This window comes from Nasonia vitripennis, assembly GCF_009193385.2.
Source record: "Nasonia vitripennis strain AsymCx chromosome 4 unlocalized genomic scaffold, Nvit_psr_1.1 chr4_random0007, whole genome shotgun sequence".
In the NCBI taxonomy this organism is placed as follows: domain Eukaryota; kingdom Metazoa; phylum Arthropoda; class Insecta; order Hymenoptera; family Pteromalidae; genus Nasonia; species Nasonia vitripennis.
In genome coordinates, this window is record NW_022279643.1 from 739,700 (window position 1) to 811,788 (window position 72,089).

At 38.8% G+C, this 72,089-nt stretch overlaps 4 protein-coding genes and 1 long non-coding RNA gene across 5 annotated transcripts; 3 read left to right on the forward strand and 2 right to left on the reverse strand.

The window, feature by feature from the left end:
- The first annotated feature begins 7,801 nt into the window (after positions 1 to 7,801).
- On the forward strand, positions 7,802 to 8,458 carry LOC116417337. Its single transcript, XM_031930057.1, has one exon. The coding sequence runs from the start codon at positions 7,802 to 7,804 to the stop codon at positions 8,456 to 8,458; it is 657 nt and encodes a 218-aa protein (XP_031785917.1).
- A 6,987-nt stretch (positions 8,459 to 15,445) lies between these two features.
- LOC116417338 lies at positions 15,446 to 19,258 on the reverse strand. The gene has a single exon (XM_031930058.1). The coding sequence runs from the start codon at positions 19,256 to 19,258 to the stop codon at positions 15,446 to 15,448; it is 3,813 nt and encodes a 1,270-aa protein (XP_031785918.1).
- Positions 19,259 to 28,689: 9,431 nt separating this feature from the next.
- Positions 28,690 to 28,981, reverse strand: LOC116417313. The gene is made up of 2 exons (XR_004227606.1): positions 28,785 to 28,981; positions 28,690 to 28,720 (listed from the first exon to the last, which is right to left on the reverse strand). It is a non-coding gene; the product is annotated as an uncharacterized LOC116417313 (long non-coding RNA).
- Positions 28,982 to 37,258: 8,277 nt separating this feature from the next.
- LOC116417339 lies at positions 37,259 to 40,194 on the forward strand. The gene is made up of 3 exons (XM_031930059.1): positions 37,259 to 38,470; positions 38,605 to 38,703; positions 40,030 to 40,194. Exons 1-3 carry the CDS (start codon positions 37,259 to 37,261, stop codon positions 40,192 to 40,194), a joined length of 1,476 nt encoding a protein of 491 aa, XP_031785919.1.
- A 2,393-nt stretch (positions 40,195 to 42,587) lies between these two features.
- On the forward strand, positions 42,588 to 43,931 carry LOC116417340 (uncharacterized protein F54H12.2-like). The gene has a single exon (XM_031930060.1). The coding sequence runs from the start codon at positions 42,588 to 42,590 to the stop codon at positions 43,929 to 43,931; it is 1,344 nt and encodes a 447-aa protein (XP_031785920.1).
- Positions 43,932 to 72,089: the final 28,158 nt, after the last annotated feature.

The following is a 72,089-nucleotide window of genomic DNA, read 5'->3' on the forward strand; positions in this document are numbered from 1 at the left end:
TACACGGTACTGCAGGACATGTAGAGGAGCGTTGATGCAATGTCGAAAGATGATAGTAGAAGATAAATCCATTTTAAGAACAAAAGACAATTATAAAATAGATGTGCTACGAAGATCAATGAGTTCCGGCGTTAGATCTGAATACATATTCAATAATTTATTTGACTTCCGTATCACAGAAAATAAGAGTGTTGATATTATGCATGATATTTTTGAAGGAGTTGCCAAGTATACTCTTGCAAAAATTCTAACTTGCTTAATTTACCATAAAAAATTATTTTGTTAGATATTTTGAATCATCGAATAAGTACTTTTTATTCCGGAGAAGTTAAAGAGAATAAACCTCTAATCATCAAAAATAAAAATGCAAATTGGCAATAAGAATGACAAGGTTATAACTAAAATAAAGCAATCATCTGCAGAAATGTTATGTTTATGTAGATACTTAGGAGTAATGATTGAAGATTTGATACCAGGCAACAATATTTATTGGGACTTATTTTTAATTTTAAGACAGATAATTGCAATAAGCACTGCACCAAGGTTCAACATAGCTGATGTTTATGAACTTAGACATCTCATTAGGCATCACAACGAGATGTACTTAGATCTGTTTGGATCATTGAAACCAAAGATGCATTTTATGCTACACATACCAGAAATAATATTAGACAATGACCCACCTATACATTTTTGGAGTATACCATTCGAACGAAAAAATAAAGAATTAAAAGAAATGGCTATAAGTACACCATCGCATAGAAATGTACCTTTAATAATAGGCTATAGATATCAACTGCTGAAATAATTTTTAAAAGTTATGGCTAATAATTATATAGGTGCCACAATTCTAGGAACTCTAAGCGATAATATTGACACGTACATGAACAACTTTCTCCCACATATTAAAGCAGCTAAATCACATCAATTCGTTGAAATTTGTGGAAAAAAATTAATTTGTGGATCTATTATTGTTACTGATATCAACGATTCTGGTATACAATTTGAAAAGATAATAAAAATTTATTGTATTTTGCAGGACGTATATTTTTTAGTAAGCAAAGTAGTAAACCTTTATTTTAATTATAGGTATCAAAGTTATTGAACACAATACTCCATCTGCAATATGCAATACAAAAATGTTACTAAAAGTGGGGCTTTGTCTAATCTGTAGGGTTAAAAATGATGATTACATTGTAACAAGATATGAAGTTTAGTGTTGCAAGAGCGAATATTTTATTTTTGTATATTAAACAATAAATGACTCATAGCTTAATGTTTCAGATGTGAAATATATTGCTTTCTCCTAAGGAAGCCTTGTAATGGTATATTTTAAAGTTTGTGAAAAAACATCTAGGAAATATGTTTTGAGGCAGTTTAAGTCGGAAAATAGTGTTTTTAGAAAATGTCCGTATAGATGTATGTGTGTGTGTGTGTTCGTTCGTATCGACTCAAACTCGGCTTCTACTCAGTGGATTTCAATCCACCAAGTCTCATTTTCTTCGTTTTTACTAGTACATAGCGGAATAACAATCCGTTTTAACATTTTCTGGACCCGTTTTTTTATATCGATTTTTTAGTTTTGAGATTTCAATTTTTTCTAATAAAGTTATTCGAAAAGTTGATGAAAGTGAATTGCTTGATATGTACCTGAGAGAGAATAAAATTACCTATCTTTTTACCGCGGAAAATTTATATTATCGTTCGTTGTTTTTTTATTACACACTATAAAGCGCAAATTTTTGAAATTGTTTTAACTCAAAAACTAAATTTTGAATCTTTCTAAAAAAATCATGATTATTGAAAGTTATTAGGATTATACTTCACTTTAATTTTAAGTCATTTCATGAGGCAGATCCTGAGCAAAACATCAACAACTAAAAAAGTCGTTTTTCTACGTGACGCGGTAACTGGAGTAAAAGGGCATTCATTGAGTTCAAATTTTGGATTAGTTAGCATTATATAGCACTTCGATCCCTATGTTTGGGTTGTTTACAAAACCAGTTAGTTTCAAAGATATTAAGCTTCAAATTTTTTTTCTCACCCTGTATACTATAAATCGTTTTTTTACGTGTTGCGATAACTGGAGTAAAAAGGCAATAATCAATTTAAAATTTTGGATTTATTTAGTATTATATAGCATCTTAATCCCTTTTTTTGGGTTATTTATGATACTAGTTAGTTTCAAAGATATTAAGCTTCAAAATTTTGTTATAATTAAAAATAACTGAATACATAATTGTAAACTGCATCGCTTATATCTCTGGCGTCCTCACAGTGGCGGGTGGGTTAAATAATTTTAACTCTAACGTGCGAGTACATGGCAATACGGCTGCCCTCCGTTACTCGAATCCATCGAAGGTATGATCTTCGAATATACCGAGGATATACCGGGGCATACTGAGGGTATACTGAGGATATACCGAAGATACCCGAAGGTACCTGAGAGTATTTTGGGCCATCTTCATGACAGTGCGGCCAACGCGACTATATACTAGACGAATGCACCTGCACCTACATTCGCGCAATATATGCAGTTACATGGAATATTGCTTAATATTGCTTAATATTTTTTTTAAGCTTGTACTACTGCCAGTACCCGATACTGACAGAAAACCGCCGGATCTAACCAAAAACCTTTTTGAACCGCGGTAGAGTAGCGCTTGATACAGTCTGTCTACACGACATGCCTTAAGATGCCGGCAGATCCTTAATTGCATACTCTTTGTAGGAAACACGATATAAACTATGAAATGGAAAATAAAATGTACCAATTGCAATTTTTATTAAAATGTATCATACTTCGTACAAGACAGCAAACCCTTCAAGGAAGCAAGCGGAATTCAATAAACCTTCTTTAAAAAGAATCTCTTTTAATTGTTTTTTTGGCTTTCGTATTCAATTTTTCATCTTCAACACTGATTTCTATCCGATTTGTCCGCTACGTCAAAATCTGAACATATTTAGCACCCTTAAGAAATTTTGAAAATTGATACTAACGTTTTTTATCTAGATCTAGAGTGAAATAGCAGATATGTCAATTAATTGTTTGTGTACTCTCAAAGTTTCACATAATAATTTCAATATCATATTTGATGGCTTCCTTCTATTTGCATTATTTTTTGCATAGGAACTGGTTGATTGCGCAGCCTGAGAATCATTCGGTTGTTGATATCCTTTTTCTTCGCACGGACTCACTCCAAGCCTAATTTACAAATTATTCATGTCATACAGTTGGAAAGAGAATATGCCAATGATAACAAAATTTTAAATACTATTTTACCTACAAACTCTAAGAATAAAATCAGTATTATTGTTTTTACTTCATATATAATTCTATCATGTTTTCTTTTTGTTCGATGAATAAAATTATTTTGAATCAATTATATGTATATAATTAAATCTCTCTCTCGTTTTCTCTCTCTCTCTCTCTCTCTCTCAGGTGAGTCTCGCACGCGTGTCAGATCGCTCCATCTCCGAAACTAGTTTTCGCTTGTTTTCTGACTGACTCCGTGTGAGTCTGTATATTTTTAGAAAATCTGGCCTCCCGCAGGCTCCACGTGCCGGAGTATAACTGCATGGCTCCTTAAAAAAGAGCCAGGGAGACCGTGTAAAAGTTGAAGTGTTCTGGAGAGGTTAGGAGGGCAACAGAGCAATTCGGCGGGATTCTGGCAGACTTCCATCTTAGCCGTTGGCATCCCTGCTCCTTGGTGGTGACGTCAAGACTGGCGCGTAATTTGAACATCATTCAATTGGATACCGCAATGGCACCAGTGGTTTGCTCAGTCTGCAATGACGACTCCAAGCCACCAACAAGTACGTGCCCGACCTGCCGTCTTCCGTGCCATACCCGCTGTTCGAGCAAGAAGATGAACGCGGTGTGTAATAATTGTCGGAAGACGGAGACGCTAGAGACACTTCCGCCAGAGACCTCTACTCCTGCCGTGTTGACGTCTGCAACCAAGTCCACCCCGGAGAGTGACAAATCAGCACGGAGGAAGCCTTCCCCGCCTCCTGGAAAATCTCAGGTGAGCGTTCGCACCGGGCCAGTGCTCCGAACCAAATCGGCAACACCTCGCGTCTCTCCCCACCACCAGACGCGGCTTGCGGCGTCGACGCCGTGTGCAAATACGCGGTCAGGTGTTCGGAGCGTCAGTTGCGCGACAACCAGTCCCCCTCTCCACCCTAACACGAAGAAGGAACAGCGAGAGAGTAGCCTACAGAGCTGCGATACCTCTGCCGGGCGGGTCACTGACATCCAGGCGCCGGCTTTGCTGACTTCGGCGTCGGCTGACGAGTCATCTGCACAGGACACCGTGAACACACAGAAGACTCGAGCAAAGGATGCGCCATTGGATGACACCAGCCTTTTGGGTGTCTCTAATATTTTAATTCCAGTGAGTACGATGGAGCTTTTCTTTCAACGTTTTGACATGCTCCAGGATCAGCTTGATGGGCTGAGGGCTCTCGTGAGCAGGGGTTCGGTGCCACATATTGAATTGAATACCCGTATCTCTGCTCTTGAGACCCAGCTAGCCGATAACATCAGTGTGTCTAATAGATTGTTTGACGCCAACAAGCTGCTTCTGGACGAAAATAGTATTCTTAGGGACGAATTGCAACAAACGCTACAACTACTCGGAAGGCTTCATCGTGCTCGCCAAGACTATGACACGGGCTCGACGCCGGTTTCGGACAGCGGTCCGATGCTGTCCTCGGGTCCTAGTGTTACCACCAATCGTGAAGCCACCGAGGTAGAGGGAGCACGAAAATGCTCCCCTCCTCGGTTGGCACCCACTGGCGGCGGCGCGGGGTCGGAGAGGGACGGAGCCGAGGGGTGCGAGGTCATTATCAATGGCCTAATACATGATAATTTCGACGAGAAAATCTCGGATGTAGCTGCCTTTGCACTGCTCGGAGCCGTCCTTCCGGCCCTGAAGAAAAGCGACATTGCCAATACTCGAGTACTGCGCATGCGTAGACCAGATAGGGCTCAGAGAAACGGCACGACCGCGACAAAACCGGCGACTCCTCGTGGTGTGCTGCCATCTCTCGTGGTCAGGCTTGCGAGCCCGGGCTTGGTCAGGGAAGTCATGCGAGCGAAAAGCGCGCTCGCAAACAACTACCTGACCACAAACGATATCAAGCCCGGTGTTCTAGACCCGGAGGCTGCTGCCTGCTTATCCGGGCATAAAGTTTTTATAAATGAAATGCTGTCCCAAGAAAAATTCTCGCAGTTTAAAAACTTGAGGCCCATTGCACAGGGACTGGGCTTCAAATATGTCTGGCACGCAGGTGGCAGGTTCCTGGCTAGGCGTAGGGGGGGTGAGCGCGCGCACGTGTTCGCATCTGCTGCCGATTTGCAGGCCATTCTCACGGCGTATCAGGCCGGCTTGAAACAACCTCGACGACAGAAGATTCGCATGACAGTCACTGAAAAGGACGTTAACTCTGACACTACTTCATGTAACGGACCTGAGTCGGACCTGTCAGGCAAGTCGGCTGCAGCTCTGCCGACATCGTCGCCATCATTGACGACTGTATCATCTGCACTAACATCCATACAGTCGTCATCATCGTCATCATCACTTGCGCCCACTATATGACTCGCGAGGCCCTCTGACAATGCGCCGGGTGCTGCGTGTGGTTTGAGAGCGGGCTTTCTCAATGTGAACTCGCTCAGGGCTCGCATTGGGATCGTCCGTAATTTTTTGGCAGAGCGCCCATCGTTTGACATCTTTGGTTTTGCGGAGATATGGCTGGGTCCGATTGTGGATGATAGCCTAGTTAGCATCGGGGGATTTTCCATCATTAGGCAGGATCGAAATGTAAACGGAGGTGGCGTCGCCTTGTTTGTGCGCAATGGATTGAAAATCAAAAAGCTTGCTTCATCTGATACTATGGGTCTAGGAAAACCTGGAATCCGAGAGTATCTTTTTTGTAGCGTACAAAGGGGCGACTCACCTCCGGTACTACTCGGAGTTATTTACAGGCCCCCGAAAATTCCGATGCAAAAGGACTCAGGCCTTCTTGATGTATTGCGGGACTTATGCGGCGAATTTAGTCATAAGATCATAATGGGTGATCTGAACTCGGATTTACTATCCGACTCGGACGACGCTGCTACTATCAAGCGCCTGTCCGAAGAGTTATCTCTTCAGATCATCCAGCATGGTCCCACGCATCATACCTCATCGTCTCACACGTGGATTGACCTCATTATGACCGACGAGAACGACACGATCTTGGACTCTAAGAATGAGTGGCTGCCTAGTTTCGGCAAGCATTGTGTCATAGATGTCTCGCTAGACATCTACGCTCCCACTCCTACGAGTGACACTTTCTCGTACCGGGATTACAAGTGCATTGACACAACTAGTCTAGTAGACGTCTTGTCTTGTTGCGACTGGACAGCCATGAATTCCATTGAAACAGATCTGGAGGGCGCTTTATGCGTTCTTAATAATAATATAAAACTAGCAATTGATGAATTGGCGCCTTTGAAAACGGTTTGCCCACGTAGGAAATATGCTCCTTGGTCTGGACCAGAGCTGAGGCTCCTCGTCGATAAACGCAATGCTAAACTCAGGCGCTATGAGTGCACCGGGAGGGCGGAGCTTTTCGATGAGGTCCTTCGACTCACATACGAGGTCGACATGCGTTCTGCTCAAGAGCGTGAGTCCTTCCTTCGCCAACAACTATTAGACGCCCTTGATGAAAATAGAAATATCTGGGAGGTAATGCGTCATCTCGACCTCCTGCCTGGGCGTAAGGAGGAGTTTTTTGGTTTTACGCCGGGAGAGATGAACGAGCACTTCGCGGGAGTATCGGTATCACCCCTCGAAAATATACACAATGCAATGGACACTATTTTACTTGCAAGTGAGGAGGGCTTTACTTTTAGCCCTGTTAGTATGAGTGACGTCGTCCTTGCTATATCACATTTTTCCTCCCAAGCGAGGGGTGTCGATGGTATTCCATGCGGGGTGGTCGTCAAAGCCCTCCCAATTATTGGCGAATTTATTCTTAATCTATTTAACTGCTCCTTCGCTCAGGGGATCTTTCCGAGAATCTGGAAGCAGGCACAGTTGATCGCGCTAAGAAAGACCAGCGCTCCTTCAAACGTTAAGGACTTTCGTCCGATTGCATTGCTCTGCTTCCTCTCAAAGGTACTCGAGAAAATTGCACACACCCAGATCACGGAGTATCTTAATACAAATCATATACTCGACCCCTTCCAGGCCGGTTTCAGAAAACACCACAGTACGCAGACTGCGTTATTAAAAGTGACCGACAACGTACGCATGGCTATTGACAAAAAGAAGGTGACGCGTATGCTGCTGTTTGACTTCAGCAAGGCCTTTGACACCATCTCACCTTCCAAATTACTATCTAAGCTGAGACAGCTGGGGTTCTCTAGGGCGGCTCTCCTGTGGATTAAATCATATTTACAGGGACGATCTCAGATGGTGATTTCGAATAAAAACGGAACTTCAGAGTGGCTTGAAACCAATCTGGGAGTTCCACAGGGTTCCGTCCTGGGACCCTTGCTATTCAGCCTCTATGTCAACGACCTGCAAAATATACTCGACGGCAACGCAATTAAACTTACGCGGATGACCTCCAGATCTATCTACACACCAACAAAGATAACTTCCTGGACGGCGTGGGTCGACTGGCTGAAGCGGCACGGCTGGTTTCGGACTGGGCGGAGAGCTCCGGTCTGCGACTTAACTCCGGCAAAACTAAGTCTATATTTTTCGGGTCCATGAAGAACGTTAATGATATTAAATCATGGAACATGCCTGGGGTTCCGTTGCCGGACGGAGTGATCGTCGCATTCAGTGAGACGGTCGTGAGTCTCGGTGTTGTACTGGATAGCAAACTTACTTGGAGACCGCAGGTGGATGCTATCACGAAAAAAGTCAACAAAGCCCTGTATAGCCTGCGGTTTATCAGGGGCTGCACCACTGAGACTCTCCGCAGAAGGCTAGTTGAGACACTTATACAACCGCACATCGACTATTGTGCTGTGACTATCCTGGACGCGTCTACCGAACAACGAATACGGTTACAGAGACTGAGCAATTCGTGTGTGAGATTCATCTTCGGGGTTGGGAGGGATGAACACATCAGTCCCTACCGGAGGCGTCTAGAATGGCTTCGCACCGATTCCAGAAGGCTCTACTATGAGACCATTCTACTCTACAAGGTAATTCGGATCGGTGAACCCTCGTATCTGGCCTCATTTTTCAGCAAACACGAGCCGAGACCCTCCAGTAGGAGAGTTCCCCCGGAACTGAGCATCCCTACCGTCAGTACTGAAACCGGGGCTAGGGCCTTCCAGGTCCAGGGTGCTCGGTTCTGGAACTCTCTCCCTTCTACTCTACGAAACCTGCCATCTCTCGCTTCCTTTAAGGGAGCACTACGGCGGCACCTGCTGGCCACGGAATCTTGACGACTCTGAGCCCTCTGGCGCTTGATTCTTAACCTTAATCTAGTTTTAATCTAGTCAGACTCGGCCCTGAGACCGTAAAAATTCATTCAGTATTACGTAATTTAGATTTCCAATGTGCAATACAGATAGGTCTATGACCAAACCATAAATGTGCAACGTAATATTTGAAAAGTTTTATGTGATAATTATATGTGACCAAATATGTTTTTATGTGATTATATGTGACGATATTTGTATATATTGTATTTTATAATTTTGTTAGACTGTAGCGACACAGTCTATGTGACCTTAATTGTATTATTTTTTTTTGCCTTAGCAAATAAAGACCTATCTCTCTCTCTCTCTCTCTCTCTCTCTCTCTCTCTCTCTCTCTCTCTCTCTCTCTCTCTCTCTCTCTCTCTCTCTCTCTCTCTCTCTCTCTCTCTCTCTCTCTCTCTCTCTCTCTCTCTCTCTCTCTCTCTCTCTCTCTCTCTGTCTTCTTATCTTTCTTTCGCATAGCTCGCATAGCTAATTGTTAAACCAGTTTAATAATTACCATGCGAGCTATGCGAATAAAATAGGGGGAGAGAGAGAGAGAAATTAAATTATATATATATATATATATATATATATGTGCGTGTGCGTGCGGGTGTGTGTAATTGATTCTAAATAATTTTATCCATCAAACAAAAAAAAAAACTTGATAGAATTATATATGAAGTAAAAACAATTCGGATATTAAGCAATACATAATGTTGAAGGAAGCTACGAGAAATTGCAAAGAAGAAGAATTGCAGCAAAGAATTGACAGCGATCTTTTTACTACCATAATCCCTTCAAATAATGCGAAATAAATTATTTGGGCAATCACACTTCTATTTTTTTTATAAAAACATGATCGCGGTATTTTGCATCGTATATATTTAAAAAATATTATTTAATATTCGCAAAGAAATTGGATACATATGAGACGGCACTGTTAGAGTGTTCACATAGATTGACCTTCTTTCCATAGCAAGTAAATTTATTGTATGAAAAGTTCGCCATTAATTGCTTTTCTTAAATAGATATTTTAAAATAACAATTTTAATAAATATCACAACGCGACGGCTGTGCTAAATAAACTGTGTTAACAAACTGCATATGTCAATTTTTAACTGCTAAAGATGATCTTTTTGAGTTCAAGATTACAGTTATAGATGAAATGCCCCAGTGTGGATATTAAAGTGTATTTGTTCCTAAAATATACAAAAAATACCCGACTTAAGGAGCCTCTATTTATTATTAAAAGCTGAAAAATAAAAAATAATTAATAGTAAGAGAATATTCATACTGGGCGCATCTCATCTACAAATGTTTTAATCTTACAATTAATTAAGGCATGATAGTTATACTATTTATTATAAATCGGCTGTTCGTTTATTGTCACATGTGAGAGGACGGGAAAGTTAGCTGCACAGAAAAAAATGATAGGGAATGGCTTTTCCACATATTTTAAATATCCTTACATTTCTCATATCATTGCGGTGTTACATACAAAAAAATATTACTGTGGCGTCGTATTCAATTAAAAGTTTATATTATTGTATTATTAAAGTGATTTTGTCTATCAAGCATAGACAAAATCACTAGCATAATACAATTATATATATATATATATATATATATATATATATATATATATATATATATATATATATATAACGATATTGCTTTCTCAAGAAAATATAATAATATATCACAATATTTAGGATTAAGAAGTTGCCGGTGCATACTCTGCGTTCCGGAGCAGTAACAGTAACTAGGTGACCAGGGTAGCAGATGACAAGGTGCAGACTGTTTTCAGTGTCTCAGTATAAAAATCATTCTAGGGCGGTGTCTAAATGTACAGGTTGGCCGATGACGACGTTCAGGTGGTGCGCTCCATGGTTTTTAGTGTCTAGGTAAATAAATCATACGAGGACGGCGTCTAGATGTACCTGGTGGCCAAAAACGATATCTTGGTAGTTCGCACCATGGTTTTTGGTGTCTAGGTGTTAAAATCATTCGAGGGCGGTCTCTAGGTATACAAGGGTGGCCGATGACGAGGTCTAGGTAGTTGGCACCGTGGTTTTTCGTGTCTTGGTGTGAAAATCATTCAATGGTGGTGTCTAGGTGTACAGGGTGGCCGATGACAAGGTCTAGGTGGTGCACTTCATAAATATTGGTGTATGAGTGTAATAATAATATTCGCGGACAGCGTAAATTTATACCTATTCATATTTTTCTAACATACATTATCCCATTTAACATTAATATGGCAGTTATATTTTCTAACAAGAGTTGGATTATAGGAAACAACCATTCTATTATCAACCTTTACAGGTTTATCATAAAGTCTTTTGTTATAGACATAGTTTTTATTTTCATTATTAGAACGAACATATCTAGGAAAACCATTCTTTTAAAATTGCGTTGCATGATAAAAAGCTTTTAGAAATTTTTTTGAACAAGTTTTTTTTACTACATCGTAACATAGTGTTTCTTTCGAATGAGGTCCATGTAACATGTGTTTGAATACTGATTCTTGTAATTCCACATTATTCTCATCAGGATTTTCAGCTGAAGTATGTTCATCAATCTTATCAGGGTTTATTAATTTTGACTTATGATCCAATGCTAACAATAAACGTGCGTGCGGAAGACCTCTTTCTTGAAATTGAATTACGTATACATAAGCAATAATTTTTCCAAAAATATTCCCACTCAGAATATCAGTTATTGCTCGATATTTACAATAAAATAATCTAACAAACAAGAAAAATTAAATATTATATCCACCACTTTACGTATCCTTTTTTTTCTTTACTAATCTAGTATTGACTTCTTAATAAAATAGTTACAGTATAATAAAATTTTCCTTATATCTAACATGATTTTAAATCTTCTTTTATATATATATATATATAAATTTTGGTATTACTATACAGGGTGAGTCATTTTAATCTTTAATCTCAATTATCTCGTTGGCAAAGCATGCCAGCGAAAAAAGTTTCGAGTAAAAGTTTTAGGATTTTTCCCTGGCTATCTGATGCTGATCTTGACCATGTCATTGAGCATGACCTTCAAGGTCATTTGAAGGTCAAGTCGATTTTTTCTAATAGAAACCCCTACTTTTGGCACCAGAAATGGAAAGAGCGGGAAATTTTACGTTCGAACATGTGATTTTGGAAACAAATCATCTTTTGTGCGGAAATTACCTTTGACATCAGCCGAACCCAGGATGCACCATCGAGGAGGTTGTCAAAAGGATTTAGCATCCCATTTTTTGTTTTTTGTTTTACTTTTTTTATTTGTTTTTTTTTTGTTTTTTCCCTTTTTGTTATTTTTTTGGTATTTTTATGGAATGTTAACTGGAGTTAACCATTGATTAATTGTTCGAAATTACCGCCGTTTTGTTGGATGCAAAGATCAAGTCGAGCTCTGAATTGTCTTATGGTTCTAAGTAGAACATCTCGAGGGATTGCTGCACAAGCTGTACGAATGCGTTCGATCATATTATCTCGCGTTGTTGGCCGTTGAGCATAAACAACATTCTTAAGATATCCCCATAAGTAAAAATCGGGAGGGGTTAAATCAGGTGAACGAGGGGGCCAGGTAACTGGGCCACCTCGCCCAATCCACCTGCCATTGTAGCGGGTGTTTAAATAATCACGAACAATGCGTGCATAATGTGGTGGTGCTCCATCTAATTGGATCCACATTCTTAGCCTTGTGGCTAGGTCTATATTTTCTAGTAATTCAGGTAAAATGTCTCGAAGTAATCTCAAAAAGTTTACCCCATTCACGTTCTCTTCAAAGAAATAAGGACCAATCAAATAGCCATTGATGATTCCACACCAGACCATAACACTCCAGCGGTGTTGATTGTCTATGGGCCTGAACCAATGAGGATTTTCATCTGACCAATAATGGCAATTATGTCTATTCAATTCTCCAATGTTTCTGAATGTCGATTCATCTGAAAAAAGAACGTGCCTGAAAAAGTCTTGATCTTGTTGAATCATTCGTATTGCCCATCGACAAAAACGTACTCGCAAAATCATATCATTTGGAGTTAACTGTTGTGTTAATGTTATGTGATAAGGATGATATCTTCTCGCTCTCAATATTCGGGATGCTGTCGATTGAGGTATACCTATTTCTCTTTCTATTTGTCGAGTACTAATGTGAGGATCAAGATGAATAATCGCTAGAATGGTAATAACACGAGGATCGTTTTCGTCGTATTCATGATGACGGCGTTGACGAACAAAAGCTCCATTTCGAGCTCTCTGAGTTAAGGTTTGAATAGTAACATTACTTGGGTGTCTCCTATTGGGATAGCGTTCAGCATAAAGCCTGGCAGCTGCTGCATAATTATTTCGACTTTCTCCCAAAATCATGATCATATCAACGATTTCGTTGGGACCATAATCAGCCATGATCAAAATCAAAATAATTTGTTACAGACCAGTAAACAGGGAAACAGATTTTTTTCAATAATAATTATCGATTTACAAGAAGTAAAAAACACGATTAACCTTTTCGGCACTAATTTGCTATCTACATAACTGTTAAGAGTAGTTTACTCTCAAAAATTGACACTAATACAAAATAATGGAATGACTTAACTACATCAAGAATTTTGAAAATTGACACTAATACAAAATAATGGAATGACTTTAAAATTTTTGAAAACTGAAAAAATTACGAAAATTTTAGAAAATATTGAAAATTTCTGGAAATATTGAAAATTTTTTCATTTTTGAACGCATGTCACTCTCTTTTCATTTATGGGGCTAAAAGTAGGGGTTTCCATTTCAAAAAATCAACTTGACCTTGAAATGCCCTTGAAGATCCTGTTTAACGACAGGGTCAAGATGACCATTCGTCAGCCGGGGAGAAAACTGAAAACTTTTGTGGGTAACATTTTCTCCTTGAATGCATTCGAGTTCAGCTAACCAGTTGTACTGTTATCGGCATGACCAATGACCTTGACCATTGAATACAAGGTCAAGGCAAGGTCATATTCAAACGTAAAATTTCCCGCTCTTTCCATTTCTGGTGCCAAAAGTAGGGGTTTCTATTTGAAAAAATCGACTTGACCTTCAAATGACCTTGAAGGTCACGCTCAATGACATTGTCAAGGTCATCATCAGATAACCAGGGAAAAATCCTAAAACTTTTATCCGAAACTTTTTTCGCTGGCATGCTTTGCCAACGAGATAATTGAGATTAAAGATTAAAATGACTTACCCTGTATAACCTCTTTGTTTGTTTGATTATTAATACTTAATACTAATTTTTAGTATGAATTAATAGTTGTTTTCTTTCAATTATATAATTCGCGATGCGCTCCCGATGGCATAGTGTATTCCATTTACACTTGCTATCGGGGCGCTATTGCGTCCCTTGAGATACATAGATATATTGATACGATATTATATTCTCCCTTTCTGAAACCTGTCTATACATTTAATATCTTGATTTTACAAAATTTTGATATATTTTCATTTACTAGCTTATGATTTCCAAGATTATAAATGTGACATGACGAGAAAAAAAGGTTTATAATTCGTTCTCGCGCTTATACTTAAGTAATATTTATTTTCTTGTTTTCTTATCTTGTTTTGGATAAATTGATGTTGGATCGTTGGCCGTTGTTGTATCGTTGGGTCGTCCTGAAGATGGCTTCTTGATTACTTTTCTAGTGAATTTTGGTTTCGTTTCGATTCTCCTTACTTTCTTCTTGTTTTCTTTTTCTTGTCTTTTAACGTCTCCCAATACGATGATCTTGTGCTCGAGGTCCGATTCTCCTTCTATTGATAATATTATCGTCTACTTCTAACCGTACATTTATATATTCGTCCAGACACGATAGGCAATTTATCACTGGATGAACTTGAAGTAACGGTTCCGCACAAATGTGGCAATTTATGAAGTTGACATCATCTCCGTGATGATGCTATTCGGTACATGAAATTATGGCTTCAAGATATGGATAATTAATTGGATGATAACAATTTTCGCAAACAGATGTCCATCGAAATTGGGACATGTCAACATACACAATTCTTTTGGATTCTAGTTGTTTCATACAAAGATTGAATTGTCGCGCGCGGAATATTCTGAGGCGAATATTCCCGCTTTTTTTGTGTGTGTTCGAGTTCGCAAGGAGTGAGGTGTGGGAGAAATAAAGAAGTCGATTGAGCGAAAATCGAGAGTATTTAATCGCGCTCAAATTGAGAGGGGAAAGCCGCGAGGCATAAAACCCCTCTCGAATATTTTACAAGCTGCGAAGAAAAAGAAGAATGTGTGTCGTGTTCGTGTGTGTGTCGTGTTCGTGCGATTCTCAGATAGAATCTTCGCTTCGTGTCAGTGGCGCAGTTCCACAGACTCAAGTCGGTAGCGCAGTTCTACCGACTTGCACGTTTCGACGCGCGCGAGATACGATTCGCGGAACCGGGCGCGAGCCGAACGCGAGTAGCAGGCAGCGAAAGAGACGAAGGAGAGAGATTTAGAGAGAAAGAGAGAGAGAGATAGAGAGAGAGATAGAGAGTAGCACAAGCACCAGCACCAGAAACACTCGATGGACGTACGGACGAATTCGCAAGAGCCAAAGTGTCGTTCGATCGTTCGCTAGTTTGACTGCACGAGCTGTCAAGCTTGGCGTCTTATCGTCAACTGACTCGGCGCTCGTCCGGCCGCGCGCGACACGAGGCCGGCGGCGCTGCCGGCGAGCGCGGCAAGTCGCGACTCCGCTTGTTCAACTCGAGCACGGGAGATGGAGCCACATGCTCTACGTCGACCTCGCTGAGTTCGCTCGACACCGTTTTCACGGCGGAACTTACACCTCGGGTCTCGACGGAACATTCTCCCCCCGTTGCGAGTAACACGAGCAAACGAAATCATCGTTCGAGAGGGTGTACATTCGACGGTTGTACATGTGATTGAGTGTGTATGTATGTGAGTGTAAATATATATAATTCATTCAGCTTCTTCCGTTGAAGACGTGGGAAGAGGGCACAGCTGAGTGATGTTCCGCTTCAGAGTCCCTCGTGAAGTTCTAACGGTGGCGACTCGAGCGAGTCCGTCGGTTCCCGGGTGCACCTCTTGAACGACTGCCAGCTGCCACTGCGTACAAGGCTGATTTTTATCGATGAGGATGACGACCATTCCTTTCCGTAGTTCTCCAGTAGAGTCATGCCATTTTTGACGCTGCTGGAGCTCGTGGAGATATTCCAAATGCCACCGCTTCCAGAAGTCCTGTCGGGCTTTGGTGATGAACTTCCAAATGGACAGTCGATTATCTGGAATAGATGTTAAATCAGCGCTTGGCAGAACTGTAATAGGCCTACCTATCAGAATATGAGCTGGGGTTAACGCTATTGGGTCATTGGGGTCGGCAGAGATTGACCAGAGGGGTCGAGAATTTAAAATTGCTTCTATCTCTATCACGAGAGTATAGAGCTCTTCGAATGTGAGAAGTTGCCCACCCACTACGCGTTTGAGATGATGCTTAAATGATTTTACCGCGGCCTCCCATAGACCACCAAAATGCGGAGATAAGGGCGGGTTAAAATGCCATTGAATATCTAACGAAAGAGCTTTGGCATTCACCTTAGATTTGAACTCTTCTGAATTGAGGAGTGCGAAAAGTTCTCTAAGCTGGTTGTTGGCCCCAACGAAATTGGTCCCGTTGTCGGAGTATACATGCTGGGGAATACCTCTACGTCCTACGAATCTAGCGAACGCGCCTAGGAAACCTTCGGTGGTCAAATCGCTGGTTATCTCTATGGTCACCGCTTTTGTGGCCATGCATACGAAAACGCACCCATACGCCTTGAGGGCTGTACGATTATATCGCTTTTTCTCTTTAATGGAAAGGGGACCAAAGAAATCTACGCCTACGTGAGAAAAAACGTGAGATTCGGTGACCCTAGCGGTCGGGAGATCTGCCATCTTGCAGTGAATTGGAGGGGGCTTGTGCCTAATACACGTGACACACTCGCGGATGACATGACGAACCTGATTTTTTGCGTCAATCAACCAAAAACGTTGTCGCAAATAGAAAAGAGTGCTTTGAACACCGGAGTGGTAGTTCGACTCGTGAGCTTCACGGATGATCAAGTCCGTGACATGATTCCTTGAAGGCAATAGTATGGGGTGCTTACTAGCTATAGGGATATCTGCATTCTTCAGACGTCCTCCCACACGTACAACTCCATTCGCGTCCAAACACGGGTTAAGTGCCGCAATATGCGACCCCTTCACCTGAATACCCTTCGTCAAGCATGCAATTGAATCGCAAAACGCGTCCTGCTGAATGCTTCGAAACACGCGGGTTTCAGCATCGCGTTTCTCCGCGACCGTGATGGGTTCTCCTCGGTACTGTCGGCCCGAAGGAAGCCATCGTAAGCATATTGCAACGACATTAAGCATCATGCGGTGCTTAGAAAAACGCGATAGGAACATGCGATCCTTAGCACTGTCGACGAAGAGACAGACTCCTTTTTTCAATCCGGGTATATCCGGAGACGATTCGACGATGTTCGCGGGCCATGAAGCCTCCGTTTGCCGTAGCCAGGTAGGCCCGGTAAACCACGTTTCGTTTCGCAGGAATTCTTTCGGGAGTTGCCCGCGGGATAAAGCGTCAGCTGGGTTGTGTTGGGTAGGGACGTATCGCCAACTGGCGCGCTCTCCTAATTCTTGAATTTCGCGTACTCTGTTAGCTTCGAATAGCTTCAAATCTTGCGGGGATTTCCGTAACCAATGTAAGACTATAGTGGAATCGGACCATAAAACGATCCGGTCAATGGAAAATTCTAAAGCTGGAAGAGTTTCTAAAAGAAGTCTTACAAGGATCACGGCTCCGCATAATTCTAAACGGGGAATAGTCTGCTCTTTCAAAGGGGCGACTCTAGATTTGGAGCAGATCAATCGTACAGTGATCTTTTCGTTTTTATCGGTGGACCTAGCGTACAGGCAAGCGCCGTAGCCCTTTTTGCTCGCATCGCTGAAACCGTGAATTTCTATGCGCGAGGGATTAACGCAAACTACATGGCGTGGTGCAGAAACGCTGGAGAGAGACGACAACTGACTCGCGAAGTCCATCCAAAGCGTAAACAAACTCTGTGGAACTGATTCGTCCCAAGAAACTTTCTCCTTCCAACACTCCTGCATGATCCACTTCGCGTGCAAACCTACCGGTCCTACTAAACCTACTGGGTCGAAAATCTTCGCAATCTCCGACAAGATTACGCGTTTAGTTACGTTAGGTGGGATTTCTACGGGCTTGACTACGATAGCCAATTCGTCGCGTTTAGAGGCCCAGGAAACGCCTAATGTTTTTAAAACCGCGTCCTCGCCATCTGGTGCCAAGCTCAGAACCTTCTCATCTAAATTATCTAATGCATGGTTATGGTTAGAGGCCCATTGCCGGATGTTAAATCCACCATGCTTTAAGACGGTGATTATCTCATCACGCGCCTTCATAATCTCATCTAAAGAATCTGAGCCTGTCAGCAGATCATCTACATACATATCCCTCTTGAGAATCTCGGCCGCTCGGGGGTATTGCGCGCTTTCGTCGTCCGCGAGCCTATGAATAGTTCGAATCGCTAAATATGGAGCAGAAGATACGCCAAACGTAACTGTGTTCAACTCGTACACCTGTAGTTTCCCGTCGCGATACCAGAAAATGCGTTGGTATCGGCGATCCTCGGGATGGATAAGTATCTGCCGATACATCTTTTCAATGTCAGCAGTGAGAACGTACCTATGCGATCGAAACCTTACTAGATGAACGTAAAGTTTGTCCTGAATCGTAGGTCCAACGTGCAACAGATCGTTTAAAGACACACCTAACGACGACTTAGCGGATGCGTCGAAAACGACTCGAAACTTGGTAGTAAGGCTCAAATTCTTAACGACAATCAAGAATGGAAGATAATATTCCGAGTCATTCTCGTCGACCACCAAAGACATATGACCCAAATCGAGATATTCCTGAAAGACACGACTGAATTCTTCCATCATGCCGGACGAACGGCTGCATCGCCGTTCCAATCCCCGGAACCGCTTGAGAGCTTGCGCCCTCGAGTCCCCTAGTACCGGGTCCTTTTTCCGAAACGGCAATCTCACCATGTACCGTCCGTCAGACAGTCGAACCGTAGTGTCGACATACCACTTCTCGCATTCTAACCTGTCGTCAGCCTGCTCAACCGGACTGGAGCATTTTTCCAGAGACCAAAATTGAACCAGCTGCTTTTCTAACTGAGAAAGATGACACGACACCGTTGAAATCTTGTCGGTGTCAATACCACCAACGATCACCCATCCTAGCTGAGTCTTCTGAAGATATAACTCGCTTCCTTCCCTAGACAAGTTAACTTGACCTATAGAAAGCATGGACAACGTTGCTCCAGAACCAATTAAAATGTCGACTTGTCGAGGGAGATGGAATTGAGGGTCCGCTAACCTGATGTTCTTGGGTAGCCTGATCGAATCGCGAGGAAACGGTTCCTCCGGAGTGACGCTAGTTATGTTGGGAACGGTGAGGAAAGTTAAACGCTTATTAAAGTCCGAATGCAACGCTTTAAATTGGGCATCGACGCAATGTTTCGTGGTAGTTCGCAAGTCGTTAATTGCTCCGATCGGAATCGAGCAAGGCCTAGTAGGGAGACGCAATCGTTTAGCTAAATCCGCGGTCATAAAGTTCGCATTTGCACACGTGTCCAGGAGCGCGCGAGCCTCTATGTACGCCCCATCGGCATCTCTAATCAAAACAACAGCACTCATCATGAGCTGAGACTGGAGAGCCCTGGACACGGTGCTAAGGACTCCTACGCCTAGTCACGGCTTCTTGCCTGAGGAATCTGTCTTTCGTTCCTCGTGCAAGAGCGTATTGTGATCCTTGTCGCATTTTTTGCAATTGCGGGATTCGCATTTGCCTTCGTGCGTTCGCAAGCACTTCCTACATAGTTTTTTCGTCCTCACAGCATCCCATCGTTGCTGGACGGACAACGCAGCAAACGACGAACACCGATAGATCGTATGCTCGCCGCTACAATAGTAGCAGGAAATGGACGAGCTCGTTACAAGCGCTCGAGCTTGCCCGTTACCTCGCCGGAACTTGGTCCCTTTCTCGCTCTGCGCCACCGTCCGCTTGGCTGAAGCCTTGGCGTCCTTGGATTCCCCTTCCTGGGCATATAGATAATTGCTAGTTTCCTGCAAAAATCTGAAAAACGACTCGAGATCGGGAATTGCATCGATGGACATCCTTTTGATCCATTTGTCCTTGATGTTAGTGGGCAATGCTCGTTCGAGAGTGCGGATCACGAAGTAATCGGAAGGAACGACCTTGAGAGATTTTAAGTCTGCCAGATGCTGCCGGACCGAAGTTTCCATGTCCTTTAGCGATCGATGGGAGACCTCCGTGATGACAGGATAATATAAAATTGCGTCAATGTGAGAAGCAGCAATGAGCCGAACGTGCTCGTACTGCGTGCCCAAAAGTCGCCAGGCTTCATCGTAGCTGCCATCGCTTGGATCCAAGATGTGGAGCGAATTAGCGGCTGCTCCGACTAACGACTTTTTTAGATAGTGGAACGCTGTGATGTTGTCGATATTCAATCGCACCATCTCGTTCCTGAAAGTCGTTTTGAACGCGTTCCATTTTTCTAGACGACCATCAAACTTCGGCAAGTCAATAGTCGGCAACCCAGAAAATCGAGAGATGTCTAGAAGAGTCGAATGCCCTAACGGAACGGTAGTATCGCTACCGAGAGTCTTGCTCTGCTTATCCTCGGCGGATCGGATGTACGCGGTTACCTTGAAGTAGAAATTCTTCAAGTCATTGAACTTCTCCCTCTCGGCTTCCTTGTGGACTGCATCTAATTTATAGAATAAGTTACCGAGAGTCTTGTAGTGCATGACGATTTCCTCCATGCGCGCTTTACACTCGTGAAGAACAGCAGATTTCGACTTAATAACTATCGACAGGTCTGTCAATAAATCCCTAAGTTGCTCGGTCTGGTTGTTCCACTGTACCACTAAAGCGTCCATGTTGCCTAGTAGTCAGTGAATACGCACGCTAAATAATAAATACCGAAATCCCTTATACGGACTGAAGCGCGAGCACGTGTCTCGACGCGCTCAGATTCTCGGAATTCGCTCGTCCGGCACAACAACGGTTTGCCGCTCGCCGCAACGCGCGACCTCGTGTTTACGCGCGAAGTCAAACAAACGCCGCGCTGTGTTCGAAATTCACACACTTTGAAAAAGATAAACGCTACTTATCTTTCCTGTTGCGTTGACAATGCGTTGACCTTGAAGCGGCAGCTGGAGAGGTGACCCCAGGGGAAGACGTCTATGCGATGACCTGGGGAACCTTGATGAACCCTTTGTCCTTAGCTGATTGGCCGAACTGTCGATCCACACCTCACAGGAGGCACCATGAATTGTCGCGCGCGGAATATTCTGAGGCGAATATTCCCGCTTTTTTTGTGTGTGTTCGAGTTCGCAAGGAGTGAGGTGTGGGAGAAATAAAGAAGTCGATTGAGCGAAAATCGAGAGTATTTAATCGCGCTCAAATTGAGAGGGGAAAGCCGCGAGGCATAAAACCCCTCTCGAATATTTTACAAGCTGCGAAGAAAAAGAAGAATGTGTGTCGTGTTCGTGTGTGTGTCGTGTTCGTGCGATTCTCAGATAGAATCTTCGCTTCGTGTCAGTGGCGCAGTTCCACAGACTCAAGTCGGTAGCGCAGTTCTACCGACTTGCACGTTTCGACGCGCGCGAGATACGATTCGCGGAACCGGGCGCGAGCCGAACGCGAGTAGCAGGCAGCGAAAGAGACGAAGGAGAGAGATTTAGAGAGAAAGAGAGAGAGAGATAGAGAGAGAGATAGAGAGTAGCACAAGCACCAGCACCAGAAACACTCGATGGACGTACGGACGAATTCGCAAGAGCCAAAGTGTCGTTCGATCGTTCGCTAGTTTGACTGCACGAGCTGTCAAGCTTGGCGTCTTATCGTCAACTGACTCGGCGCTCGTCCGGCCGCGCGCGACACGAGGCCGGCGGCGCTGCCGGCGAGCGCGGCAAGTCGCGACTCCGCTTGTTCAACTCGAGCACGGGAGATGGAGCCACATGCTCTACGTCGACCTCGCTGAGTTCGCTCGACACCGTTTTCACGGCGGAACTTACACCTCGGGTCTCGACGGAACAAAGATGTATGTCTAAGTCGAAGTACAACTTAGAATTCACTGTGGGAATTTCTCCGTAAATCTTTTCTTGTTCTAGCTATGAGGATAACTTCATTTTCTGAAATTAATTATTTTATTTACTATATTTTCTTTTATATTATCTTTAAAGTTATTCTCTCTTTTTTCTCTTAGGATTTGAAACAGTTTTATTGAGTCTACTCGCGGTGGGTCTAACAAGGAAAGGTACCCAACCCGAACTCACCGATTTTGATGATTTTCATATATGTTGTAGAACATAAAAAAATAAGAGACACGCATTTTTTTTTATCGGCTAATTTTCACTTTTAAGGGGTAAAAACCTCCCCTAAAGTTAACCCCCAAAAAGCGTTTTTTTTAAATATCTCGGCTTAAAATTAATATTTTTCAATGAAACAAATTGGAGGTTATTTCTTACAAAAAGAGCAAGTATTTCATGGTGATTTGAAGAGTAAGGGTAGCATCCCCTATTTTTTAGGGGTTGAAAACATATATTTTTTGGCATAATTTTATAATAAAAATGTTTAAACCGACTAAAAAAAAATGGAAAAAATGTTTAAACATCCTTAATAACAAAATTTAGTTGACGTCTTTCGGTGTTTTCATAAATATTATCCCTAAGGGGGTAAACCACCCCTAACACAAAATAACTGTAAATATGTAATTCAATACATAATATTTCGTAGAAAGTTTGTATATAGAGGTTTTCGAGGTCGCTGATTACAAATCTGTTATCAGATTTTGAAAATTAAAAATGGCGGATCCAATATGGCGGACGGAAATATCGAAAAAAAATTTTATATAATAAAAAAGTTTTAAACGACTAAAAAATTTGAAAAAAATTTGTAATCATCTATAATAAACAAATTAAGTTTTTCGGTTTTTTCATAGATACTTCCCCTTAGGGGGGTAAACCACCCCTAACACAAAATAACTATAAGTATACTTCAATCCATAATATTTTGTAGAAGGTTTGTATATAGAGGTTTTCGAGATCGCTCTTTACAAATCTGATATCAGATTTTAAAAATACAAAATGGCGAAACCAATGTGGTGGACGAAAATGTCGAAAAAAAATTTCAACTTTCAAAAAAACTTGTTTACAAATGTGTGATCTTTGTAGCCTGTACATGTGAACTAAAGAGCCTTAATCCCTCAACCCCTAAAGAACAAATAGGCTAAATGGTTGTGCTTTTTAACCAAACGACTCCAAAACCCTAACCTCCAGACAAGCCGAAGGCCTATGCTTTACCGTAGACACGAGTATAGACATATTACCGATATTTTATTCTATCATTTTGTATGTAACAAATAACGTCTCGTTTTATGTTTCAATCAAAGATTATTTATTTTTCTGCTTTTATAAATTAGCATAATTTCAAAAGTAATTTCATAAATTATAAAGTATTTCATAAATTGCATAATTATATAATTTTATAAATTCAAAAAGTCCAGACTTTTTTGCAAATGAAAAAACATAGGTTAATAAAATTAGTTTATCAAACTCTTTTGCGTTTTGTAATAAAATTTAATGTTGTCAAACTTGGGAGTTTTTCATTGTTACAATTATTTCGTAAGCCGAAAGTTTTTTAGATGAATTCTCGAAGTAATGATTATTGTATCTATAGTAAAATATTTACAGTCTGGAATTCCATAATAATACTATTTGCTACGATTTAATGAATTTATCAAAAAATCTAAATTTAATAATAAATATTATTCTAATTATTATTATTATTTTTCATTATCATTGCTATTATCAGTATTACTGTTATTATTGCTATTGCAATTATGCTTATTCTTCCTCTTATTATTATTATTATTATATTACTATGATAATTTTTGTTATTGGTAAAAATACATAAAAGAATATTAATACTCGAACTTCATTTGCAATTAAAGAACACGTTGTTATTGAAAGGGAATTTTATATGCATTCATTAGTTTAATGAATGTTATCGTACATTCAATGATAATTCCACAGATAAATGTCTTTCACTCATAAAAGTTGTTGACAATATGTGCGAATCAGTATGTTTTTTTTTTAGATTGTTTTCATCGAGTGTTTACCTCAGCTGCCTGTGTTATTTTTTAGGCAGTGAGTGAGTTTTGTGGGTATTCTAGTTCGATACCGGAAAGTACAAATAGTACGTCTTTTTGTTTGTCAGTGGTATCATACAGTTGTAGAAAATTTTCTTTAGTGATTTTATATAGATTTATATTATTCAATTTCAAAGTGAATAAAAGTTGAATAAAACCAAAAATAGACTTTTCCGAACATCACAAAGTGGAACGAGAATTCTTCTCCAATGCATAAATTAATGATTTGGTTCAATTTACATTCACTCGTTTTATTCTGGTAGAAATGTAGCAGTCGTGCCTTACATGCAAAAACACAGCTTGTATAAATTTTACCGCTTGTTTTCATTTTAGATTGAAAAATGAAAATTAATCCGTTAAACGTTCTAAACTTATTATTAGCATACTTTCAAGCGTTAAACATACCAGATAGTGTCACGAATTATCATAAAACAGAGTTGGCCGAAAAAATAAAAGAAATTTTAATAGATGCAACACATGATTTCAACGATGTAGAAATGATTACTGATGACTCTTTGGATTTTCAAGAAGAGTATAAAGACCATAATGTGGAAATAATTGAAGATGAAGTACAACATCATTTTCCTGATCCGGATATAGCACCAACAAATCAATGTACAGCAGATAATGAAGAACAAGATTTTGAATACAAAAAAAGAGCTGTAGAATTTTGGAGAAGTAGCAAAACGAAGCAAAATTTAAGTCTCAAAACAGTGCAAAACAGATTCAAAAAAGTATCATCTATTAGTCAGCTACGTCGTTGGGCTCATTCAATTAATAAAGGTGGCACGTATAGAGAAAAAGTAGCACAAATTTGTCAGTATACCCTGGATAATTTTCAAGCAGCTCACAGCTTCACAGTGGTTCAATTATCTATGATGAAGATATAATTCGATGGGCCTTACAAGCTAAAAAAGAAATTGGTTTTGATGATATTAGATTCAAAGCTTCTAAACATTGGTTACTCAAATTTAAGCAAGCACACCGAATAGTTTCTAGGAAAATAAATAAGTTCATAACAAGAAAAACACTAGAAAGTAGTGCAGAACTTACGGCTAAAGCTGAAGCATTTATCGATGACGTTAAATCGTGTATACCAAGGATTGGACTCGAAAATTTGTATAATACAGATCAGAGCGGATTTCAGCTAGAAATGCATTCTGGAAGAACATTAGCAATAGAAGGAGAAAAGCAAGTGCAATGTCTGGTACAGTCAATTTCAGCAACAACGCATAGTTATACTATACAGCCACTAATATCAGCTACTGGACAACTGTTGTCACCGCTATTTCTTGTTTTAAAGGAACCAAGTGGCAAGTTTGGCCCTATTGTAGAACAAAACATATTTAGACCAGAAAACGTGTACGTGGAAGCATCCAAATCTGGAAAATTAACAACAAGTAAGGGAACTAATAACAATTTTTACATTGTAATATCGTTGATCAGTTAATTAGTAAGTCGTTTAATTGCAGATCACTTCAAAATCTGGTTGGAAAAAATATTTTATCCCTATGTAGGCCATCACTCAATACTATTACTTGATTCTTGGAGTGGTCATTGTGACAAAGTTATAGAAGAAACAATGCCACAAAATAAAATTATTAACATAAAAAAAATTCCAACTGGAACCACAGGAAAAATACAACCACTTGATGTCTATGGATTCCGTATTTGGAAAAACTTTGTCCGAACATTTTCTGATAATGTAATGTTAATGGATCATGATATGAATTTACATGTGAGAAATAATATAATTAAACTTCAATCATTGGTTCACAACCAACTGTCTTCACCGAGATATATAGATTTGTTTAAATATTCCTGGTATAAAAGCGGTTACGTCAATGAAAAACCAGATAAGTTTGATAATCCTATAGATTTCAGTTTTGGAAAGTCTTGTGCAACACATTGTGAAATAGAAGGGTGCACAAACATTGCAATTGTACGATGTGGTTGGTGCAAAAAAGCATTGTGCTTTAAACACTTTTATGAGGACTACCATTATTGTAAAAACATCGTAAAATAATATATTTTATGCTCAATACAAAAAATGCACTATGGCAAAAGATAAAAGATTGTAGATTATTATTATACTCTAATATTATAAACAAAAATACATTATAAGTTGAATTTACAATAAAGGAATTTCAATAACATTCTGATAACAATTTCTACGGAAATTATAAAACTGCTTCACACACAGAATTTTCTTGTTTACAAATTTAGGAATTTGAGGTGGTTTGGTTAAAAAGCACAACCATTTAGCCTATTTGTTCTTTAGGGGTTTAGGGTTTAAGGCTCTTTAGTTCACATGTACAGGCTACAAAGATCACACATTTATAACAAGTTGTTATGAAAGTTAAAATTTTTTTTTCGATATTTCCGTCCGCCATATTGGTTCCGCCATTTTGAATTTTCAAAATCTGATAACAGATTTGTAATCAGCGACCTCGAAAACCTCTATATACAAACTTTCTACGAAATATTATGTATTGCATTACATATTTACAGTTATTTTGTGTTAGGGGTGGTTTACCCCCTTAGGGATAATATTTATGAAAACACCGAAAGACGTCAACTAAATTTTGTTATTAAGGATGTTTAAACATTTTTTCCAATTTTTTTTTAGTCGGTTTAAACATTTTTATTATAAAATTCTGCCAAAAAATATATGTTTTCAACCCCTAAAAAATAGGGGATGCTACCCTTACTCTTCAAATCACCATGAAATACTTGCTCTTTTTGTAAGAAATAACCTCCAATTTGTTTCATTGAAAAATATTAATTTTAAGCCGAGATATTTAAAAAAAACGCTTTTTGGGGGTTAACTTTAGGGGAGGTTTTTACCCCTTAAAAGTGAAAATTAGCCGATAAAAAAAAATACGTGTCTCTTATTTTTGTATGTTCTACAACATATATGAAAATCATCAAAATCGGTGAGTTCGGGTTGGGTACCTTTCCTTGTAAGTGAGTATTGCCGTTTTATAATTTCTCGTATCTGTTCTTCAAATAGTCTCTTTATTCCGAGAGGATCTTTATCGGATGTTTCTTCTAAGTAATTTTCAAATGTTCTAATTTCTTCTCATATTAATTGTTTGGCTAATTTTCTGGTTTGATTCGTCTTATAGTTTTCTTGATCTTCATTTATGATTTGGGAATATAGTAGTTGGTCGATCTACTCTTCAATGTCAAAATTCAGAGGTTGGAAGTCGTCTAGATTTACAACTATAGGCATTTCGCTATTTAAAAGATCGTCATGTATTATATTAGCAATATTTCCAAATCATCCTCCCAACAAGGCCTGTTTTCGACTAATGGTCTCCTTTTATTCATTCTAGAAATTCAAAAGAAGGTAAAATATTTTTTTTTATTATTTTTTTTTTTTATTTATTGTTATTACTGTGAATTTCTCTCTTTCTTCTCTTAGGATTTGAAACAGTTTTATTGGTTTTATACTATTTCCTTTCGTTTTGCTTTAATCTTTTTCTACTGAATTGGGCACTTCCCCTCTTACTTCTTCCCGATCGTTTGTTTTTTAATGATGAATCAATGTACTTTTCTTGATCTACTATAATAGGAAAATCAGTAGTTAAGTCATTCGTCCTTTTTAGGCACGACCGCGACACGGAAGTGCCTTATAGTTTTGTCATCGAAAAATCTGTGAGATGCGATATCTCACGCAATTTTCGACCAATCGGGCTGAAATTTTGGGAGGTCTCCTCTCGCATAAACCTAAAACTGAATTTTTTTTATCCCGATTGTCTACGTTTTTTTAAAATGCGGGCACAATTTGTTCAATTTTGGCGTGTTTTTTGAATATAAATGTTGGTGTTACACGATTATCTCTGAAAGACTTTAATCAATCAGGCTAAAAATTTGTGTGCCAACTCCTCTTATAATAGTAAGGTGCCAACTTTATTTTGGGCTTGATCCTGCACAAATGCGCAGAATGCCGTCACCTCCAAAAATCGCTAAAAACGGTTTTTTGGCTTTAACTCGAATTCTAAGCATTCTACAAAAAAAAAAGTTTGATAAAAAGGTGTAGATTTTTGAAAAATACAACTTTTTCCTCTAAACATCAAATCATGAAAACACTTATAACTCGAGTAAACAGCCCAAAATCGTTTTTTAAGAGCTAAAAATCCGATTATTGGCCATAAACCTTTGCAGCTTTACGTTTTACATGAAAATATTAAATGTTAAAGTTGTAGATATTTTCAAAACACAACTTATTACTAAGGCAAATATATTTTGTATATATAAAATGCTTTCATACAAAACAAAGCCTCAAAAACGATTTTTGATAGAAATAGTTTAATAACGATCCAGATGCGACGCGCCTACAGGCCCCAAGTTTTGTAGGGATATCTCCTTATTATTATAAGCTTATATTTAAATTCTGAACATTATCCCGTACATGTATATAAATAAGACAACATAAACGTAATTGTATAAACTCGCAATAAGCGCATGAAATTTGACAACAGATAATTGTAATTTTTTTAATTGAATCAGCACAATTTACTTTCAAAATTTGAGTATATTGTACTGAACTAGAAAACCTAAACTTAATAATAATGAAAATTACTCAGATTAAAGAAAGGCTCTGAGAAGCCTGACACGTCTCTCTAAACTAAGGCTATACTCTGAACAATCAATTTTATAAGTTATGCCCTACTACTAAATCAAATCTTGGCTGGACTAATTAATAAAAATCTTCTATTTTGTTCCATGGAATCCTCTTGAAAAAATTATCCCTTGCTGTAACTGCTTGCCATTATGTTCAATTTTTTCACCCAAGAAAAGGATAAAATTAAAATAAAAAAATAACCTCTGCAATGTAAATAATATTCTAAGTGAAACCATTTATGCACTAAATGCATGGTTGTGCATACGTATAACCTGCATCTTAGAAACACTGCATCTGCAAAAATAAAAATTATATCAATTGCATAAAATGTATTTAAATTATATAAAACATATTGTACCTGAAAGTTACACACTAACGAAGATCCAGTGTTATCGATGATCAGGCATGAGACCAGTGCCCTCAATTATACTGCTCCCCTCCAGCCAGAGTCTTGATGAAGCTTTTTTCCAACTCCAAGATTGCGATGCTTCAGATACCAACGTCAATAATATCTTCAGTTATATTCTGGTGCATGCAGTAGACTGCAATGCCAATGAATGCTGCATTGCTCGCACACATAGACACACAGGAAAATATATTACAAAGTTTTCTCACAAATAATTATTAATAGATTGAGTCCACTGATCGTTTAGAGTAACAACGTTAAAAAATATTTTTCAGTCACATAGTTTATATCTACCAACAAATGAGATGACAAGTCACGCGACTCTGTCACGATGAAATACGGCATATGCTGTACATAAGACACTATCCCAAATGTGCCAGGATTACTGGTTCCCGGGTATACGACGGTACGTTAAGGGGTATATCGTCGGTCCCTACGAAAAGTAGCACAACTCAGATTTTCAACGAAGACTAGCATAACTTGAATTTGCCTTTTTTACTACAAAAAAATCACTTAACTAAAAAAAATAAGAGCAAAAAATTCAAGTTGTGCTAGTTTTTGTTGGAAATTTGAGTTATGCTAGTTTTCGTAGGGACCGACGATATAGCGTCGCGAATCGAGTGCTTGTATCGCAAAGAACCTGCGGCGAAGCGACCAGGTTTACTATTTCCGATAGAAAGGTTGCCAAAACCGATGCATACGCTGCATATCGACCATCTGGGACCTTTCACGAAGAGCACGCAGGGTAATGCTTATTTGATCGTGGCAGTCGACGAGTTTACGCAGTTTGCTTTTATGGAAGCGGTAGCTAACACAATAGCGAATTGCGTGAAACGATTTATCGACGAGATCGCTGCTAACATTGGTAATCCAGGCCGGCTCATCGCGGATCGCGGTAGTGCTTTCACGAGCAAGCGTTTTGGTGATTATTGCAAGAGGTTCAATCTTAAGCATACGCTAACTGCGGTGGCCACTCCTCGCGCAAACGGGCAGGTAGAACGGTATAACTGAGCGATCCTCGACGCGCTCACGACAAGTATGACAGCGAAGGATAAATGGGACAGAGAAGTGCAGAAGGTCCGCTGGAGAATGAATAATACGGTTAACAAAGGGACCGGAAAGAGCCTTACAGACTTGCTGTTTGGATACTACCCGCAAAATCTACCTGAAGTCGCGTTGCACCAACAGTGATGACGTGAGATAGGATATCATAACCTAAGTAGTAAGAAGGGCCATATAGCGAGACAGGCGTTATTGATTTTCCCCCTCCCCTCGGCTTCGGGGCCTAGGTCGGTATAGCGTACATCCCCCTCTATCTCGTTATCTTTCTCGCGGCTTGGGGGGGCTGTTATGGCGTAGGTCATTATTGATTTCTCGGGGGCTGATAAGGAGTACCTGTTGCTGAGTGGACTTTGGATAATGCAACAGATATGTCCTTATTTGACACTGACATGGTGTAGAAGCGCTATATTTGCTTTCCACTTTCATGTGTGTATATGTATCTGTTGTACATACTCAGCGTCTCGTTTCTTTTATTCAAATGTTAGTTGTTCTATACGTATGGATGTTTTTGTTTCGATGGTTTCTATTAACGCTAATTTTCCAGAGAATACATCCATCTTGCTTATTGGCTGATGGCCGTAGAAGGAGATTTAATAAATGTTGCGGTATAAATGAAGGAAAGGTGTTATGGTAAATAATAATAAAATGTATTTTTTTATAAATTTATTAAAAGTTTATTCAGGAAAAAACATAGTATACGCGAGAGGTTAAATTTTTAGGCAACTTTAAAATAATTTCGCACATTTTTTGCGATAAACGGTAAACCGTTTTTATTTATTTAAAAAAAAACAACTTACATATAATGGCTGTATGTGATACATTGTAGATCATAATATTGATAATTATTCTTTGTCTTCTTTCGGTGGATAGACAAAATGTCTATCCGCCAAATTTTTCACCTCAACGGGTGTGAAGATTCTCTCCATATCTTCACGCGTGATCAGGACGTCGAAAACGTGGTCGCTGAACGGCACCGTCCACAGCCTACTGGTCACGGTTGTCTCCTAGCCATCGCTCTCGTAGCGCGCTGATTTGCGTCGCCATGCCACATGCATAACGTTTCCTGCGCCGCTTTCCGAAACTACGAGCCAGAATATCTTCGGCAGCTGTAACATAAAACAAATATTTTTTTATTAAATTATGTATAAAGAAAAAAATATTAAAAAAAGTTATGCTTACTATGCGGTACAGCATACTTGTAGCATACAGAGGTCGTGCAACAATCTGTACGCCTCTATTCTCGTCACACGTGGTAGGTTTTCTTTATCAATACATCCGTCTGTTACGATGCAGATGCTATCGATAAATCTTGATGACGAAAGCGTCATCAAGGGTGGAGTGCAGATAGCAGCATTTTCATCTAATATTTTTCGCGCTAAGGCGAACATAAACATGTGACCTTTTCTTAAGCACGAGTCCATTACTGCGGTGTTAATACACGCTACACTCCTGTTGATTGTCCGCTGGAGCGTTTGCACAAGTTCTAGTTTCTTGAAGGGCTCCAAGAATTCTAAACTGGACGTGTAAAACGCTTGTGTGCGATGGACACGGTCGGCGCGGTATGTTTGATCTGCGCCCGAAGATAGTCGCTCGTGATGGCGGCGCATTTTCTTGTGTACACGCAGACTATCAGTGTGCTGATTATGCATCAAACCTTCATCTATGCGCAGAATATCTTGAAATATCTGCAATTCTTGGGTCTGCTCCTGCTGTTGTTGCTTCGGCTGCTGTTGGTGCTCCTGCTGTTGCGTCTGCTGCTGCTGCTGTTGCTGCTGCTGTTGCGCCTGCTGCTGCTGCTGCTCTGCTTCACAATCAGTCGGTGGAATCAGGGCGAGTATTTCGGCAGTCATGAGGCCAAACATTTCTTCGTCATATGCTGCGAGATCGACGTCGGTACTATCACAGTTTACTTTGTTGATGACGGTACTGGCAGGTATCGCGGGTACGGATTCACGACACTCGTTAGCAGGTGACGATATATCCATGGACTCACCCTCGGCTGGCACTTCGAATAATTCTTGGAACAAATTATCGTCAATTTGCTCAGACCATACATTAGACACTGCAATAGTGGGCTCATTGCCGAACGCTGAACTGTCGCTGTCGGTCACTTCACCCGCGTCGTTTCTCGGAGAATTTTTCACTTCTTCGCACTGATCGCCTATCGCTTTGGTCAACACCCGTATCATATCCGGGTCGAAATACGCAGCACATATTTTACGCTCTGGCACATCACTAGTCGTAATAGTCGCAGCAGGCTCTATTGCAGTCCTGGACTGCAATTCGTGCAGAATGGTGTCCAAGTCTTCAGGGTCGTACTGGGCGTCCGTCATAGCGCACAACTGATCGATTAAACTGTTGTCGAAAGAGGCCATTTCTACTTTTTTTCTAAGCTTTGAACGTGGAACTACGTGTCGAACTATACGGTTCGGAGAAATGTATTTGACTGAATTTCGTCCTTTAAGACACCGTAGCAGAATAACTTTTTATCTCCGAGAAGCTGTGTGCTTTGGAAAAAACGGTGGGTCTTAATAATATCGTCGTTATCCTGACGAAGGGACATCTGTATATTTTTGTATACTCAAAGTGTGCGGCTGTTGAGGTGGTAATATGCTGTTTAAGCCCACGCTAGGATGTTCGTGTTTTCCGAAACATCTTTCACGGAATGTATACAAATGCCTTAACGAATGATTATCTATAGGGACCGGCATATGTACGTTACAACCGCATATCGATGGCGGACGACGTCCGTCGTGTATGAGTATACAAGGGGGTAGTGGCGCAATGGCGCTAGCATTGCAGCTGAATGAGTTCTGTATACGCGTGGCGATTTCGGCGGGGGTGTTACAGAAATCCGTTTTTATTTTAATTATTTTCCCTATTAGACATAAAAGGCGAAGCACAACGAGAAGTGTGTGTCACTTTTCATGAGTGTTGTGCACGGAAAAGACCTCTCTCATTTACCGTTCATAATGGAAAACTCTACTGAATATAAGTTTCGCGGTATTATTATACGTGTAGTGGATTTGTTGCGATTAAGCGCAAATCATACTGCTATCTGGAGAGTGTGCGACTTTGAGTGGCGTCGTCGCTTGAGACGCATGAGTTGCGTACATCTGAAAAGAATGTTTCGTTGGATTCTTAGCTGCTGTACTATTCGTGAAATTGCTCGTCTGTATCGCTTGATATTTCGTGGAAATCATTTGGCTGTAAGCACAGCGGCCGAATTAATTTTACTACGTGATCTACATCAGATGGTTCCTTTGCAGTGTTTAATGACTGAATACGACGAATATGTTGGTAAGTACTCAACTTTGTAATATTATTTTTTTAAATCAACACATTTCTTATAAAATATGTTTTATAGCGCGCGAAAATCTTCTAAGGGAAATGCGCGATGACAACGATCATGGCGATGAAGAAGATAGGCAAATTTATACCGTTTTGTCCTCGACTGATGACAGCGACGGCGACACTATACGTCGATGGGTACCATTGCGATCTGCAAAACGTAGATTGTCTTACGATTTGGACTATGGCGACGGTGACGATGACGGCGCTGGTACGAGTGTACCGCGATCACGCCAATGTGTATCGGATCCATCAGCGCTTGTGCCATATACCGACGAGGACACAGCTACAAGTGCGTGTGCAACCTCTGTTCCCGCGACACAGCGTTTAAACGACGGTCATCAAGTAGAAATTTTGAGCGGATTTACGATGCTTGAAAGTAGCGGAGAGTGATTCTGATTTCATGCCGTCGTCGCCTATAGGACCTCCGCAGGCGTGTTTGACCCCACGTGCTGATAACGAGAATGACGAGTCGTGTTCGGAAGAAGATTTTTTTTCGTCTCCAGATGTCGAAGCTTCTAATCGGGCTATTATCGGACGATCATATCCGAGAAGTGATTTGGTACGTGTGATTCATCGTAATTATGTTGTGCCGAACGACGCTGTGCAGTGTGCTATCGATGCACGATCAGTATCTGAAAGCAGTGACAAAGATGATGAACCTGCCAATAGCACAGCTACAGCAGCAGCAGCAGCAGTCTCTACAAACAATGCTCAGCGCGCAGCAATACAAAACTTTTACTCGCGGCCCGTCCCAGTGGCCGAGCGTTCTTATCATCAGATCGTCGATCGCGCCCGAATGACGTATCATCGGTACGATGAAAGAGATGCTTTTGACAATAGGATAAATGAGCGTAAGTTTAATCTTTATTTCTGATATTTTATAGTTAAATTTTTAATTTACAACATATTTTTTCATTTTTTTTTTTTAAAGAAAAGTTATAAGAGTCGAAAATGGCACCGATTCCATAGAGCGGTTCAACGCGTCAAATTTAGATGTTTATATTGATCATATATGCAAAGTGCGTAGAGCCCAAGAGTTGCGATGGTTGTATACACACGCCGAAGACGAAAATTCTCCTCTGTATACGGCGCAGGACATTGTAGATTTACTGGGTCGTGTTCATGAAAGTTTTAATGGACCGCCAGAAGAATGAATTCAAAAGAAAACATGTGTGTTTTTAAAAATAAATAAAAATAATGGCTATATAAAATAATAGACTTGTTTTTTTTTTTTTTGTAAATCTATTATTGCAGCAGCCTGTAGTGCCTCGATATCGCCGGAGTTTCAAATGCAGAACCATGTCGACGATTTCGACTCATCCGAAAGTGTCATAAATACTGCTGTAAACACGCCAACACAGATAGGCGGGGGATCAGAGGTACGTCGTCGGCTTCGTCGTCAAAGTAGCGATAATGACAGCTCTACCACCCGAAACAGCAGTGGCAGCATATATCGCAGCTGCAGCAGCAGCAGCCGTAGCAGCAGCGGCACCCGTAGTAGCAGCAGCAGCAGCAGCAGCCGGAGTAGTAGTGGTGAGCGTAGTATACAATGCGACAGTAGTGTGCATCATGAGGAAAGTGCGCGCATAGCGGTGACGAGCAACGTGTACACAGCGATAATGATAGCGTCGAGAGTAGCGTTAGAGAAAACGATAATAATATGGGAATTCAAGACCCAGGTGTTCGATTTGCCATCATAGAAGAGCGTAATCACTATGTACGTAGATTTCGTGTAAATGGTGTGCGAATAGTCATGCGTGTGTTAGAGACTATGCCTGAAAATTTGGATCCTATTTTGTGGCTTGAGTTAGTAATGAGCGATATTCACGCGTATTTAGTTTCAATTGGCAGTAGTAATTTGATAGGCGTTACGATAAATAGTCAAAATTTCGCGCGCGGTTCAGCTGGTATTTCCCTACGGCCAGTCGCAAATTTTTTCGTGGATGATTTATGGATGCTTGTCAGCGGAGTAACGCAGAGCAATGAAAATTTCGAAATAGACGATAATTTTTCTATTGAAGCTACGTACGTGGAGGTGCCGCTTGGGGCTGGACGAAAGAAAAGTTTTGGTATAAATATGCTGGGTCAACGGTCTTTAATTTCCATCATTCGAAACTCTAATAATTAGTGCTTGCCGCGAGCATTAGTTGTTGGTATGGCTTTTGTTAACTTAAAAGAAGACGCGACTGACACAACGAAAAAAGCATGGACTGCAATACGTGACAGTCGTCGCGCCTTACAAAAGGAGCGCGCGTTAGAGTTAACTGCTGCAGCTGGCGTTACAATATCGCCGGCTGGGTGTGGGTTTCGCGAAATTCAAAAATTTCAATACTATTATGCGCGAAAGAATATAGCGATAGTCGTCTACGATAGTCAAACTTTTGGTTCTGGGGAGGCTCCTTTTTTCGACGGTCGCCTTATGTTATACAATCTTCTATCACCGAAAGTCGTTAATATTTGTCACGATGCAGCCGTGCATCATTTTGATACAATTTTGAATTTAACGGGTGCTGCTAAAAGTAAATTTTTTTGCGACCGTTGTAATAAAAAGTATCACTACGTTGATCGACACGTGTGTAACTCGATATGCCCGCGTTGTTTTGTTACACCTAGTTGTAGCAAAGACGACATTCAGCGGATTAAGTGCAACGACTGCTTTAGAAGTTTTTTCGGAAACACTTGTTTTCAGAATCATAAAACGGTGGGGGCGTATAAATAGCGAAATAAGAAAATTTGCGATTTGTTGAAAATATGTCAAACATGTCAGAAACGCGTACACATACATCGTGGAAAGCATGAATGTGGTATTTTATTTTGTAAAATTTGTCGGTCACGGCACTCTACAAACGCCGCGTATTACATGCAGATTGTGCGCGCTCCAAAACAGCTAAAAGAATCTAAAAAGTACCTTTACGTGTTTTACGATTTTGAAACACAACAAGATACGCTGTATAAAATGCGAGCGGATACGCGTTTGCATACTCCAAATCTATGCGTTGTTCAACATTTGTGTACGGACTGTCTGACACGCGCCGATGATATGAAAATACGTTGCGACACCTGCGGTATACGCGAACACATCTTTCGAGAAAACGCCATAAAGCATTTCATTGAATTATACGTTCGTGAAAAATCGGTGTTTGAGCGTATTATATGCATCGCGCACAATGCTAGTGGTTTCGATGCCCAGTTTAGTTTGAAGTATTTAGTCGAAGAGTGTGAAAATGCCAATCCTCGTGTCGTGCTCAATGGAAAAAATATCGTTTTGCTACAATGTGGCCGTACCAAATTTATTGACAGTCTAAATTATTTTCACATGCGCTTAAGTTTATTGCCCGAAACTTTTGGTCTGCCACCGTGCGCGAAAAAGGGCTATTTCCCGCATTTGTTTAATATCCCCGAGAATGAAAATTACGTCGGCCCTCTACCCGATGAAAGATTTTACGCGCCAGATTCTATGTCTGTCAAAGAGCGACAAGCGTTCTACGCGTGGTATAACAACGAAACTCGGCGTGATTATGTTTTCGATTTTCAAAAAGAAATAGTAGAATACTGCCGTATGGATGTGGAGATTTTGCGACGCGCCTGTGTTGCTTTTCGAGAGATATTTCTGAATGTGGGTAAAATTTGCCCATTCGTTGAAGAAACTACTATAGCAAGTGCTTGCTCGCTTGTGTACAGAACATTTCTTATGCGATAAGACTATAGGTATTATACCTGCTAGCGGTTATCGCCGCGGTGACAAACATTCTCAAAAATCTATAGAGTGGTTGGTTCAGTGCGAACGCGAGTGTGGTCGAGAAATCATTCACGCGGGGCGCGCTCGAGAGTTTCGATTACCCGAGGGTTTTCTAGTGGACGTATTTTTACCACCTTTAAATAGAGAGCATAAAGGCACAGTATACGAGTACGAGGGTTGTTACACGCACGGCTGCCCGAAATGTTTTGATAAAGCGCGTGAGAAATCGCTGGCTTATGGTCGCACCTTTAACGCCGCATACGAAAACACAATGTCTAAATTGCAAAAAATGTGCGATTGTGGCTACGACATTCGTAGTATATGGGAATGCGAGTTTGACGAGGTGAAATTGAGAAACCAAGAGATCGCCTCCTACGTGAAAAATAATCCTCTAATGAGTCGAATAACTTTAAATCCGCGAGATGCATTTTTTGGAGGGCGAACAGAAAACATAATACCTTTTTACAAAGTCAAAGACGGCGAGAAAATCAAATATACAGACATTTGTTCGCTGTACCCGTACATCTGTAAGCGTGGAAAATTCCCAATCGCTCATCCGCGTATTTTCGTAGGTGAAGAGTGTCGCGAATTGATTGGCGATGATTACAACAATCTTGACGGTGTCGAGGGCTTGGTCAAGTGCAGAGTTTTACCGCCGCGAAATTTGTATATGCCGCTGCTGCCTGTTAAAATGCACGGTCGCCTCCTCTTTGCGCTATGTCACTCTTGTTGCGCCGAGGCGCGCACCGAAGATTGTCATCACGAGCAAATAGCGGATCGTGAGTTTACCGGTACTTGGGTGGCGGACGAGCTGCGCAAAGCCGTTGAGCTCGGTTATCGCATAAGCGAGATATACATCATTTGGCAGTACGACACGATGCGCTTCGATGGTACGAAAGGTGGGCTCTTTGCGCAGTATGTAAATCTATTTTTGAAGATAAAACAAGAAGCCTCCGACTGGCCCAGCTGGTGTATCAACGAAAATGCGAAAGCGCGGTATTTAGCCGAGTACGAGCGCGATGAGGGTATCGTTCTAGATCGTGAAAAAATTAAGAAAAATCCTGGATTACGGGCTGTTGTCAAACTTTGTTTAAATAGCTTATGGAGTAAATTCGGTCAGCGCACAAATATGAAACAAACCACCGTTGTCAAATCACGCAAAAATTTGTTGAATCTTTTATTTACTACCGATAAGGAGGTTTTCGACATCTTACCTATCAATGATGATATTCTGTATGTAAATTGGCAATTCAGAGAAGAAGCTATAACATCGAAACTCTATACGAATGTCGTCATAGCAGCGTACATAATGGCGCAGGCACGCCTTGAACTGTATGGTTACTTGGAAAAACTCGGATCGCGCCTACTATACTGCGATACAGACTCGTGCATTTTTGTGAAAAATGAAAACGACCCGGCCGAATATGAGTCGCCAATAGGTAATCTCTTAGGTACTATGACGGATGAGTTAAGACGTTATGGCGTGGGTACATAGAAACCATGATGTCTGCAGCGCCGAAATTTTACGCTTTTCGGGTAATCACACCGGGCGCTGGTACCACTATAGAATGTTGTAAATTCAAAGGTATACGTCTAAATTACAATAATTCGTTAAAGATAAATTTTGACAGCATAAAATCTCTAATTGACGATGAATTTGGTGAAAATGCCGACAAAAGCGACAACGACACCGTCAAGGACAAGCGTACAATTAAGGTACACTTTTCAACAATCAGGCGCGCACTTAGTCACGAGGTTGTGACTCGCGACGAGTTCAAAACTTGTAGCGTTGTTCTTAAAAAAAGACGATCTGGGTCGAAAAACTGTTCTCTTCCTTTTTGTTATAAAAAATAACTAATCCATTGTAAAATATTTCTACATCTCAATAAATATGATTGAAAATAAAAGAAAAACCTTACCTTGATGTATTCTTATCTATACTGTAAAAGTAAAAAAATAAATATATTTACCATTACCCATCACTCCAAAAATCAGCTTATTACCGCGGCGGCCGATCATCAGCTGATCACACCGCGTGTAGTAGGCTAGAGAGCAGCGGTCGCGTCGTTTCAGCTTATCTTGCACCCACCCGCCCGGGAAAACAGCTGATAACGAGGCACGCGATGAGCTGACTGTGACGTGCCTCGACTGCGCCGCCGCGGGGATCGTCGATAATAAAACAGGTGGATGGTTGTTTGTTTTTGTCAGTAACAAAGATGAATATTCGTTGGAAGCATCCGTTCACATGCATTATATCAGGCCCAACGATGTGTGGAAAAACCGTATTCGTAAAACGGTTTCTCGCTAATCTGCCTGAAATGTGCTACGTGCACTTTAATCGCGTATTATTTTACTATGGCGAATGGCAAGATACGAGTACAAGTATAGGAACGAATTCAAAATACCCGGTAATTTGAATATAGAGTTTCGGGAAGGATTGCCACAGCCAAGCGACTATTCTAACGATAACGATAAGAAAAAATTACTAATTTTAGACGACTTGATGCGTGAATCTTCTAACAGTGTAGTACTCGATTTATTTGTACGTGACGGTTATCACAAAAACATATCCACTATATATATATATATATATGTCAGAATCTTTTTTACAAAGGTGCAAATCAGCGTGATTTGTCTCTCAATTCGAATTACATCGTTCTGTTCAAGAATCCTCGCGACCGTGCGCAAATCCAGTAACTAGCGCGACAAGTTTATCCCGAAGACTCGAAATTTCTGCAATTTCTGTAGTCGCCCCCATAGCTATCTACTCTTGTATCTAAAACAGGATACGCCGGACGACTTTCGATTTCGAGCATGTGTTTTTCCTGACGATCAGCTGCAATACGCGTACGTGCCTCGTTGAGGCAAATCGACTCGACGATAGATGCAGGGTGCGTTCCACAACATTATTTAATGTGCCGATTGTAACGAAACTAAAGCAGTTTCTCTGTGACGATGGCCGTACGAACATCCTGCAACAGCAGCACCGATCCACGTATTGTTTGTGGTAAACATTTTTCAAAAAAACACGTTGCACTTTAGAACGCCCTCTGTCACGCCAACGCAAAGCAGCGCGATGCCTTGATACGGACCGCTGATAAACAGCTCATCAAGTGTATCTGCGAGTGCGCGCTCAACGTCTTACACGGAACAGTCGAGATAAAGGAGTGCGAAAAACATCGTCTAAAAAGCACAAACGCGTCTTGAGAAAATTGATCAAATCACCAACCGCCGCTCGGGGTAAGGTAGCCGCCGCCGCCACCGCTGGTACTTGGAAACGTCGAAAACGCACTATAATTCAGAGCGGTGGTTTTTTGTTCTTACCACTGCTTCTCGAATCGCTCATCAGCACGATTTTTTCAAAAATTTTACACTAACATGGAGCACGCCAGAAAAATGATTGTTGTATCGGAGACGATGACCGAGCGTTTACAAAACACCGCCCAGCTTACGACTGTTCAGCAGCAGCAGCAGCAGCAGCACGCGAAAGCAGCACCACCAACAACCGAAGGCAGTGTACAAACGCCTGGGGATAACTTATCACGACTAGACGCGGAAATGCATGAGATTCTTAATTCAAAAAAATTTATCAGTGAAGAAGAAAAGTGTATAAACTACTTGCAAGCACTGCGACGATTTCTGTTCTTCAAGAAAAGCGAACAACTCGAAGAGCCTCGCGATGAGAATCTCGCGACACAGCTGTCGGAAGAAACTATTATCGAAAGTGTGCCAAAAGTTCATCAGAAAAAAGCACGCTTGCTGCTTAAACACTGGCAGGCTAACGAGTCCGATCGGCTCAAATGGAACAACACGGGTGGCGTTATCATAGACGGTAGTCTCGTGCCTCAATCGAATATAGCAGACTTACTGAGCGATATATTGATAAAGCCAAAAAAAGATACCCAGTAAGATCCGCCCGTTGGACAATTTCAATTTGCAAAGTTTATCGCCAGCTCCGAAACGCCGAATGAATTCGTCGGGAATACGCACGTTTCAAAAATGATTAGACAAATATCGGCTCGAATAAAGGTGGCGAAGTGCAAAAGTACGGATACAGTAGCCACGTCACCGCCGCCGAGTAAAGTCAGACACGAGCCGCGGCCGCCAAGACGATCGGATCGTGAAAAAAGATGGTTAAATCTACCGGTATGAAGTTTGAGAAACAGTATTATGATCCCGGATACGAGGCCGGTTAAGCCGGTACTCGAAATCTCCTCCGTGTCAATACTCGAGGCAAATCTTTAACCGATAAAGAAAAGAATCGCATCTACGAGTGGCTGAGCAACCAGGACACGTACACACTTGGCTCGTACAGCTTGGTCTATTTTCCCGATAACGCGCAACTTGTTTCAGCACGCATCTGTGCCGCGAAATAAGACTGACAGGACATTGGCAAGTGGGTCAAGCCGAAATCAACGTGCCGCGCACCGTTATGCACATTCAAGAACCCGAGGCGTACTACACTTTTAAACTTGGCAGTGAGACCAGCAAAGACGGCGATCAGTACTACAATTTTCCTCATGGAATATACGAAACTGTGGATCAACTGGCCGAAGAATTGAACAAAGTACGAGATTTTCGCAAGCATCAAATACTTGCACCGACTGAATTTCAGAAAGGCTACTACACCTTGAGACGTACTTCTAAATGTAAATATCCTCATTATACAACCTTTAATGAAAAAATTCGACGCTTATTTGGATTCGAAGATGCCTTGCACAGACAAACGGGCGCTTTTGTAACATCGAATTTGGGTGTAAGCAATAACGTGGGTAGCAGACCTGCCTCTTTGGCACGCTCTGTGCCCGATCAGCTTTACGTCTATACAGACATATGCACACCGTACACGGTCGGCGATATGCGAGGAGCACTTTTGCGCATAGTCGCTTTTGAAAACTCAAAGTACAAATTCGGCACGTACATGGTTAAACAGTTTGCACCGATCCATTACATTCCACTACTGCAGTACTCTTTCCAAAATATCGTTATCGATATAAGAGATCAGCACGGTGAAAAAATACCATTCGAGTACGGGACACTTACGGTTACGCTTCACTTTAAGCGTAATCTGTAGGCATAAAAATGAGTCATTATATTCATTACTACAACGACCAAGTCGGTGGCGGCGCCGGTGTAAAATCTGTATACACCGGAGCAACTTACCAATGAGGTTCAGGTATTGGAAGCTTTCTGGACTCGATTTTTCGTCGAATAGCATCTTATCTCGCGCGCGGTGCCAGAGCGGTCGGCAAAAAAGCTGTTCGCGCGGGCCTGAATGTAATCGACGACGTCGCCAATAACGGTGCTAATTTCAAAGAAGCCCTCAGCGGTCGACTGAAAGAGTCGGGTAAAAATTTGAAAAGAAAAGCAGAAAACAAGCATGATCAAATGATGATGAGCGGCAACGGCTATATAGGTCCTGTTGCCAAGCGCAAACGGCAGTCGAAGAAGAGCCGTGCAATGGTACGCAACGTGCGTCGCAAGGCAAAATCAAAAAAGCGAGTAAGCAAAAAACCAAGCAAGAAATTAGAGCGCAAAAAGAAGAGAAAGAGGCGGAGCAAGAGTGTGACCGATATTTTCGGTCCTAAAAATTCATAACAATGGCGTATCTACACGCGTGCAGCGGCGAGGGAATGAAGAGCGAGCTAGATCTCTTTATTCTTCCTCTCACTCAAACATCCATCGAAAGTAGCGCTTATCTCTACTACAAACCCATTTCGTCGCTCAGCGACGATAGTGACTCACCCTTGGAATTTTTAATTCCAAGTTCAACCGATCACTACATCGATCTAGCGCACACCATGTTGCACCTGACCGTTCAAATACTACCAGCTAGTGATACACCCAGCGAAAATCTCAAAGTTTGCCCTGTGAATAACTTTATACACTCAATGTTTGATCAGATTGACATATTTTTCAATCAAAAGTTAGTTTCACCGCCAAACAATGCGTATCGGTATAGAGCCTACATAGAAACGCTGCTAAATTATGCGGCACCTGCTATGCGCTCTCATCTCAGGTCTGCTTTGTGGAGCATCGACACCGCCGATGCCATGGATGCAGCGCCAAATTTAGATCGTAAGGCTGATGGTGCGAATCAAGGTCTCATTAACAGACTGTTCTTTACAGCTGGTGGCAAGGCCGTCGACATGATCGGACATTTGCATTGTGACGTTTTTAATCAACCGAAATTCCTGATCAACGGTGTAGACGTGAGAGTAAGATTGGTCCGTAGCAAAGACGCCTTTTGTCTCATGGACTGGTCCGACAACGGAAAATTTTCGGTGCACATCAAGGAGGCCACACTGATCGTGCGTCGTGCCAAGATAAGCCCGGGTATTTTACTAGCGCACGCGAACGCTCTTGCTAAAACAACAGCCAAATACCCCTTAACAAGGACCGAAGTCAAGTCGTTTACGCTACACAGCGGTATACTCGGCGACACCCTGGACAACGTTATACTAGGACATCTACCCAAAAGGATCATCCTGGGCTTTGTTAAAAGTAAAGCCTTCAACGACAATAGAAAGCTCAACCCTTTCAATTTTCAACACTTTAACATAAACTTTATTTCGCTCTACGTGGACAGCGTTCAAGTCCCCAGTAGGCCGTTGCAGCCACGTTTTACCGGTGACCATAAGCTATACGTAGACGCTTATCATACGCTTTTTTCCGGCACAGGTATACATTACCTAAACGAGTGTCTCGATATCGATCGTCTCAGTTATCCCAACGGATTTTGCCTGTTTGCTTTCGATCTGACACCGGATTTGTCAGCGCATTTTACCAGCCATTGGAATCTGGTTCGCTCGGGGTCTCTACGCGTTGAGGTTCGTTTCGCCGAAGCTCTAACGGAAACGCTAAACTGCATTGTTTACGAAGAGTTTGACAACGTGCTCGAAATCGGCTCGAATAGACAAATTATAACGGACTTTAATTCCTAAAGTGGCTGGGTGGTGGGAGAAAGAAAAAAAAGGTATGAGTTCTGACGCTGTATATCGTCGACTCAGTTGATCGACGTCGGCAGCAGCAGCACCCGATACATTCACCATGGATTACGATTACGTGATAGAACTTCAGGGCTTCAGGGACAAAGAAGACAAGTTTTCGCCCAAAGAAGTGGCTGTAGTTTCTCTGCAAGGACACGTCATTTCTCATAGGGTTATTTTGCCACCGCACGAATTTACCGAGTTACCCTGCTCCTTGAGGATCCCCAACGACTATGCAGCGGCGCGACATTTTGGCATACACTGGTGTACGAGGGCGATATAACACTACGCAAATTAAACTATCACCTGTATAACCTTGCTAGAACGGCTAAAAGAATATATGTCAAGGGCCTTGAGAAAGCACGATATGTCCAATCTATAACGACGCGCAACGTCGAGAATCTCGATGATTACACGACAGCTGGATTCGGTGAACTGCAGAGACGCTTTAAATGCCCGCAGGTCTGCAGCTACCATGGCAGTCAGGCAGACACCTATAAAAGATCGTACTGTGCACTCTTGAGAGCACACATACTACAAAAGTGGATCCATTCACACGTGCCCAGTGAAATATTGGAAAAAATACAAGAGAACTGCCACCGATGTGTTTTATCAAGCTATTCAAAAGCCTATGTGGTCTCGAAGAGGTAACACTGTACAGTTTCGAGAAAGGGACGTGGTGGACAAAATCGACAGCGACGAAGACACCTGCGGCAGCGACGACGACGAATACGCGAGTAACGACACCGATTCATCTACAATAAAAAATGAATACGGCCGAGATTATGAGAGCCCTAGAAGGCTTAAAAGCCCGGACAATCGGGGTTTACGCTGCAGATCGGATACCGCGGGTGCTGATGACACCAGCAGCAATAGTGTGTAACACCGATGATCACACTAAGCCAGGAACACACTGGGTAGCTATTTACATTGACAAAAATAGATTGGGCACGTATTTCGACAGTTATGGCCTGCCACCGGTATCAAGACATCATATAGAACGCCTACGTAAGAACTGTAAATATTTTCGCTGGAATACAAAAACTCTCCAAAGCATCGACTCGATTTGCTGCGGACAATACACTATTTGTTTTTATATCACATGTGTTGCGGTACGAGACTCGGGACATTTTGTCGCTTATTCTCACAAGACACTGGGCAAAACGATACCCTTGTCGTCAAATTTTATAAAAAAATTCGCAATAAACTTAAATATAAAAATGTAAGCGAGCGTCTACATTTGCCGATGAGCGTTCTCTAGGCTCAGGACCATGTAATCAAGCGTGTACCTCTAGATTAAGATGTGTTTGATGTATTTGTAATCTTGAATAAAGAAAAATATTGAACGTAATATAAATGTGTTCTCATTCTACCTACGCACATGTATTCCTTTATCAAGCAGTAACGAATTTTGCTTTTCTAAACAGACGAATGTCGTCCGTCGTACTTTTCTCTGATGAAAAGATTTATTTTTTATTTTTAACGGCCAGTTTGTAACGTCCTTACGCCGTATTTTCAACAACCGTATAACTGTTGGACTACGAAAGGGTAGTTGGGAAAATTGTATTAAAGAGATGACGGCGGTCGCGAGATTTCATAGTAGCATCGAGACTCTCTGACTGTGCACTTGTACGCTATAACAACTTTTTTTTTACAAGTGAGATAGTACCATGAATTTTTTTTTGTGCTTCACCATGGCGAACTGTCAAACACCTGGCAAACGTAGTCCGACTGCTGAATTTCCAAATCTACTGCTGTCGACGACCTACGCGCTCAACAAATCCAACTCAAAGAGAGTCTGCATCGGTCTGGAGTACAGTGAAGGGTACTATCATCACGTTATTAAACTCGTAAGTAACGGGACAATGTACAACAACATAACTCTTGACGAAAACAGCTGGACTCTTTTGAAAGATCAGTTTGACGCTATAACAGCTTATTTGAACAATTCTTATTCGTTTTATCACGAATTTGGACACTCTGTTAAGATCTATCTTACAAATCACGACTTAAACTTTTCAACCGCATACGGCATCACGTCAATCACAATCGACGAAAGGCCTAAAAACACACAGCTAAGCGAAGAAGACAAAGGAGGAGAAATCGGTCAGCCGGTTTTTAAAAAAATGAAAACATCCAGCCCATCGCGTATAGTCGTGCAACACCCAGCATTCGAAGGACTCCGTCTACATAGTTCACTGGCCGATCAACATTTGGATGTTTTGAAAACTCTAGTCGGTAAGGTAAACCGCACCTACGACTACGTTCTCGAATATTTGAATACTGCTCTGGAAGTCGAAGAACCACGAAACATCAAGAACATTTTGACAGATTTCAAGGAATTCAAACAGTTTTATTCGAGACATAACATCGCTATAGAAGGCTTTGTACTGGATAAAATGGTAGACGATAACAACGACAATTTTAAAGAGCAATATTTGAGAATTGTATTATCCGAAATCCTCGTGTCCGGTTTACCGTTCATCGCAAAAGATGTACTAAATTATGTAAAATTTGCCTAAAAATTTAACCTCTTGCGTACACCATGTATATACTTTCCTGAATAAACTTTTAATACATTAAAAAAAAACATTTTATTATTATTCACCATCACATCTTTCCTTATTTATACCGCAACAATTATTAAAGATCCTTATTCGGCAATCAGCCAATGCGCAAGATGGGTGTATGCGCAGGAAAATTAGCGTTAGCGCGCTCGAATGACCGTGGGGTAAAAAAATACTGTTATAGAGAGTGTTATAAAAAACGACACACTAAACTAGAAACATTTCGTAGAACCAACAGAACAGATAATTTAAACGAGAGATTCGTCTTTGACAATCAATGTTTACCTATCTGGAGATCGTAACGTTTTTCCCTCTGTTTCCAACTATTATTTTACCGCTATAAATAGCGCCCGATAAGCGTCGCGTCTCACTTGGAGACGACTAGGCAACCACGATGGGTCAGGAGCACAGCGCAAAAAAGATCGGCTATAAGCCACTCATCGATGATAAGGAAAACCAAAAGAAGGAAGCAAAAAACGCCTTCAAATCAATTACAGAAAAATACTCTACAAATACCGGATCTATACCCGAAAAAAGGGTTATAAAAAATTATAATTTATATTTCATAGAAACCATCGGCCCTTTTCAGGGCCACAAAAACATCCATACGTATAGAACAAATGCACACACATGAAAGTGGAGAGCGCAAATATAGCGCTTCTACACCATGTCAGCCTCAAGTAAGAACATATCTGTTGCATTATTTAATGTCCACTTAGCAAAAGGTACACCTTATCTGCCCCTCGAAAAATCAAAAATGACCTACGCCATAACAGCCCCCCAGGCCGAGAGCCAGGCCGAGAGAGAGATAACGAGATAAAGGGAGATGTACGCTATACCGGCCTAGGCCCCGAAGCCGAGGGGAGAGGGAAAATCAATAACGCCTGTCTCGCTATATGGCCCTTCTTACTACTAACCTAAACTTCTGGCGTAGGTTTTCTTGCATAGCAAGTTTTCCCTACGCCACAGGGCATGTCCCTGGATGAATACGGAAGCAGTGGGCTCTCAAATACTGTAAAAGCCGAATTTCACTTAAAAACAGTCCAATGCTTCTCCGGGAGAGGGGATTAAGATCCAAGCATCCTCACAGAAAGGTGGTAGGGATTTTCCCGTACACACCCGTACAGGGTATACGAGTTGGAACACCAGAATAAAAAAAAAAACATTAATATGATGAAAATATATTAAATTTGTACCTCTTGCGCCGCGAAAAAAAGATCAAAAGCGCAGCAGCTCTCACGACAACGACAGCACGCGTGCGTAAATCCCGACACTTACGATCTCTGCCTCTATACAAGAGGTGAAAAACTCGCGCGCGCAGTTAAAAGTTCCACTATACTCCGGGAAATCGTCGTATATGTGGTAAAGCGCAGTGGCACATCGCGCGGGTATAGAATGAAGGTAATAAATGAAGGAAGCCGATCGGCTTGAGTTTCTCTCTCTCTCTCTCTCTCTCTCTCTCTCTCTCTCTCTCTCTCTTTCTCGTTCAAGGATAATATACGCATGCGTGCACGCGTCGTGTGCGGAAAAAGGGCAGGTGCTGCTCTGGGCTCTGGTACACAAATCCTTATCGGACATATCGGTTGCCGGGCGGAGAAGATAGAGCGAGGCATCACAGCTTGTGCGCAACAGCAGCAGAAATCTGTCAAGGATCGTATGGGGGTATGCGCGTATGGGTATGTGGTGTATGAGACAAAGAGCTGTATCGGGAGGGGAAAAAAACCTGCTATTATCGGCGCTAAATCGCGGCTGCGAGGTGCTTGATAATGCTCGCACTAAAGATTCATTTTTTGCGAACTGCGGGACGTTTTGAATTTGAAATGAAAATTTTGCCAACGTAAATTTATCAGACATATCAATAATTAGCATGACGTTTTGAATTCAATATGATAAAAATATATTAAATTTGATCCGTATACATACGTCAAAGGTGCCATCACAAAATAGCTGAGTACATTGAGATCTTCCTAAAAAAACCTTTTACAAGGTAAACATGTAGGCAAGTATATTTGTCTCTAATATTTCCCATAATTAATTCTCTAAAAAGTCTGTGTCCATATTTTAGGTATTCATTTATTTTCGTTCCAATAATTATAGAATTCGACAATGAAATATAATAATAAAAAATACGCTTGTTATAGAATGAATATGAATTCTATAATTATTGGAACGAAAATAAATGAATACCTAAAATATGGGCACAGACTTTTTAGAGAATTAATTATGGGAAATATTAGAGACAAATATACTTGCCTACATGTTTACCTTGTAAAAGGTTTTTTTAGGAAGATTTCACAACTTTTGAAAAGTATTAAACTATTAATAAAGGGAAAAGTAATGAAAATACAAATTTTTTTAATACAATGTTTCAAGACGTTTCGAAACATATTCTTGATATTTTCATAAAACTGAACTTGTACTTCAACAAAATATTTGTAAAAAGAAGTAAAATTAGAAGATTTGTATAATTAATAATTCGTTAATTAAAAATTTATTTTAAGGTGAAGGTGATATTGATAGTACTGAAGTATGAAACAACGGTATAACAGAAAAATTATACCTGTCAAAATTTCAAAAGATTTTTTAAGGAAGATTTCAGAACTTAAATTTTCTAATTCCCAGTGATTTCTTCTAAAAATAATAAGTAGGCATCTTTTGCTCCACGAGGCCATGGTCTTTGTTTAATATACATATCGTTTATTTCAAACCAATGGTTATTCTGACGTACCACATTAGTGTAATGTCCTGTTTCGAAAGAATTACCGTGATGACAAATGCAATTAATAACTTTATATTTTTTTTTATTGATTCGAAGCACAGCTCTAGGTATATCTTTCATTCTGAAATTTGTTATTTTGAATGTCGTTTGATCGTCAACGGAAAACAATAGTAGTTGTAAAATTATAATTGTATTTTTTACGTGAACGGTAGTTTTTTGTAATCTTTTGCATGCGCAGTAATTGCTGCACTTCCCTTCGTTTTTCCAATTATCTATATTATAATCAAAAACTTCTTGTAATGTATGCATGTGCATAGGATCAGGTAGACAAAGTGACAAAATGTAATTTGAAGTTGTTATAGAATTTCTATCATCACAATTCGGACACCTAGTCACGACATCGATTTCGTGTTTGATAGTACTCTGCAAAAACATAGATGCGTTACAAAGATGTAAGAGAAATTCAGCAGCATCTTGCTGCTCACAAGCGGAATATTGTTCGTTTGCATATCTTCTTAATTCTTTAATATTAACAGGAGTTTTTGCTATATATTGATTAAAAGAATGTTTTAGAAGGCTAAAACCTTTGGCCTCTAAAAGTATCCTTCTAACAGATGAACAGTGAAACAAGCTCTGTATACAATCGTTGGCATAACAAGATACATTATCTTCATTGGGAAAACCATGAATGAACCAATTACTATCAAATAAAATATTTAATTTACTATTATTAGCCTGTATGTCTAACGTGTGTTTTGATACTGTCCACCGTCTATTTTGAACTGCACTAGGTCTACTAAACATGCAATCGTTTTGAAATGCCATTGTAAAAGTATCTTCACCATTTTTCAATTCATCGGTATCCCTCCACGGTTGAAATAGTAGTAGTAGTGAATAATAATAATTTTCTGGTTGATTTATCGGATTATATTTCCAGTGATTAATGAGATAAGGCTTTTTCCGCTTTTTACAAAACAGGCCTCCTGGCATCTCGTAATGTTCTGCCTTATATATTGGTTTCTTTTTTATTATATCAAACCACTTTGCAAAGTCGTACAAACACAATGAATTTAATTCCTGAGGTCGGTTAGGATAATGAATCGTAAAATATATCTGTTGAGTCCGGTGCTAGTTTTTTTATTTCTTTAAACGGTTTAAGTTTTCTATTTCGCATCATTCTAACGTCTAACCATCTAATTACAGTATCCCTATCTGTAGCATGAAGAGGATGCCCTAACAACGTGTCAGCAGCTTCGATCGCTCCGCACTCCCTGTGATTTAGGGCTCGCATAGCAAAAGACCAAAGCCGACTACACAAAGATTTATTGGATTGAATATCGGAAAAATCTACAGTACTTTTTTCTCCTTTAGTTCCATAAGAGGATACATATTTTGTTAATAGGTAAGAAGACTCGCAAATAAATTGCGCGTCATTATTACCTTCCCAATGTATCAACAAAGCAGGCATATAGTCGTTAATACATTGTTCATCTGATTCTCTTGGTAAATCATAGAATCTGCTCTTATTTCTTAATTTTCTTTTGTTCGCAATGTCTACAGAAACTTCTCTCAAAACTAATTTAGGCGTAATTGGGCGGGGAAATCCGAAACGACAAGTGCTCTTGAAACCTGTTTTAGTTTCTATCTTACGCATACAGTAGTCATTATGTGTATGACGTTGATAAGCCATAACACGCCTATGAAGTTCCGGTGAAACACGTTTATCAGGTATTCGACATGTAATGTTTTGTAAAATAAATTCTTGGATTTCTTTATTAGACGCTTTACCATAAACGGGTGCATCATATCCAAAATAAACAATGATAATGTGGTAATCCTCTGCCCTGGTACTCACAAGCATAATAATAATGAGCTACTTTTCCTATTGGATGAGCCGAAGAAAGTATATAAGCTAGCATTGCTTCAAATCTGTTCCGAATATACGTTGAAGCTGGCACAGGATCAGCAGCTACAAGTTCGCTAATAGATCTTTTATCGTTTTCCCAACAATTAGCTTCGCGTATATATTCAGCTAATGCAGACCACATCCACTCACCGGGGCTTAAAGTAATAAAAAACGTAGCTGGTCCATACTCATTCATCATGCATTCTAAATCATTTCTGACCTGTCTCCAATATGCTTCAGTTCCTCGCAAACGAGAAAAAATACTTTCTAAATTTGAATTTAATTGATCTTGTTCCAATTGTTTAATAAGTTCTCCTGCTGTATATTTATAGCGTGGATTAACAACATTCAATTTATGAAAGATTCCAGCGCTAATTTGTCTTATATTACTATTAAATAACAAATAAAATAGGTACTGAATATTTAATCTAAACTGTGGGTGTTTAGATGTTAACCTAGATCTTATATAATCATAATCCCTTAAACCTACAGATCTTTTTTCATGCTGCCCATACATTCCATAAGGATACAAGTCTGGAAAACATTTTAAATCTAAATCTTCAGCACGAGCATCTAAAGCAGTAGCATATATCTGGAGCATCTGATATAATTTTGAATCAGTTTCATTAATTCTCTTTGTATGTAATGGATAAATAGAATATTGTTGATAATATGGATCTGACTGAGATTTCTGTGTTAGTAATGCAGCTGCTTGCGCATTTTCCAGTATATTTGTGTCCAGATCAATTTTGTCATCATTTTGATTGGATTTAATATTATTTTGAGAATGTTTTTCATCGTCATTATTTTGAGTATGATCATTATTGTTATCTGCTGTCAAATCTTCATACTGTAAATCTAGATTTCCAAGAATGTCTTTAAGTTTTTCAGGACTAGACGGTATCTGTATATTAAAATATAAAGGATTCCAACGTTTTAACCAATGTAAAGCATTCCATATTTTTTTAACATCGACATAATCTTCCCAAATAATTTTCCCTTTAGTCGGATTACCTCGTATTAAAATAAACATTTCATGATTGGTATTTAGAGAATCGGTATTAGGACAAATTTTTTTTAAGGTTTCCTCCAAAGGTAATGGTAAATGAAATGTTCTACCTGTGATTTTATCAATTTTGCAATAATTGGGTATATTTTTTTTCATCACCGTATCCATTTTAATAATTGTTTGGAATGCTTTAGCTCGTTGTATCAACATTTTTTCATACATATTTAAAGTTTTGATTTCATCAGGGACTTCCTAAACATAAAGCTCATTTAGAATACATGTAGATGGTAATGTATATTTTTTTAATTTTCCGCTACAGTATTTACAAATGAATTCATTATTAAAATTTTGAGAACCATGCAATTCTTTTAATTTCTTCCAGTAATTATGTGTTTCAGGAATATGTACATCGAGTAATTCTTCTACAAAATTCATTTTATCCAAATATTTATCAACGGGTTCGATATTACGATCGCAACAAAGTCTTTCGCAAGAAACGCAAGGAATTTTAGGTGGATCCGAATCTATTTTTGTATACTCTTTTATTCCCTTGCTGTATTTCTTTTTTATTTCAGTTTCATTTAAACAAATTTCATCGTTTGTGCTATTAATACATAATGCTGATTGTTCAGCAACCAATGCAATATTTTGTAATACCTCAATATCAAGGTTATTTAAGGCACTCTCGATTTTTTCAATTTTTTTGTAAAAGTAAATTATTTTGTACAACAATCGTTTGATGGTGCGGAGTTTTGGATAGTGAACGGATAAAACATTTAATTTCAAAAATCTAGATGTGCACAACAAAGGTTTATTATAACAAATAATTGGATGACCTTTTTTCTCTGAATTATCTGATTGAGCCGAACAAAGGTCAATATTTTTTAGAAAATTATAAGCATCTGCATAAGTAAAATATATTAAATCTTGAAATAAATTTTTAAGTTCGATTAATATATCTAGATCAATTGTTTTACAAAAACCATTACACTGCCAAATTTTACTCTTTGTATTCGATTCAGTTGTTGGTAAAATATTAATCGTTTGTCCTTGTTCGTTTAAAATAATATGGGTGTCTAATTTTTTAGTGATTTGTCCGTTTGTAAAGTCATATGTTGCTTCACTAAAATATGCTTTTGTTGAAGAAGTATGTTTAGGTAACCCGCACAAAGCGGTTAGTACGTAACCACAATTGTCCTCAACAATTGGCTCACTACCTAGTTAAAGAAACTTCAATTCTATCCTTACAGTTTTGTAATTCTCTTTTTAATTTTGAAATATAACTATCTCGAACATAATATGCACATGTAACTAATTTATCGGCTTCTCTTCTACGACCTAATGGATCTAATGGAAAATCTAATTTTTCCATAACTTTTTGTACATATTTTTCTTTAGTTTGTATCAACTTGTTTGTGGATTGTTTTATATTTATAGATTGGTATTTTTTTTTTATTTTCTTCGCTAAGGACATTTTTCTTTTAGCCACGCATTGTTTTGAGATCTTTTCTTCTCTCTTTATTTTCTTTTGAAGTAAAATTTTTTGCACGTTTGAATTGTAATATGGCACATTACTAGCTAATCGCTTTTCTTTATTTAACTGATAACGTAATCTTTGCTTTTTTAAAAATTTTTCTCGATTTTCTTCATAATACTTACGTTTTTTTGATTCTTTTTTCTCTCTATCAATATCTAATTGACGGAGAAATTGCGAAACTTTATCAATTTGTTCGTTACGCATATCGGACGTTTCAGCAGCTGGAAGTTGTTGTTGCTGTGATTGTATACAACTTTCAGTTTTTATCTGTTTTGATTGATAATATGATCTATTTTTCTTTTGAATCCTAGTTCTATTTAATTCATAGTGTGCTTTCCTTCTTTCAAAAATTCGTTCTTTATTTTGTTCATAATATTTTCTTTTTCTGGAAAGCTCTGTATCTTTACAAATAAATTGTTGAGTATCTAGTGGTTTACAAGTAACGTTTTGTTCTACATGTGTTCTAATCGAAGCATCGGAAACAATAGATGATTTGCTATTATCTTCACAAGATTTTTCAGAGCTAAGCAAATCCCGTATTTTTAAGTCTTGTACAGGTAACGAGTGTGCAGAATTAGAGATAATTGAAGGTGAATTTGATCTAAACGGTACACTTTTTTCTTTAACTACGAATTTTTGTGAATGTTGTAAATCATTCACCGTTTTATTCAGTTTCTTCGTATTATTACTAAAACCAATATTATTAACAGTTAAGGTATTAAAATTAAGCAAGTTACTATTTTCGACTGCATATTGCTTTCGAACTTCCTTTGTTGCCACCACATCAATCAAGGGTATGCCTGTTTCTTCTAAAAATAACAAATATGCATTATTTGCATATAAAGGCCATGAGCTTGATTTTACTTCTAAATCACTGATTTCTAGCCATTTGTTTTTATCACGTAGCATATTTGTATAATGACCAGAAGCCATGCTGTTACCGTGGTGGAATACGCCATTGATAACTTTGAAATATTTATTGCCTATTAAAACTATATCTTCAGGTACATTTTTTATTCTTAAACTAGTGTATTTAGAAAGCGCGCCATACTCGTTAATATGAAATAGTTTTAACTGTAATATTAACAATTTGTTATTTGTAATTAATTCAAGCTTTTCAATTTTTACATGCTGACATTGATTTTGACAGTTAATATCTGTATCAGTCCAATTTCCTAAATTATAATTAATAATTTCTTGTAAACTCAAAATCTCTTTGTTTCTTGGTATTGCTAAAGATAAAATATAATTAAGAGTAGGATTTAATATGGATATTTCATTGCAATCTGGGCATTTAAAAGACACAATTAAATCATGCTTTAAAAGGTTATGCAAAATAATAGATTTGTTACATAAATGCATAATAAATTCTGCCACATCCTGTTGTACTGTATCAACATATTGCTCGTGCACAATAGCCCTAAAAGCACGTATATCAACAAAATTTTTACAAATGTATTGTTTAAAATAATAATTGACTCCGGTTGTGTCTAAACTTTCTTTAAATACTGATAGTATCGGTTGACAGTGCACTTTGTAACGACGCTTTTGCATAACAAGATACGTGATCATCATTTGGTAGCCCAATAACAGAACAACAATTGTTAGAATTATTTTGAATAACTTGTGTTGTTACTCTAGAATTACTTTTAATGCAATCGTTATTTTTGTTCAAAGTACCATGTGATTGATCTGGATTCATTTTAACAGGCATTTTTAATAAAGAAATTTGAGTTGTTTGATATCGTTTAAAATAACATTGAGAACTTCCATGTGAATTATTGTCACGAATTACAGGAAAATGAATAATATGATTATTTTCAAAGATTTGATAAAGATGCTGCCTTAACAGTGTGGAATCGTAAATAATTTTAGCAGGATTTTTCTGAAAAATTAATGAGGTTGCAAATGCTATCGCAAAAACACAGCAATCGGTGGAATTATTTTGATTTTGTACTGTAGGAAAATAGATGGGAATATTATCAAAATAGGGAAATAACTTTCTTAAAAACATTTCATTGCAGTAATGTAAACTTTTATTATTCATAGAATCATATATATAAATTGCTTTTGTATCATAAAAACTACAAATCCAATGACCATTTATGCAATTCTTACATAGATCATCACAACTATGCAATAATTGCAAATGCACAACACTTCGAGGTACTGACTTGAAAAGTTCTGAATCTGGGCATCGCAATATATTCTGGAGGTATAGTGTAGAACGTGGTTCAAAAATAGTTTCATCACACACCATACTATGAAATTTATCAGCGTGTGTGTCATGCAAACAATCTCCATCAAATATTTTTGATTTATCTTCATCTGTAAGAACAAATTTACTTTTTTGTTTTTTCATAGTGAGGTAATAGAAACGTAAAATATATTGTAAGTTATCCGCACCTTTGAGGCGTAGAAAGCTGTCAATATGTTGCGCAAGATGCTACCAATCCTTGGCGCACAAAGCTGTCAATTTGGGGCGCACGAAGCTGCCAAGTTGTGGCGCTCGAAGCTGCCAATTCGGGGCGCGCGAAGCTGCCAAGTTGGGGCGCTCGAGGCTGCCAATTCGGGGCGCGCAAAGCTGCCAAGTTGGGGCGCTCGAGGTTGCCAATTCGGGGCGCGCGAAGCTGCCAATTTTAAATCACACACGCAAAAGTTGGTACGCGTATGCTTTATTTACAAACCTGTAAAGAAACAAGATATTAAATATGAATAAAAATATTTTCAAAAATATAAATGAATATATCACTTACGTATATGCTTAATATATGTAAGTCCTTCTCGTATTATGCTGCACCTGTAAAAATTGCAAAAAAAAATATATTTTGAATTAATATTATGACACTTCACGAATACTAATTATGTAAAGCAGTGTTTATGCAACAAGACTCGTTTTAATATACTCCAAAATCATAACTTTATTAAAAAATTTTAGGTGATTTTTCAGCAAAGATTGAAAACTTAAAAGTCACAGTAAAATTGGTCGAAAAAATTCATAATGTCAGTAATATGTTCTTTAGAAAGAAGATGAAGAAAAATGAGCCGACTAAAACTAAGTTTTATTGGTTAACCTTTTGTTCTCTGATTGGCTATTAGTTTCAGGCGTGATTTCTATGTATGTGTGAATCCCTAACCTCGAAAAAATGAAGATTGAGTCAATATGATGACAAAAACGCACGAAGCGCATCTAAAATCACTAGTAAAATAAATTTTGGATTGAAAATTGCACAAAAGTATCATAGTTCCCAAATTTCACCAGAGAATAAAGCAAAGTTTGATTATACATAATAATTTGTATATGTTCCTAAAGATAGTTGTTTTTTCTATATTTGAAATACCCTAGTAGAAACCTTAAGCAGTTGTTGGCGATATGTTTAAGATTACCCTAATTTATTTTAATAGTTTTCGCCAGAAATCGTATGATCTGGCAACAGTAACCTGTGATGACCTGGTATGAACCCGCCAAGCAAAAAAGAAATAATTTTATTAGTTAATCGCCAAAATATCGAAATGATATTCAATTAATTGATTTATAAATAATATGAAAATAATACATCATGTTTATTACATAGACAAGGTTTTAAATATTGCTATTATAAATAGCTTCTGCTTCTCTTGGTTTAGCGTGAAAGAACCATTTATATACTGCAAGTATGAAAAAATAATGGTGCAAAGAACAAAAAGCCCTCACGTAAGTCACACTTAAATAAGAATTGCTTGATATATTTCCTAAATCTAAATGAGATCAACACTCACGTCAACTTAACTATATGGGGTAAAAGTGCATATAATCCTACACCTAGCATGAAATTGCCCAACAAAGAAAAAAATTGAACTCAGAAAATAGACTTTAATCACATCTTCTTTAATAAAAAAATTCATGCTAGGTGTAAAGTTCTGCATTTTACCCCAATCTCAACTATATGTAACTCTCAGTATAGATTTGAAATATAGGTTATAAGATAATAATGAAGGTAATACTAAAATTCAAACAATAAAAAGATAATCTATTGTAAACGTATTTTTGAATAATATTATTTAAGAAATGATTTGAATATTTATTAAAACATCTGTATACTTTTTTCTGTTTTTATAACACTTATTCCACATTCTAAACAACGAAAAATGATTAATTTTTTTACCTTTACATACAACAAAAATCACGCAAAAATTTTATGAACGTCAATGATAGCGCTAGAAGTTAATTGTTTGTAAGCAAATACAATAACTGAAAAATGTTTCACAACAAATTAACATTCAGTAAAAGAATTAATTATGGTTATCAATTTGACAGTTGTGAATTTGACTGTTCTATTATTGTCCTTTTTATCTATACCCATAAAGAAGATCGGCCGATTGGCTCATGCACGCCATCTAGTCCTATATGCCCTATATATGATTATAAATTTCAAGCGCGAATTATAAATTATGTAATCAATTTTTTTTTCGTATTTCTCTAACATTTTTAAAAACAAAGACATATAAAAAATAAATATACCATAATAGCATTTATTATAAAAATACAGATGCATTTTATTATATATTGGCGTATTTAAATTAATTAAAAGAGCAGCAGACTTCCAGTTATAGGGCCTAATAATATATAATATATAACCTGAACTTAAGCAATATATACCTCAAGAGTTATTTTTTGCATATAGATGTTTTCTTAGGTAGTATTTAATTAATAAAGTTAGGTTGCTTAACAATGTTATGATATGATGCCATTTTTATTTTTATACTGTGAACTATAATAAGATTTGTGTATATTTTGCATTCGCGCTGCAACTCATATCAGCTTTAGAAAAATATTGCTACCTAGGAGCACTGAAAAGGAGACAGGAGTGCCACTTTTGCTTAGATGGGCATGGGGCTTATTTTCATAGTGGCGAAAATTTTCAAACGCATTGCAGACCGTACTGTCCACAGCGAATAAACGCGTGCTCACACAATAAATTGGTGGCAACATTGGCAACGTTGAAGAACCACGAGGCGCGTCGGCGCAAGTTCATCTCTTTGTTTCTTTGAAATCTTGCTTTTGACGTGTGGCAGATCGGCGAACACCGGCATTTTATACTGACCTACACTTTTTAGCTGCGTTTTTGCTTGTTTAGTGAATAAAAAATGGGCGAGAACAACGGAGTACGCAACGCTATGGCCAATTTGAAATTAGGAAATAACGGTATATGAATTAAAATTTTTACATTTATAATATATTTTTATCATTATTATTTAAGAAGTGCGAAAATTACAGACGTTAAAATTTTTTTATCTAACTCTCCATCTGTAATGTTTATTTACGGTAGAAAATCCAAATATGAATGTTGGACCCCAAGAATTTGCGTGTTCTCGTCGCCGTCTTCTTACGATGTACTCGTTTTCAAAGGCATTTCCTATGTACAGGATTCAATAGGGAATGCAGTTTACTTCGCCTCTCATTTCTAAACTGAATGATCATTATGATGCTTAAGTGCAAGAACGATCAAGTTTCATTGCAACTACAATCAACCTACGAACATCCTAATAACGATTTTGAACTTTCAACATTAAAAAAATGAAGCGTTCGAAGCCCGCGTTGGATTAAGCTAGTTAACGTAAAGTTAAAATTTATGAAGGAAACTTGTAGATTACGCCTAAACGTAAAATACTTATTATAGCAATGCGTGGCTTAAATCCACATTTAAGACACTTAGTGGTCAGATGCCTCACGCTGCCAGAAAGAGCTGCTTACGCAACGGCTTAGCGTGTCTTGGACGGATTTAAAGTAGGCACTACTATAAAATATGGTACGATACACATGTCTCCAATGACATTTTCGAGCACGGAAAATCGCCGTGCCAGAAGGTGTCACTTACGCTACTTGTATCGTAATAAACTATTTTTGCTGGTACCTGCTCCAGGATTCTCTTGAAGATTCTCACGCAAAAATTCAACATCTGCACTTGCTTCATTTGCGTTTAGATTAACGTTATCATTATCGAGCATAACCCATTGATTGTACATCGTACATCGTAACTATAAATAATGATAAGCTTAAGATATTTTTGGACCATTATGCAATATAAATATAGTTAATTACAAACTTGTATCTCTTATGCTTACAAAGATGTCGGAGTCTTAAGTTGTATGTACCTATTGGTGCTTCGCTTATTGAATAATTTTTATATTAAGTTAATAAGCATACTTGGGTCCATGAACTCAATGTTTTTGTGTTTTAATTTGATAGATCGTGTGTTATTTTTTTTGTAAACGTTTGAAATTTGCAAAAAACTATTATTTATCATGTTGTGGCATTTCCTACACCCCTGATAGAGCGTCAACGAGTTTCGCCCGTTAACTTATTAAAAAGTAGTTAAAAATGTTAGCTAATATGCAATGCAGGTTTATGGCTGGTTTTTAGCTGAAAATATGTTAATTAGCCTGTTAACGTATTTGAAGTAATTTCTCTGTATAGGTCAATTATTAACCGAAACTGTAAACATTGGAACAGGTCTCGCTTATTTCCAACTGGAAACCCGTTAACGTTTTTTCCAGGGTCTAGCACGCAAAATAGAACATTCCCGCACTAGTGCTACAATGTAATTATTAATGACAAGAGCACTAAAGAATTCTTTACCCCTGATCATATTACTGACACAAGTACCTGATGCAGCATGTCATTCCTTATATGGCCCAAATTTTGGTCAAGTAATAAATGCTGTATAAATTGTTGAATTTCGCGCAGCTCGTTAAGAAAAATTGTAAATACCTTCTTTGAGCACTAGTTGCGTAATATACTATTGTAAAGTTATAAAATTGTGTTGGTTTGTATTCTCTAGGCGAATCATAGATACCGCACCAAAAAAAATATTCATACACGTACCCAATTTTTTCATTTAAATATAACAAACTTAAAGCAAGTGAAAAACAAAATAATCTCTTCTATTATGATTAGTCAAATTACTATGTAAGAATCTGTACTCTGCTCCGACATCTCATTAATATAGATTTTTATTAAAAAAATTTTAACACACTTCTTGCTAAGCTGACTCTTCTTAACGCCGAGATACGTAGCAATAATTCAGGTACAGTATATCTGTATAAATTATTGTAACTCAAAGATACATTGAGGTTTTAATAATTTATATATGTTCATAGGGGTCCTGCTCTGGCGCAGCAGTCGTGTTTACTTTATAGCGCTGGGTGGTATAAATCTGCATCTATGTCACGCCTATCTGTGGCATAAATAGTCCATTAATACACCGTGCTGATCGGTGCAAAAATGGACTGTTAAAGCCACGGATAGGCGTGACAGCGGATTTATGCTTGTCTGTACTATGTATCAGGGACAGAAAGTAAAAAAAACGACTATTGTGATGCTTGCAGTTCTTGCGTTGCATATATAGTGAATTTCACGCTTGTCGTTATCACCTTTTTTCTACTATCGGTGCACAGTATATAATTATACTTATAATATGACTCGCCTTCCTAATCTGAAAAGTCGTTCTGCTTCCATAATGCTTAAGTCAGCTTCTACTAGTTGTTGGGGTCTTCTGGTAGTAACAGTAAGACCTCGCGAGACTCGTCCAAGGTTTTTCACTAATACCGAAGTATATACCATAGTCTTGTCTATAAATTACAAAATTTAAATAAATAACTAGATACAATACACAACAAGGGTAGAAAATAAGCTATAATCTATTTTAAGCGAGATTGCTGATATTTAATAACACCTCACCCGAGTCTGAAATAACTGTTCTTCCCGCATTACACGCCGTATTTTTTCCAACGATCTCGTGAAGATCTTTTTTATGCACGAAAGATGGACTGGCGATAGTACATTTCGAATTAAGCACAACGAATTTGGAAGTTCTTATATATTAAAATTTTTATTTTTTATAACAATCCTCACTTGCAAAAATAGGCCATAACGGTATGAATTAACAGCGCGAAAATAGTATATTGCATACCAAGGGCGTAAAGTGGGCTTTTTTAGACCGAGTGTTTTGTTTAAGTCGGAGGCGAACTGCATATATTGATATCTCTGTTTTTTGTACCTATAAGCAGTACACTGAGGTAACCGTTTTTCAGACACGGCGCCTCTTTGTTATGTTACAATTAGATTGCTTCAATCAAGTATAGGGTGTATATGATATGATAAGTATATGTATAGAATATATAGGTATAGTATGTATAAATCATGGTTACTAACTTTTTCCCCTACTTACGTGCGCAAAGTTCGATTTTGAGAACGCAATTGCGTTTGCAAAGTGCCACTTTCCCACATGCTGAAATGAGCGTGCGGGAAAGTAGCTGAGCATGCGGGAAAGTAACAAGAGTGCGTGCTTGTGTGGGCTTCTTTGCATGCACTCGCTCCATTCGTGCACAAGCCCGCTCACGCATGCGCGCATACTCGTTAATTTGTCGCACGCTCATTTCAGCGCCTGGGATAGTGACACTTTGCACGCAAATGCGTCTGCAAAATTAAACAGTGTGCACATCAGTAGAAAAAACAATCGTAACATACTCGTGCTTCAAGTAGATGTACCCCACACTCGCTCTTGTGTCACCCTCGCTTTGGACGGGCGACAAATTCCGCGAGTGTGGGAAAGACCTACTTTGCGCACTTGTATCTTAATAGTATATTGTGTACCAAGAGCGTAAAGTGGATTTTATTAAACGCGCGCGAAGTTGGTAGTACGCGTCGAGGTTAGCCAAAGACGACTACTGTAACCACGCACGAGGTTCCAAAGCACACTTGGTGCACACCATATTTTTCGTGACGCACGTACGCAATTTTACGTTTTTTAATACTCATTACATCACAATTATTTTTGATAGCCAAATTTTAGTAGTTTCTAAATATTTTGTCATAATGATAGCTAATTCAAAAAAAAAATTGAAAAGAAAAGAGGTTCTCAGAGTACTCCAATCGCAGATTAATTCTTGAGTTGTGCTAGTATTCGTGGCATATCTGAACTAAGCTACGCTTCGCGAAAAAGTTGTGCTAGATTTTGTTGGAAAATTTAAACTGTATTTTAACTGATAAGTAGTCCTTTATTAAAATGGACTGTTCATGCCATGGACAGGCGTAACAGGCGATTTCTATTGCTATTCAGTGCTATCACATAATGTGCCATAAGTCGTTTTTCGTGACGCACTCGCTACGCTTGGGCGTTTATACACGCCGTGTTTGATATACTATGTTTCCCAATGCATAGAAAAACTCAATTTTCTACTCGTTTTTCATCCCTCGCTGGAAAAAAATCCGATTCCCCTCCCCCCCTAGTTGCACAATATACGGTTTTACTTAGTTAAATTCAAACTTTTAAACACGCTTGGAATGCACGATTTTCTATGCTACTTTCAAGCATGAAGAAAGGCCCATTTCATGGTCATGTTAGGTAGAATTTCTTGTAATTACCTACTTAGTTCCAAATATTAGGGTGACGTCCAATTCTCTTCCCAAGATGCAAATGTCTCGTCTCTTCCCCAAATGTTCTTCACGTATAATAATAGTTCGTAATTTTAGATACAGTTTAGACATAAGGATAACAATAGAATCTTTGATTTTTTAAAATTATAATTCTGTGGCTGACGGACAAAATTACATTAATCCACTTTTCGCGAAAATTGAGAGAACTATGGATTCGATGCCTTCAAACCGACCCTTTTCATGTAAAGATGTCGGGAGTTGCTAAAAGGTTGCCCTTAAGCTAGGATACACCCAATAAATAAGTTTATAAGTCCTGTTTTCCGATTTTTCTCCCGACAAAACGACAAGTCTACTTCAAAATGAGTTATGTGGTGGTAGTTTCCTCTAGGACTTGGTTTTGTTGATTAAAAACAAAACATTACCTTTCAATCTGTTTCCAGACATTTCAAACGTTATTTCGTAAAAACAACCAATATTCGATCTAAATTTATTAAATCTAGGGGTAGTAAATCAACAATGGACTTGTGTCTTTTAGATTTGCAGTTATGGACTTGTCTTAGGAGTACGATTTTGTAATTGTTTTAAAAACTCATTCGAGTAACGTTGTATACCTGGTGTGCTGATTGCCACGCAATAAGTCTTACAATGCGCGTTTCGCGGGCGAAAGCCGCAGTGTGAATAAGTATAAAGTTCCCGAACAAAGACATAACCCGATTCTTTTGAAGCAGCAAATGTTTAACCCGGTCATACTGATGTATGGATATGTACACTTCATGTGTGAACTAACCTGTACCCTATCTCGCCCCATGTCGTTTGATTTGATCTTACATATAAGTCTAAACATTGAAACCGCTTTATCTTGACAACACGAAAAGTGGACTTCTGTCACTTTGCTTGTCAGCCACAGAATTTATTTGTAATTGAAATTGTTGCCGTTTCAAAATCACCTGATATATCGTGCAAATGTTTGCAATTTTTGGCCATCGTTAGCTTCTTCTAGCTGATCAATCATACTTGTTATGTGTGTAACGCCTTCACTGATTTTATCCGCTGGAAGATGAACTAACGCGTACGTCGTTTCCAAGATGTGTTCATGTTGAACATCGATGTTTAAGCTATCCCATTTCTTAGCAATAGCCTATAGAATTTATGATATATATATATATATATATATATATATATATATATATATATATATATCATAAATTCTAGAGAGAGAGAGAGAGAGAGAGAGAGAGAGAGAGAGAGAGAGAGAGATAGTTTTTATTTGAGTACATTATGTTGTACAATAATAAGATTCAGCATTATGAGGTGAAAGTAGAATACAGTAAGTTGAGGCGTGTTTAGATTATGTATAGTGTAAAAGTGTACCGATGGTGAAAATGAATAGCGCGAGAATGAGTAGGTGTGTGCGTGTGCATGAATGTGTATGAGTTATGTGTTTTCGAGTTGAAAGTAGTAATCTTTAGCAAGTTTTCTGAAAGTGACAGTAGATGAGGTGTTTCTGATGTGAGATGGCAGGCTATTCCATAAGTATGAGGCGCTGATATGAAACGAGTTCCTCAGCATCTCAGTCGCGAAGGCAGGTATTTCCAGAGGTGTCACCTCGCCCCTCACAGGCCGGAGCGAGACGCGGAAGTCAAAAAAGGCCAGTACGTATGATGGTACGACCGAGTTAAACATTTTACGAAGGAAGCAGACTGTGAAGTACTTCCTGCGTCCGTCAGTGGTTAGCCATTGTAGCTCCCGCCTGTAAGGGGAGATGTGTTCATCTCTCCTTACACCATAAATGTACCGGATTCCTGTATTCACGAGCATCTGTAGTTTTAAGTCGAGTTCCTGCGTCAAGTACAGTATACAAGAGAACAGTATGATCGGAAATAGGAGTGCTTGCACGAGATGTTTGCGCAATCTGAGATTGGTACTCTTTCTAAAAAAGTAAAGCCTGAACATTAGCGAGTGAACACGTTTACACACTTGTGTAACGTGCTCCTTCCACAAGAGTTTAGAGTCAAGCACTAGTCCCAGATTACGCACAGAAGATTCAAAGCTGACCTGGGCACCCCAGATATTAATGAAAGTGTTAGCTGTTGAGGGAAGTAGATTTATGTAGTATGGGGAGCCCAGGAAAATTGCTTTGGTTTTTGTAACATTAAGTTTAAGCTTGTTTTGCGCAGCCCAGCCCATTATCCTCTCGGCATTAGCACTCATCTTGATTGATAAAGAATCGAGGTGGCAATGACTGTAAATTTGCAAGTCATCCGCGTAAATAAGATGGGAAACATCGGAGTCTAGACAGAAACCGATGTCGTTGATGTACAATGCAAACTGCAGGGGACATAAGACGGAGCCCTGCGGGACGCCGATGTTAAGACGCTGCGAAGAGAAACGCTCGCTATTGTTACCAACGACGGCTTGCTCTCTCCCAGTAAGATAGGAGGCAAACCAGCGGATAACCTGCTTAGAGAAGCCGAAAGTGGATAGCTTCCTCAGGAGCCGGACGTGACATACAGTGTCAAACGCCTTGCTAAAATCAAAGAGTAGAAGGAGTGTCACTTTCTTTTCGTTTATCCCGACCCTGACATCATCAGTTAGCTTAATTAGGCCAGACTGAGTGCTGTGGCCAGTGCGGAAGCCTGTTTGATAGTTGTCTAGTAAGAGCCTTGATTCAAGGTATTGTGAGACTTGCCTGTGCACCAGCCACTCCAAGGCCTTGGAGAGAAAGCAGAGAAGTGAAATCGGACGATAGTCAGCCAGGGCTGTTGGTGAACTGACTTTGTTTAGTGCACGCACAAGTGACAATTTCCAGGCAGATGGGAAACGGGTTTCGCTCAGAGACAGGTTGAAAATGTGACATAGTAGAGGAGCGAGAACTGGCAGTGCTTTTGAGATAACAACCTGAGGGATGCCATCGCTTCCCCTGGCCTGGGTGTCGAAGTGCGATACTGCAGCCAACACGTCCGATTCCGTTATGGTGCCAAACTCGAAATGTTCCGGGAGGTCAAGACTTTCCAGGGGTAGAAGATACTCCTCAATAGCAGGAGCTAATGGATCATTGGAGATCGAGCTGGAATGCTTATTGAGTTCATCTGTGCTAAAGCGAGAAGGCAAAGGGGCCTTAATGGCAGAAATTCCAAGTTTCTCCAGCTCTCTCCAGATCTCGGCAACATCAGTCAAGGTTGACAGGCGTGAATAGTAATAATTCAGCCTGGCTTCCTCGACCTGTTTGTGAGCATTGTCTCTAGCTAGTCTGTATAAGCGAGAGAGAGAGAGAGAGATAGAGAGAGAGAGAGAGAGGGAGAGAGAGAGAGAGAGAGAGAGAGAGAGAGAGAGAGAGAAAGTTTGGATTAAAGCAACCACTCACTGATCTAATCTGCAAACGTAATCGAAAACTTGTTTCGGTTCATCCACTGCTGCCCGTTCTTGAGCTCTTTCTTTGATAGCAATATCAAACTGTGCCTTTAATAATAATATGCAAGTTTTGCACAGAAATGACGGCAGAACAATCAGTTCTGTAGCGAGTTGCGCATCTAAATGTCAACCATTCTCCTCTTCGATCCTGATAGTAGGTATACCCGTGGTGAATGTACCGAACGGTATTATTATGTTTTCCAGGTATACGAAACATTTTGGAACCTGTGTTGAAATAAAAAAATATTATATTAGAAAAGCATTGCAAACAAATGGTTAAAACCAAGCATGAGACAGTAGAAGCAAGAGAAAGTCAACTGAGAAGCAGAGGAGTGAGAGAGACAGCGCCGAAAGAGATGTTAGAAAGAGGCTAGAGAGAGGAGTGAGAGGGGCGTACGAGAAGTACGCCTATAAATTCAAGCACTTACCTAGGAAATCTACGTTCCAAAGTCCGTCACTACACTTGGAAAATGAAAACACGTGCACTCCCTCCGGCTTTTTAGCTGAGTATCCGGTTTGTTCCCAATATTTAACGAAACACCACCTAAGACGGGGAAGACAGAAACGGGTTAGAGAAACGAAAGAGACGGAAGAGAACCAAAGAGCGAAAATGGGAGAGGAGAAAGGCGAGAGAGATCTAAGATAAAGAGAACAAGCCGAAAGAGAGGATGCAGAGATGCGAGAGAGAGAGAGAGAGAGAGAGAGAGAGAGAGAGAGAAAGGTGATATACATGAAAGAGAGGAGAGAGATGAGAAATTTGAGAGAGGTTGGCAAGAGAGAGGGAAAGAGAAGCGACAAATACCTGGAAAATCCACGTTCCGATGTTTGTCAGTACAGTTGAAAAATGCGAGTATGTATTCGCGTCCGGCTACTCGACCTTTCCCTTTTTATTTTTTGAACACCGCGCCACCTAAGAGGAGAAAGATGTAAATGGGTTAGAGATTCGAGATGGATGAGAGGAAGGTTAGAAGGAGCCAAGAGAGAGATAGAGAGAGCGCTGAAAAAGAATAGGTAGAGAGAGCAAGACATGAGAGAAGAGAGAGAGGGAGAGGCGGAAATGGGAGAAGAAAGTAGAGGAGAAGGAGGAGAGGCGCGATAATCAACTCTATGATTTTTGGATACTTACCTGATGTTTGATTTATGCTGCAGCTGGAAAAATTAACCTTCTGCAAGCCGCACTGCAAATGAAAGTTGTTTTGCGTAGCTGGGAGTCTTTCAGTTCACTTTGACTGTAGTATTCCTGTCACTGCTCACGAAAAATGCAACTGATGAACGTTCCTGTGTACGGAGATGAACTTGAATGTGAAATGAAAACATTCTGTTGCCCGTTGCTTAGCAATGTGTTCGAACGTCGCGACTTTAGGAGAATTCAAAACTAGAAGCACCGCGTGTACAAAAATACAAATCTAGAGTAATAAAATTTTTCCATGGGTGTAGAATTAAAAATATTAACAACACATCAACTGGAATAGTATAGAATGATTAATTAATTTGTACCATTGTGGACAATAAAATGTGTAAAACTTTGGTATTTCATTAAAACTTATTCTAATGTGTATAAACCTAGGTGTAGAAAAAATGTTTTTTTGCGTATATATTCGATCATGTAAAATATTTTAATGTTATTGTAAAATAAATCATTACCAAACAAAAATAAAGTTGTGTATAATTTAATTGTGTATAATAATATGTGTTAAATACCAACCACTCGTAATTATTTTCTAAAAAATTTCAGTGCACAATATATTGTGTACAATTTGGAGGTATATTAAATATTGATTTCTTTATCGTGTAAATTTATACGTGTAGAACGATATCTAAATATTTATATTTTCCATGTATGTTCAATCAAAAACACATTGCGCAGAATAAAAACTTCATAAACGTTTGTGTTATATTAAATCGTGTATAATTCTTATGTGTATGAAACTGACCCTGCCTTAAAATCTGCCCACACAGCATGAAATATTTCCGAAATATTTCGGAAATATTGGAACGAAATATTTGAAATCTTCCAGGAATCTTTCGACGAAATATTTCTGAAATAATGTTATGTCCCTCGAATCTCCTATATTGAAATATTTTTTTAAAGAATTCAGAAATATTTCTGAAATTTTTCCCGAAATATTTCTGAAATTTTTCCCGAAATATTTCAGAAATATTACTGCAATAATATCATTTCATAAAATGCCCCGCCTTGCAAATCTCTCATGAAATATTTCCTTGAAATATTTCTGAAATGATTCTAAATTATTTTGTGGCACGCAGTCTCCTGGGATTTGTATTTGAAATAATTCTGGAATATTTAAGCAAGCTTCCGTAACATATTTCTTTAAAATATTTCTGATTTATTTCTGAATTATTTCAGTGTTTAATATTTACTGGAAAATTTGCAGTAAAATAATTCCGGAACATTCCAGAAAACTTCCATAAAATTTCTTTAAATTATTTCGGAATTATTTCCTAATTATTTCAGTGTTCAATATTCACCGGAAAATTTTCAGGTTACTAATTCCGGAATATTCCAGAAAACTTCCATAAAAATTTCTTTAAAATATTTCTGAATTATTTCGTAATTCTTTCAGTGTTTAATCTTCACCGGAAAATTTTCAGTATAACAATTCTGGAATATTCCAGAAAACTTTCATAAAATATTTCTTTCCTAGATTTAAGCAACATTTCAAAATTATTTCTTAGCCCGTAGTCTCCTGGGATTTGTATTTGAAATAATTCTGGAATATTTAAGCAAGCTTCCGTAACATATTTCTTTAAAATATTTCTGATTTCTTTCTGAATTATTTCAGTGTTTAATATTTACTGGAAAATTTGCAGTAAAATAATTCCGGAACATTCCAGAAAACTTCCATAAAATTTCATTAAATTATTTCGGAATTATTTCCTAATTATTTCAGTGTTCAATATTCACCGGAAAATTTTCAGTTTACTAATTCCGGAATATTCCAGAAAACTTCCATAAAAATTTCTTTAAAATATTTCTGAATTATTTCGTAATTCTTTCAGTGTTTATTCTTCACCGGAAAATTTTCAGTATAACAATTTTGGAATATTCCAGAAAACTTTCATAAAATATTTCTTTCCTAGATTTAAGCAACATTTCAAATTTATTTCTTAGCCCGTAGTCTCCTGGGATTTGTATTTGAAATAATTCTGGAATATTTAAGCAAGCTTCCGTAACATATTTCTTTAAAATATTTCTGATTTCTTTCTGAATTATTTCAGTGTTTAATATTTACTGGAAAATTTGCAGTAAAATAATTCCGGAACATTCCAGAAAACTTCCATAAAATTTCATTAAATTATTTCGGAATTATTTCCTAATTATTTCAGTGTTCAATATTCACCGGAAAATTTTCAGTTTACTAATTCCGGAATATTCCAGAAAACTTCCATAAAAATTTCTTTAAAATATTTCTGAATTATTTCGTAATTCTTTCAGTGTTTAATCTTCACCGGAAAATTTTCAGTATAACAATTTTGGAATATTCCAGAAAACTTTCATAAAATATTTCTTTCCTAGATTTAAGCAACATTTCAAATTTATTTCTTAGCCCGTAGTCTCCTGGAATTTGTATTTGAAATAATTCTGGAATATTTAAGCAAGCTTCCAAAATATATTTCTTTAAAATATTTCTGATTTCTTTCAGAATTATTTCTGTATTTCATATTTACTGGAAAATTTGCAGTAAAATAATTCTGGAACATTCAAGAAAGCTTTCATAAAATATTTCTTTCCTAGATTTGAGAAACACTTCTGAAATGTTTCTAAGTTTAATAATCACTATAAGTTACTAGTGAAATGATGATTCAGAAATATTTCTGAAAAATTTAATAAAATATTTCACCTGAAATAATTCAGAAATATTCCACATATCTTCCGTGAAATATTCTTCAAATGTTCCCGAATTGCTTGAAGGTACAGTCGCCGGACACAATAACTTTGCTTTACGGGCTACAACATGGCGGCAAGTTATCTGTTGCTACTCTCTTATCCCCGGGTGGGGCCTGCCGTGTCAGCGTATCGAAGAATTGATTCTATGCAACTATTTTTCAATAGATGATCAAATGGATACCTCACAGCTGAATCCAGATAAGGCCAGCAGCTTTGGAAAATTCGACGCTGGTTGTAAATATGAATACGTGTGCATTTTTTGGACATAGAAAATACAGGAAGTTTTATCGTATGAAATTTTTTTCTCGGGCAATAAGTTTTGATAATGCGGCGGGTCTCTTGTTGATTGGGCTTTCAGAACAAGGTGGCGCGTCGGCTTCGCAGTCGCATATACTGCGAACCACGGCCATAAAAAGAAGAAGAAGAAGAAGGTTAGGACGGTCATGACGTCAGATATCGCTTTCCTGACAGTCATGACCGATCTAAGGAGTAAAATACCTGTAAATAATTGTTGCTTTTGTCTCTATTCCGATATTCTTATGCTAAAAATTTATGTTTTGTTCAATTATATTTTGTTTTAGTCTAATCACTTCAGATAAAAACTGTTATGTGCAGAATTTTTTTTTCCACTAGGGATCGATATATGTATGGGACAAGACTACATTAAGGTTTAAAATAAACTATAAAATTTTCGATTTTAAGTTATTCATTTATAATTTCAACCAATACTTTGTATAAACTTGTACTTTAAACAATTATATTATTTATCTTTATAAATAACGAATAATTAAATTTCAAATGGAACTTTACATCAATTTAGTTAACTTCTTTCTTTAACCAGATAATGAATTTATCAAAGCAAACACGATAATCTATTAAGCAAATTATATTAACGTCTCAATATCAAAAAACTAATTAAATAAATTTAGTTTTAAAAATGGCTATACTTTAAATGCACATATCATGCTTGATAAAAATCTCTACGTGAAAATAAATGGCAAAACTCAATATATTTCTGCAAAATATCCCAAAAAGAACAATTTATACATTAGACTGAATCACAAGAAATCGCGAGCAAATTCTACTCTCATGTAACAACATTATCAAAACTTATTGCCCGAGAAAAAAAATTTCATACGATAAAACTTCCTGTATTTTCTATGTTCAAAAAATGCACAAGTACTCATATTTACATCCAACGTTGAATTTTTCAAAGCTGCTGGCCTTATATGGAATCAGCTGTGAGGTATCCATCTGATCATCTATTGAAAAATAGTTGCATAGAATCAATTCTTCGATACGCTGAGACGGCAGGCCCCACCCGGGGATAAGAGAGCAGCAACAGATAACTTGCCTGGCGTAGGCAAGTTACCGACCGAGTGGCGCTAGTAGCCAAATTTAAGGAGTCTACCTATGCGCTGGAAGATGGCGTGCGAGCATATAGCACAGGAGAGAGGAAGCGACACGGGTATATAAGGAGCCCCTGAGCCAACAGCGAGCATTAATGATCTGGCTCTCAACTTAGTAAGTAACGAAGGGTAGTTCTCGTTGGTTGCTTCGGTCTCATCCATACCTAGTAGTCTATGAGCCCCAGGCTCTCGAAGAGTATGCGAGCAGTCTACTCCCCTCTCTTATA

Bases quoted from the DNA above. Each gene is read 5' to 3' on its own strand.
- LOC116417337 (XM_031930057.1), top strand. From the start codon at position 7,802: ATGCCTGGGGTTCCGTTGCCGGACGGAGTGATCGTCGCATTCAGTGAG.
- LOC116417338 (XM_031930058.1), bottom strand. From the start codon at position 19,258: ATGAGTGCTGTTGTTTTGATTAGAGATGCCGATGGGGCGTACATAGAG.
- LOC116417340 (XM_031930060.1), top strand. From the start codon at position 42,588: ATGGCGTATCTACACGCGTGCAGCGGCGAGGGAATGAAGAGCGAGCTA.
- LOC116417339 (XM_031930059.1), top strand. From the start codon at position 37,259: ATGTCTAAATTGCAAAAAATGTGCGATTGTGGCTACGACATTCGTAGT. The intron at 38,471-38,604 runs GTGGGTACATAG...AATTCGTTAAAG, and splicing joins ATGAGTTAAGACGTTATGGC to ATAAATTTTGACAGCATAAA. The intron at 38,704-40,029 runs GTACACTTTTCA...GTTGCACTTTAG, and splicing joins AGGACAAGCGTACAATTAAG to AACGCCCTCTGTCACGCCAA.